At 39.6% G+C, this 72,089-nt stretch overlaps 1 protein-coding gene and 1 pseudogene across 1 annotated transcript; both read left to right on the top strand.

The window, feature by feature from the left end:
* Positions 1-16,004: 16,004 nt before the first annotated feature.
* Positions 16,005-25,885, top strand: LOC133762488 (killer cell lectin-like receptor 2). Its single transcript, XM_062195486.1, has 6 exons — positions 16,005-16,119; positions 18,176-18,265; positions 19,755-19,997; positions 23,032-23,174; positions 24,254-24,360; positions 25,735-25,885. The coding sequence occupies exons 1-6, from the start codon at positions 16,005-16,007 to the stop codon at positions 25,883-25,885; spliced, it is 849 nt and encodes a 282-aa protein (XP_062051470.1).
* Positions 25,886-30,342: 4,457 nt separating this feature from the next.
* Positions 30,343-48,043, top strand: LOC133762175 (killer cell lectin-like receptor 2; annotated as a pseudogene).
* The last annotated feature ends 24,046 nt before the right edge of the window (positions 48,044-72,089 follow it).

Genomic DNA, 72,089 nt, shown 5'->3' with positions numbered 1-72,089 from the left:
TCTTGCTCTCATTGTCGATCCACCTGAAAATAAATTGAAGATGTGTCCTGGTTTCTGAATATTTTCTAAGAAAAGGACTTTGTCTTATATAACCATGCTACAATTATCAAAATCAGGAAATTTAGCAATGACACAGCCTTATGATCTAATCTATAAACCACATTCAAGTTTGTCCATTGGCCTAATAATATCATACATGCCTAATAATGTAATACAATGCATTTAATCATCATATTGATGGCATGTCCTTTAATCTGGAATAGCTGTTTGAATTTTCTTTGTCTTTCCTGACCTTGACATTAAAAAAAGTCAACCTTATTGAGTTAGACTATCCACACAAGGGAATGTACCCATTTTTAAGTCATGAGGGATATAGGTTTTAATATGTTTACCTCTCACACGCTATCAAATCAACATCTAGGCATTTCCATCAGCTTCAGACATTCCATTCTGCCTCACACCATCTACCTGGCTCCTGTCCACCAGCGATGCTCATTATTAATTAGTTTAGCTCATTCTAGAACTACATGCATCCTGTGCATTTTTTCCTGGCTGCTTTTGGATCAGCATGTGTTTAAAATTAATCAGTGGTTTTTCATGTATCAGCAGTTCCCTCTCTTTGTTATTTCATATTCTCTTATTCAGCTAGAGCACATCTGTTCACTCAGTTATGGACATTTGATCTGTTTCTCATTTTTGGCTGCTGTGAATAAAGCTGCCATAAACATTTATGTGCGGATTGCAGTGTGGGGATATATTTTTGTTTCTTTTTAATAACTAAAAATCTGATTTTTGTATCTTAGGTAAGTACATGTTTAATTTGATAAGAAACTCCTAGAATGATTTTCAATGTAGTTACATCATTTTGCTTTCCCAGTAGCAACAAATGTGAGCTCCAGTTGCTCCCCATCATTGTCAACCCTTGATATCCTGAACCATTTTAATTTTAGCTTGTGATCAGTGTGCAGTGGCATCTGGTGTTTTTAAATTTGCATTTCTCTAAATTTTCTCTTATGATTGTTCTGAGATGTTTTATATAGTTTTAGTAACATGGATGGTTTGCATACATTTCCAGTATTTGGTATCTGAGAACAATGTTGAGGATTATGATATGCAATTGTTTTTGTACTGTTACAAAGACTTTTCCTTCCTCTATTGGATTACTTTGGAGCCTCTGTAGCTTGCTTGCTCTCTCTCTCTGTCCCTCTGTGTCTCTCTCTGTAACTCTGACCTTCAAATAGGTAAATCTGAAAAATAAATAAATAAATAAATAAATAAATAAATAAATAAAAGAAGCCCAAATCATGGTGACAGGGCCACATTCCCTCTGGGCCCCTGTGTGGAATCTTCCCTTGCACCTTCCTGACATCTGATGGTGGTCACCTATCCTTGATCCTTGGTGATGCTGCTGCTTCTACTTCTTTTTTTTCATATAAATATATTTATATGAAATATAAATATATAATGAATAATATATATAAATATATAATGAAAAAATAATATTTAATGAAATATAAATATATAAATATATTTATGTGAAAGGCAGAGTTACAGAGAGAGGTCTTCCATCCAATGATTTACTCCCCACATGGCCGCAACGGCTGGAGCTGTGCGAATCCGAAGCCAGGAGCCAGGAGCTTCTTCCGGGTCTCCCACGTGGGTGCAGGGGCCCAAGGACTTGGGCCATGTTCTACTGCTATCCCAGGCCATAGAAGAGAGTTGGATCAGAAGAGGGGCAGCCGAGACTAGAACCGGCATCCATATGGGATGCCAGCACTTCCGGCCAGGGCTTTAACCCACTGTGCCACTGTGCCCGCCCCAGGACTTAAATATTTTTTTGAAGGACACAGTGCAACCTGTAACAGTCATATTCCTGTACTGCCTGTCTACTTCTGGAGAACCTGCAGTCACTTCCTTCCTAAGATACTGCAGTGTAAGTGTTTTCCTTGTTTGACCAGTCCAGCTAGAAGTTTATATCAATTTTACTGTTGTTTTTTTTTTTATGTATTGGTGTTTCTTTTCATTTATTCATTATATTGTTTGGCCATTTTATATTTTCTTTATTTCATTTCTTCCTTTCCTCTTACCTTGAATTTAATTCCCTCCATCTCTCTGGATTTATAAGTGAAAACTTGTATTTTATCCTTCTTTTCACATACAACTTTCTAAAGACATAAATTTACCTAAGATTCTTTTTTTTAAAGATTTATTTATTTATTTGAAAGAGTTACACACATCGAGAGAAGTAGCAGAGACAGAGAGGTCTTCCTTCTGATGGTTCACTCCCCAGTCGGCTGCAACATAAGTAACAGTATTGTTAATTTAATTTAAGCTTTGGGATTCTCCTTGACTATGTAAAATCAGTTCCTTCAGAATTCTTATTTTTGCCACCTCATGCTCCAGAGAGAGATTTGATTGACTTCTTTGTTTCCACTGGCTGCTGCGTTTGCCTCTCATGTTCCCTTCAGAATTGTTGATGTTTCTCCAAGGGCTTCTGAAGAACTCTGAAGGCCCACTTTCTCTCTGTAGAAAGTTTGGTTTCTGAATAGGGTCTTTACACTTCTTGGAGAAAGGAGATCCGACCCCTGGAAGGAAGAAACATTGAATTTCACTTTTACATATTCCCAAGGATTATACTTTGTACCACCTTCGTTGTCTGGAAGAAAATATGGAGAAATCTATCAGATGCTGACACTCTGTAGCAGTACTTAACTCTTCTACTTAAGGAAACATTATTTAATTATTTAGGAAAACGAAGGTATAGGGAACAGTATTTGTTTTATGTATTATATCGTTTTAAGAAGTAAATTTGGCTCTCAGATTTCCTTATGCAAATATCTATATATGTGTGTGTGTGTACTAAAAACCAGACACAACTTCAGCTAACCTTTTGGATATTTTCCACTTAGGGAGAGCCTAGGGCTTCTTCTACCCACTTGATGATTTTTTTTTTCCACAGGCAGAGTGGAGAGTGAGAGAGAGAGAGACAGAGAGAAAGGTCTTCTTTTGTCCATTGATTCACTCCCCAATGGCCGCTGCGGCTGGTGCGCTGTGCTGCGGCCAGCACACCGCGCTGATCCGAAGCCAGGAGCCAGGTGCTTCTCCTGGTCTCCCATGGGGTGCAGGACCCAAGGCCTTGGGCCATCCTCCACTGCCCTCCTGGGCCACAGCAGAGAGCTGGCCTTGAAGAGTGGCAACTGGGATAGAATCTGGCGCCCGGACCAGTTCTAGAACCCTGTGTGCCGGCGCCGCGGGTGGAGGATTAGCCTAGTGAGCCGCGGCACCGGCCTTTGATGATATATTTAAGGGTTTTGGTTTGTGCAGAAGTAGGCATGCTGTAGAAATTGCCTCTTGGGTCAAAATTTTATGATTATTGTTAGAGAATCTTGGTTCTCCATTTGGTCTCTGCCACAGATTTTGCATAACTAGATCTTCAGATTAAATTAACAGCTAGGAATGCCTTTAATGGCATCTGCTTGTTAGTTTAACTTGAAAACTCATTGTAGACATAGTTTCTTAGTTATTGGCTTTAGATGTACAGATAAATAATAAGAGAAAAATTTATACAATAACAAGGTACACGGGGAACATCTGTTGTATTTCTTTTACTAGGTTTTTTTTTTTTTTTGAAAGATTTATTTATTTGAGAGGTAGAGTTACAGAGAGAGGTAGAGACATATAGAGAGAGGTTGTCTATCTGCTGATTCACTCCCCAAAAAAGTCCAAGACTGGGGCTGGGCCAGGCCAAAGGCAGGAGCCAGGAGCTTCTTCCTGGTTTCCCATTTAGGTTCAGGGCCCCAAGCACTTGGGCCATCCTCCACTGCTTTCCTAGCTGCATTAGCAGGGAGCTGGATCAGAAATGTAGCAGCCAGGATTCAAACCCTGCACTCATATGGGATGCCAGCACTGCAGGCTGGGGCTTTAACCCACTGTACCACAGCACCAGCCCTTTTTCATTAATTCTTAATTTTAATTGTTTTGTGAAGTCAAGAGGATTAGTCTTATTTTTAATCGTTTATGTAATAAATATAAATTTACAAATACAACTTTTGGATTAGAGTGGCTTTTTCCCCCCATAACCTCCCTCCCACCTGCAACCATCCCATCTCCCACTCCCTCTCCCATCCCATTCTTCATCAAGATTCATTTTCAATTATCTTTATATACAGAAGATCAATTTAGTATATACTAAGTAAAGATTTAAACAGACTGCAACCACACCAATACACAAAGTATAAAGTACTGTTTGAGTAGTAGTTTTACTGTTAATTCACATAGTACAACACATCAATGACAGAGATCCTACATGGGGAGTAAGTGCACAGTGACTCATGCTGTTGGTTTAACAATTGACACTCTTATTTATGACGTCAATAATAACCTGAGGCTTTTGTCATGAGCTGCCAAGGCTATGGAAGCCTCATGAGTTCGCCAACTCCTATCTTATTTAGACAAGGCCATAGGCAAAGTGGAAGTTCTCTCCTCCCTTCAGAGAAAGATACCTCCTTCTTTGATGGCCCATACTTTCTGCTGGGATCTCACTCACAGAGATCTTTCACTTAGGTCATTTATTTATTTATTTTGCCACGATGTCTTGCCTTTCCATGCCTGAAATATTCTCATGGGCTTTTTAGCCAGCTCCAAATGCCTTAAGGGCTGATTCTGAGGCCAGAGTGCTGTTTAGGACATCTGCCATTCTATGAGTCTGCTGAGTATCCTGCTTCCCATGTTGGATCATTCTCTCCTTTTTAATTCTATCAGTTAGTATTAGCAGACACTAGTCTTGTTTATGTGATCCCTTTGACTCTTAATCCTATCATTATGATCAATTGTGAACTGAAACTTATCATGTGGACTAGTGAGATGGCATTGGTGCATGCTACCTTGATGGGATTGAATTGGAATCCCCTGGCACGTTTCTAACTCTACTATTAGGGGTAAGTCCAATTGAACATGTGCTGAACTGTACATCTCCTCCCTCTCTTATTCCCACTCTTATATTTAATAGGGATCACTTTTCAGTTAAATTGAAACACCTAAGAATAATTGTGTGTTAATTAAAGAGTTCAACCAATGGTATTAAGCACACCAAAAAAACTAAAAGGAATAAAGTGGTAAGTTGTTCCTTGACAGTCAGGGCAAGGGCTATCAAGTCCCTATTTCTCATAGTTTCCATTTCACTTCAACAGGTTTCCTTTTAGGTGCTCAGTTAGTTGTCACAGATCAGGGAGAACATATGATATTTGTCCCTTTGGGACTGGCTTCTTTCACTCAGAATGATGCTTTCTAGATTCCTCCATTTTGTTGCATATGACTGGATTTCATTTTTTTACTGCTGTATAGTATTCCAATGGAATACGTATCCATAATTTTTTATCTAGTCTACTGTTGATGGGCATTTAGGTTCATTCCATGTCTTAGCTATTGTGAATTGAGCTGCAATAGACACTGAGGTGCAGACAGCTCTTTTATTTGCCAATTTAATTTCCTTTGGATAAATTCCAAGGAGTGGGATGGCTGGGTTATATGGTAGGGTTATATTTAGGTTTCTGAGGAATCTCCAAATTGACTGAGGATTAGCCTTTTCATCTGAAGAACCTAGGAGCAAATATTGCTATCACTTCTTAGAGATGTGGATGTCAGTAAGTGTTTTCCTGATTCTTATGAGTTTTGGATTACACATTTGTAAGATAAGGCTAATAATAAAGCCTACATGATAAATTTTATTTTAGGGATTAGAGAGCATGTTTATAAAGTCCCTAATATCAGGCTCAGACACAGGGTAGGTGCTGCAGTGGTAGTTATTAATGTTATACATTTTCTTTGTAGAACCTTACAGAAAGGGAAAATGTGTTTGTATTTATTATATTAAGATAGGTTCATGCCTATATAGTTATTCCTATAACTTGTGCTCCAAAGTGATGTCTGTAGTTTTGCTGACATTACAAAGAACATTTCTGTGTCACCTCAGTTTATACTATCCATGATGTCTCTGGAAAGCAAATTCTTGATCTTAAATCAAGGATATTGCGTATGAGCAATTTTTAATTTAAGTACAAAGTCTATGTCTAATAGATCAAGGTTTGCTTTTTATCTTCCCCTTGAACACTGGGAAACTTGCATCTGAAATTGATATTTCTTTGTAGCAAGAATATAGATGTCTGGGGCTGGCGCCGTGGCTCACTTGGCTAATCCTCTGCCTGCGGCGCCGGCACACCATATGGGCACCGGGTTCTAGTCCCGGTCGCTTCTCTTCCACTACAGCTCTCTGCTGTGGCCCAGGAGGGCAGTGAAGGATGGCCCAAGTGCTTGGGCACCTGCAGCTGCGTGGGAGTCCAGGAGGAGGCACCTGGCTCCTGCCTTCGGATAGGTGTAGCTCCGGCCGAAGCGGCCATCTGGGGTGAGCCAATGGAAAAAAGACTTTTCTTTTTGTCTGTCTCTCTCACTGTCTAACTCTATCTGTCAAATAAAAAAAAAAGAATATAGATATCTGTAGGAAACATTTTTAAATTAATTACATTTCTCTGTATTAAAAATGTTTGAAATTTTATTTTTTTCAGGAGCTTGAAATTGTTATTGGCGATGAACACATTTCTTTAACAATATCAAAAATAGGTTCTCTTATTGATGTCAATCAGTCAAAGTAAGTATGTTAAAGCATTTTAACTGAATTTGACATAATTTATGCCAGGCTTATTTTAGAGCTGCAGTCAATTTAAGCTTATTTCAGTGGCATCCTATCAGTTTCTTATGCAGATGTAATTCTGCTTTTTATATCATTAAAGACTTGCTATTGTATCTCAGAGAAGCTAACAGGGCATTTCACAGATTGTCAAAACAGAGTTAATCCAATAGCTTTGTATAATAATGCTCCAACTTTATTAGCTGTTTTGTCTAAAAACTTAGGTTCAGTGTCACAAAATTTAAAGAAAGAATGCCAGTGTCATTAATCCTATAGTCATATCACTCTCCTCCACTAGGAGGATTAACCTGAAGTATTATCTTGAAGAAATCCAGTAAATTTAATACTTTTAGCTACCTGTGGCTTCCTATGTCCCAGGTCTTCTGTGGGGGCACTGTAAGTGCTTCTGCAGAACTTTACCCTTGTCGAAGCCAAGAAATTTCTTCCTGCTTCTCAAAGAGTCCCCATCCTGAATTGTAATCACTTAGTTTGCTTCACCGGTTTGAATGCAAGCTCTGTGAAAACCTTGCTGTGTCTCCCAAGTTAGCATATTGCATGACACATACTAAGTGTCTTATACTTTTAAACTGTCATATTTATTTTCCTGTAGCTGGGAGGATGTCACGGTCATATCTGACTGGAGTTGTAGATTGGTCCACTGCTTTTGGAAAGCTGTTTGATAATAAGCACCATAAACTGTTAGCGGTTTTCATTCATCTTTGACCTAGTAATTTCATTTCTGAGCCTGTCTTCTATAGAAAAATTCTCCAATATTAGAAAAGTTGTATTTTGACAAGATGCTCATTGCAATTTATTTATTTATATTAAGATGAGAATTAGTAAATGAATGAAAAATTATTAGTGAATTATTTTTTGATTGCTGTGGAAAAAAGTAATATGAAATAGGGTACAGAATGATTTTAGTCATTGTACGAAAAAGTGGACTCCAAGACATGTAGTTACTACATGAGATTGGCAGCATTACAGTATTGAATATATTTATGTATATATATATATATATATATATCACTTTATGTTTTACATAGCTGTTACTTTCCTAAGGAGAATATTGATGAAGAAACTATTTTTTTCTTGCTCAAGAGATGTTAATTTTTCAGTTGTTCTATCTCTTTTTAGTTGTCAGCAAAATCATTCCTTTCTCCTAAGCCAATTGAAAAAAATGTTTTATGATTTTGGTCTTATTTCGTTTTAGGAATTTATAGAATTGTCTTTCATTCTAGGAGCAAAAAGTAACTTTCACCTTTTCAAATTTTAGGGATCCTGAAGGCCTTCGTGTATTTTACTATTTGGTACAGGATCTGAAATGTTTAGTTTTCAGTCTCATTGGATCACACTTCAGATTAAACCAATTTAATTGCATATTTTTGAAGCTGTTTATATATTTAATTGAGGGTGGATAAGGGAGGGTTTGTCATTACAATATCGGGATTTTAATAATATGAAAAACCTTTTTTGTATGTGAATTGAAAATAAGAAAATACATAAACAGGCTCAGTAGTTATCTTCACTTGGGTCCAAGTGGGCTGGACAGTTCCCTCACACATTAAATTCTGTAAATAAAGGCCATGTTTTGTTGAAATTTTTCTCCAATAAAACATATAAAAGCCTGAATGGAGAGTGGTTTTTATATTTTTCTTTTCTATATCTGATTCACTTTAAAGATAATTAGGAATTGTTCTAGTAAGCATATCCTGTGGCAGAGTTCTTACCTATAAAAATATATAGCCAAATTCTCATCCATGGAAGCCATCTTTAGATCGTCCTTTTTTTTTTTTTTTGGACAGGCAGAGTGGACAGTGAGAGAGAGAGACAGAGAGAAAGGTCTTCCTTTGCCGTTGGTTCACCCTCCAGTGGCCGCTGCACTGATCTGAAGCCAGGAGCCAGGGCACCCCGACTGGGACTAGAACCCCGGGTGCCGGTAACGCAGGTGGAAGATTAGCCTATTGAACCGCGGAGCTGGCCCAGATTGTCTCAATTCATACCTGGTAGAATTTAATTTTCTGGTGCTTACAGAAATTGCTTATAAAAGATTCCAAATATTTCACATTTGCAAAGCTCTCAGAGATTATTCACATTTAATTATTTTTGGTATAAACAAAAAGTGCTACAAGAGTGAAGTCAGTACCCCAGATCAGGTACATCATTGATTATGCCTTTATTACTCATTTTACAATATTTGTATTTTGTTTATGTGAGAAACACCATTTCCCATCTTTACGTTGTATAGAGTCTAGACTTAAATACATGTAGGTGTGTGCATATGTTTCTTGATAACTCCTGTGGGGCACAGTTCCCACTTGTGTTTCCCAGTCTTCAATCTCTTTCTCAGAGTTCATCTTTCATTAGTTGTATAAGTGACCATGCCTATAGCATGGTCTGTCAGAACCTGCAGGGTTCTGTCACTGCTCCAGCCAATGCCCCAGGAAGTTGTGGTGTCCTGGTAGTAGGGTCTGCTAGCCCCAGCAACCATTCAGTACTGCCTTTAGGGTGGAAGCATTAGTTTCTGAAGGCTTGTAGGACCCTGAGCAGGTAGGTTCTAGAATACTCTGTCTAATGAACTTTTTAATCTAATGGAGATGTATATTTGTGCAGTCTAATAGGGTAGCCATTAGCCACATGCTGCTGCTTGAGATGTGCCTAGTGTCATTGAAATCATGGTGCTTAATCATGAAAATTGTCAAATGTGCAAAAGCATTGAAATAATTGTAAGGTAAACTCTCCTATGGCCAATCTAGATTGTATACTTAACTTTTTTATGTAAGGAGACTATTATAATAAATCATCAGTTGGTTTTCTGCTTACCTGGTATTATATGCCAATAGAATACAAAATTAAAGAACACCAGTTTTGATTGCAATCAGAGCCATGTATTTAGTGGCTACCCCCTGGACAGAGTAGCTGTAGAGCATGGCTCCATAGCCTGTTTGCCTCGGAGTCCCATCTGGACTTCTCCACTGCTCGGAAGTCCATGACATTCCTGTCAGGTCTGCTGGGGGAGTCAGCCCATGTGCAAGACTACGCAGTCCTCACCCGTGGGTCTCCTGTATGAAGCTGAATATGTTCCAGCTGTAGACATTGATGAGCGTGTAGCATAGAATCATAGTTCTCTTACATGTCAGCCTTAAAGAGGAACAATGACTCTTTGAGCTGCTGGTGTGCTCCCTTTTTGGTTGTTCCTTCAAGTACTCTTCGTTCTGCGACTCCTGTAGAATTAGATAATCCTTTCAAAATGAGCAAAATTGGGGAGAAAAGTTTTAGGATTAAAAACATCTCTTCTAGCTTATTGATTCTTTGACTCTATTATCAAACTTCTCCCTAGTATTAATTTAGAAATTTTTATCTACTGCAATTTCTTATATTCATTCCAAGAATAGAAAGGTCATTAGGATATCATATGTTCAGATTATATTCACTTATAATCAGATTTATTTATTTCTCTGAAAGGCAGAGTTACAGAGAGAAGGAGACAGAGGGACATCTTCCATCCGCTGGTTCACTCCCCTATATGGCCTAGGTGGCCAGGTCTGTGCCAGGCTGGAGCCAGGAACTTCATCCAGATCTCTCACGTGAGTGCAGGGGTACAGGCTCTTTACCATCTTCTGCTGCTTTCCCAGGTGCATTAGCAGGGAGCTGGTTAGGAATGGAGCAGCCAGGACTCCAGTTAGCACCATAGGGGATGCTGATGTCACAGGCAGTGGTGTAACCCTCTGTGCCACGACACCTGCCCATTTTTCAGTTTTGTCTTTGGTTTTCTTTTACCTTGTTTGAACTGAGTCATACTTGATTGTAAACTGCTGATAGTTAATGATCATTAGAAATTAATTAATTTGTTGGGGGTGGATGTGTTGTAGTGTATTAAGCTGTGGTTTAGGATTTCCACATCTCATATTGCAGTGTGTGATATTGAGTCCTGCCTCTATTTCTGATCAGGTTCCTGCTAATGCTTGTGGGTGAGAGCAGGGTGATGGCTCAAGTCTTGGGTGCCTGCCACTCATGCAGAAAACCTGAATAGAGTTCCTGGCTTTGTCTGGCCTTGCCTTAACTCTTGTGGACATTGGGGAGTAAACCATTGGGATGCAAGCTGGTGCTGTCTCAAGAAATTGAGCTCCATGCATCCACAAGGAAGACTTGAATTGAGTTCCTGGCTCCTCACTTCAAATTTTGCAATCTAGCTTCAGGCATCTGAGGATTTAGAAACCAGAAATGCAAAATTCCATCCAGGTCACCACATGAGTGGCAGCTGCCCAAGTACTTGGACCATCAACCTCTGCCTTCCCAGGCCATTAGCAGGGAGCTGGATCTGACCAGAGCAGCTGGGACTTAGCTGGCACTCTGGTGTGGAATGCCAGCCTTGCAGGTGGTGGTTTAATACACTGTGCTACAGAGCAGCCCCCTCTCTGCCTTTTGAATAACTACAATCATAAAATAAATCTAGGTCATTAGGGAATCTGTGATTGGGAAGATAAGCATAAATGGAGTGGCTAGAAGAACAGGAAATATCAAAGCAGAGGTTTCTATTTACTACCATAAAAGCCAGGAAACTTAAAATCACTCAGTGGCAAAAAAGGCATTAAGACAAATGAATAAGGAGGTGGGAACCTGGGCAGTTACTCCTCCAAATGCAGTGACTCAGACACCAGCCTTCCCTGTGTGCTGGTGTCTATTCCAGATGTCCATCACTCAGCCCTGGACAGGAAGAGCCACAGAACTGTGACCTTATAAAGTCACTGAGGTTTCAAGATGTAGCCAGAGCTGTGTGCTAGCCAGTTGTGCAAGCGGAAGGGAATGGTAAATATGTGGTTTCCCAAATTAAAGAAAAAAAGTCTTTTGCAATCAGGAAATAAGTGACTGCTTGACACCTCCACACTTGTGAGCACGCATATGTGTACAACGTTGTGTGTTTTGCACAGGAGAATTCTGAAGACAATGTACAAGAACATTAAAAAATATTTCAATATTTTCATCTTTATTAACTGTGGTCATGATAAAGTATTACTTCCATGTTTATACTTTGATCCAAGGGCTGTATCAGGTGTGTCAATTAATCCAATTTTTTATAAATACTTATTTCTTTACAAAGAGTAATGGAGGTGGGGGGAGAGAGAGAGAGATATATCTTTCATCAGTTGGTTCACTCCTGAGATGGCTGCAATGGCCAGAGCTAGTCCAGGAACTGGGAGCCAGGAGCCAGGAGCCAGAATCTTCATCCTGGTCTCCCACCTGGATGACAGAATCCCAAAGAGTTGGCCCATCTTCCTCTGCTTTTCCCTGGCCATTATCAGGGAGCTGGATCAGAAGTGGAGCAGCCAGGGCACAAACTGGTGCCAATATGGGATGCTGGCATCACAGGCAGCAGCTTTACCTGCTAAGCCACACGCCAGTCGCATCATTAGTCCAGTGTTAAATTACTGTTATCTTGTGATGATTGCCATCTCATTTAAAGAGGACATTTGCTTTTCTCAGAAATGTAGAGCTTTGTAAGAAACAGAAAATAGAGTTTAGAGGGAGTAATTACAGTTTGGCTTTCTAATCCCAAGTCTCATACTCATTCGATAACAAACTACCAAAAATGTAGATTTTGTAGGCAGTTCCTCTTAACACCATCCACTTGTTCAGCAAGTGCACTTGTAGGCATCACACCTTGTATGTGCTGCCATGACAACAATGGACAGCACAGATGTGGGACTCTTAATGGACATATGAGGACATATGAAATGTAAAAACATGTGCTCTGCACTCACCAGCTTCCATCCTGAGAACTGTCCAACCTCTCAGCAGCTATACAGATGGACATCTAGACACAAAAGTAGCACCAACATCTCCTCCACTATCTCCATGGGGCAGCAAGATATAAATACACAGATCTGAGGCTACAGGAGGTTTCTCTAGAGCAGTGCTGTGAGCTACACTATGTGACCATGTTTCCCAGCTCCCACACTGTGTTAATGAGATGTTCTTCCCGACACCTGCACTCTGAGCCCAGTGTGGTTGGATAGAGAACCTAGCCCAGTGTGTGTGTCTTAGTCCATGTTCTTTGCTATACAAGAACACCAGAGACTGCATCACATGCAAGGACAAGATTATTACGGTTCTGGAGTCTAGGAAGCTCAAGATCAGTGGCCAATTCCGGTGAGGCTTCATGATGTTTCAACTTTTGGCAGGAAATGGAAGGACAAGCAGGTGTGTGCGTGTGTGGAAGACAGGACAGGAAAGCCAGACTTGTTGTATAACAACCTGTACTGCACTAACTAATCTGGTCCTGTGAGAGGGAGAACTCACCCATGAACGACAGAAGTCATCCATTCACGGGGGCTCCACCGCTTGATGCAAACACCTCCCACTAACACCCCATTTCCCGGCACTACCTCAGGAGGCGTTTTGGTGGGGACAAAACACAGCAGTATTTCAAGATCTAGAGCTTGTTCCACTGGTTCACTCCCCAAAGACCTGCAATGTGCAGGGCTGGGCAAAAGCTGAAGCCAGGAGCCCAAACCTCAATCTAGGGGTCAGAAACTGTAGCCACCTCTGTAACACTCCAGGGTGCACATCAGCAGGCAGCTGGAATCAGCAAGAGAGCTTAGACTTCAACTAAGACACTCAGATCTGGGCATCCCAAGGAGTATCTTAACCACTGCACCCTTATGGGTTTCATGAAACTGTAGTCAGAAGATTGAAAAAGCATCAATGAAATGAAAGCAAATTTCAATGTGAGATTTGAATATGTTCTGCCAGAGTCTGGCCCATGGTATCAGAGTTACACAAATGAATTTCTTTTTAAACTCTAAAGTATATGAAAACATGAGGCCTGGAAGGATGCTGAGACAGATATTAGAAGTAAGATTTGTGGCCCAAACTCAAGGAGAGGAATAACTTAACAGCATTTCTTCTCAAAAATCAAACGAGTAGTCTGGAATTGTGGTACAATGGGACATTACAGCATCCCAGCTGCTCCACTTCCAATCCAGCTTCCTGCTAATGTGCTTGGGAAGGCAGCAGTACCCAAGTACTGAGTCTGTGCCACCCACATGGGAGACCTGGATGTAGTTCCTGGTTGCTGGCCCAGCCTTGGCTGTTGCAGCCATTTAGGGAGTGAACCAGTGCATGGAAGATCTCTCTCTCTCTCTCTCTCTCTCACTCTCTCTGTCTCTCTCTCTCTCTCTCCCTATGGTTCTGCCTTTCAAATAAATAAATCTTAAAAAATTAAATGTGAATATTTTCACACACACCTGGTGGAATACAAATGGGAACAACTTTTCCAGGGGATGTTTAGTAATATGTATGTCCCAGTTCTTTAAATGCACATGCCCTTTGACCCCATAATTTTGTGTTTAACTTAGTTTTTAACAAACGTACATGCCAATTATTTTTTACACTAGCAAAAAACTGGAAAAAAAAAGTTAAGTGTTCAATAGCAAGGGGTTGCTTAAGTAACTTATGGGTGTACCCATGTGGGTAATTATATGATGGTTTCTAAATCATGTCTTAGGGGTGGTTGTTGTGGTGCAGAGGGTTAAACCACCACTGGCTTCTGCCTAACCCAGCCCAGGCCTGCTGTGGGCATTTGGAGAGTGAACCAGCAGATGAAGAGCTGTCTTTGTCTGTAACTTTGCCCTTCCAATACATAAAAATGAATGATTTGTGTTTTACATGAATATGTTTAAAGTGAAGAAATGCTTATTACTTATTAGAAAAGAATAAAGTGGGGCTGGCACTGTGACCCAGTCGGGTAGAGCCCTAGCCTAACTGTTTTACAACGAATGCTAAATGGTTGATTAGTTGAAATGGAGGAAGACACAGCACGTGACCATCTTTCCTTTCCTGTAAACAACAGCTTTCATCATACAGTTTCCTCTTATCACTACCCCAGGAGGGGCAGAACATTTTGAGTCGAAGTATCCTCACTCAGAGGCATTTTGCTTCTTGCTGTGGAGCCCCTAAGGGATTTTGGATTGGAGTGGACAGCTTCTCCCTCATATTGGGGTCCATTTCTTCCACCTGCATCACTGCACGGCATGGATCCAGGTAACACCTGCTTTATTCCCTTGGATCTTAGCACCTGGTTATCCTATTAGTTCTACTTATTCTAGGAATATGGCCTGAACTACAAGTGATGTGGCCTGAGAAGGAGCGTGGTAGGAAAGCATTCCCTCGCATTGCATTAGAATTGCACAGACTCTGCAGCATGTCGGAATTGTAGTTCAGTGTCCAGGATGAGTTATCTTCTCCTCAATATGCTATGAGTTTTGCTTTGTGTTATGAAGATGAAGAAGAGTGATTTGAGGAGTTACTTTTCCTTGGAGCTAATGATTTATGTATCATCCAACCATATTGAAGGATTCTGTAGCAGAAATGTTCCTATTTCTTAGTAAGAAGTTAGAGAAAATGTGAGTAAGCATAGAAAATTTTGTAATTAAAAATATATAAAAGGTTATAGTTACATGTGCAGTTTTTTTGCACATTTCGTGCATCTTAGATATAATCTTCTCTCTGACATGAACCTAAGAAGCAAGGTAAATTTCCAATTTTATTATTTGATAATTTTTTCTACATTGATATTTATGCTAGATTAACCCTTAAAAGACATTAACTAAAGATTACCTATAAGAAATTTTATTTTCACAAAAGCTTTGATGGCAACATCATATCCGGGAACCTAAGAGATTTTATTCAGCTTATCTTGTACAAGACACTGGACTCTGAAATGTTAACCAACTTGTGATATTCACCCTCAGATAATCATTTACAGTTAGTGTTTGAGATATATTTTGAGAAGCATTCTGTTAGAGTGTTTGAAAAGAATACTAGAGCTTTAAAAACACTTATATGCATATCACAATATATATTTTTTAAGCCAAGGCATTTATACACTTTCAGAATGCAGAATTATTGTTGTTAGAATCAACCATTTAAACATGTTTCAGAGCTTTGAGATGGTACTAATTTGTCATAATATTTTCATACATATGTTGAACATTTTGAGTGAAGTTGAGTAATTAGAACAATAATCTACTGGCAATCTTTTTCTTCCGTTTATATTTCTGATAATTGTGGCAATGACCACTAGGATTACAAATGAGTTTAATGGAAATGTTAACAGGATTTCCACTTCTTATATAAATCAGACTGTCTGTGTGCTTGTAGGAGTAGATAAACCTGTGTACAGGGAGGCTCACAGACGCACACACAATTAGCTCTCACCATCAACCTCGGGACTGTTCCTTCAAGCTGCCATTTTGATTTTTCTTTAGAAGCCATCGTGTAGCAAAGTTTTGATGCCAGATATGTTTCTCTTCTTTTAGAGATGAGCGATAAGGAGGTGACTTATTCAGCTTTGGAGTTTCCTCAGTCTTCTTCAGAGTCGCAGAATAGACTAAGACCTGATGGCACTCGAAGGAGTGGAAAAACTGATGAGAAAGGTATATATAGAAATAGTTTAAAAACAATTTATTCATTTATTTATTTGAAAAGTAGAGTGGCAGAGAAAGAGAGAGAGAGAGAGAGAGAGGGAGGGAGAGAGAGAAAGAGAGAACTACTGGTTCACTCCAAATGGCCACAATAGCCAGGGCTGGGCTAGGCAGAAGCCAGGAGCTTAGGACTCCCTCTGGGTCTCTCACATAGGTGGCAGTCCAAAATACTTGGTTCCTCTTTGCTGCTTTCTCAGGCGCATTAACAGGGAGCTGGATAAGAAGTGGTGCAGCGAAGACATGAATAGTTATTGTGGTATGGGAGGCCTGCATTGCCACCGGTTGCTTAACCCACTGTATCACAATGCCTATCCCAGTGTATATATTTTATGCCTCTAAATTCACCTGTCTTTTGTGGATTGCCACACTTGAGGCTTAGAAAAAGTTTTTTTACACTTAGTGTTTCTGTTCGGGTGCAAACTGATGAAATCCTTACTTAGTATATACTGAATCGATCTTCTGTATATAAAGATAATTGAAAATGAAAAAAAAAAACCTTGGTTTTAAATTGGACATTGCATAGAAAATTAATCAATTTTTTAAAAATATCATGTAGGATCTCTGTCCTTAATGTGCTGTACATTGTGATTTAATGCTATAACTAGTACTCCAACTGTATTTTTCACTTTGTGTTGCTATGTGGGGGCAAACTGTTGAAATCTTTACTTAATATATACTAAACTGATCTTCTGTATATAAAGAGAATTGAAGATGAATCTTGATGTGAATGGAAGGGGAGAGGGAGTGGGAAAGGGGAGGGTTGAAGGTGGGAGGGAAGTTGGGGCGGTGGAAATCCATTGTAATCCATAAACTGTACTTTGGAAATTTATATTCATTAAATAAAAGTTTTAAAAAATTTAAAAAAAAGAAAAAGAAAAAGTTCATATAGATACTTCTGGATGTCAAGTGGTTATAAGAAACTATTACGAGGCAGAATAGTAGAACAGAAAACATAAAAGAACAGTTGGCAGAATGAAGAAATTGATCAATCCTCTGAGCAGCTAATAGACTGCTTTTATTCAAGTCTGGTCAATGATGATTTGTGCAGCCTTTAAAAATAAAACACAGGAAAATGTCCCAAGAAGATGTAGCATATCTTAGGGAATGTTTACAAAGTGAAAAATATGTGTTAAAAACAAAGTTATTCAGACAACACAGTTTAGGTGCCTTAAGAATATATGTGATGTTAAAGGCCATGAAGAAGGAACAAAATCTTCATATCAAAGGGACATTCTAATTTTTCTGTTTTCTCTGTACCTCAGATATTTTCACAATTTAAACTCTAAGCTGAAAATAACTTCCAGCATTTTAGTTTGGTGATCATCAATGATACAATTTTTCCAATATGGGGACATCAAAAGTAAAAGGATAAATATAGTATTGTCTCCAGAAAAACAGGATTGATGGTGAAGCAGGAAAAGTGGATTTCTAGAAACTCCTGTAAGGATTGCCTGTGATCCCTTTTTCAACCCAGACTCAAGACCATTGCCTGCTTTTTCCTTTCCATGATTAGCTGTGATCACAGAAAGGACACATGTCACTGTGGACTCCCCTGTGCGTCTTATGTCAACTGTCATTGGTGTTTTAGTAGGGGCCTGCTTTTGAAACCCTGAAGAATTATTCCAGTTCCTGGGGATTTCTATGATGAGCACATCTGCCATAAATTTTTTTTTGAGATTTATTTATTTTATTTGAAAGTCATATTTACACAGAGAGAAGGAGAGAGAGAGAGAAAGAGAGAATCTTGCAAATATTGGTTCCTCCCCAGATAGATACAATAGCTGAAGGTGGGGGGTCAGGCCAAATTTGGGAGCCAGAAACTTCTTCTATGTCTCCCACATCAGCCAGAAATCTTAAACTTTAAAACTGTATTTTATAGGTTAAATTTTTAAATCACTTTGAATGATATAGTCTTGTAAAAATTTTAAAGATCTTCCCTTTGCTTCAAACAGTGTCCCTGTTGGAGGTAAGTGGTAACCAGGCTCTCTCTCTTTTTTTTCCTTTAAAGTGTTTTCAGTGCCCTGGCATCTCATTGCAGTGATTCTTGGAACCCTCTGTTTACTTCTCTCAGTGATGGTCAGAGTGCTGGAGGCAAAAAGTAAGTACTGGAAGTCCATCTTTCTAGTCTGAGGAACTGCAGTAACCATGCTTTGTGCAGATACTAACAGTGTTGTTCCCTGTTGAAACTCTGGGGACCACCCAGATGGTTCTGGACTTTGTTGGTGAGTTTTTCAGAAACATATTACACTGTGGTGTTCATTTTGCTTACCTAGTTCACTGGCTCTGAAGCTGTGATGAGCTGTCTCATTCTGCATAATGCATGGGAACATTCCTTTTGGAAGGTTATTGTGTAGGATTCTGCCATTGAGTTGAGATCATTGTCAGTCTGAGATAAATACTTTGGCCGTCTATTTATTTATTTATTTTTAAGTATATAATAAGGAAACAGTAAGAAGAATTAATACGTACATAGAAGAGGACCTGGAATGTCAGCTTTTTTCTTGTCTTTTTCTTTTTTTCCTTAGGGAAAACCATGGATATACTACATTTGTATGAAATCACTTATTTTCAGATATTTCATCTATTCCACTAATAATTGTGTTTTATCTTCATGTTTTTAAGTTCAGGCTAAAACTAATTTTTTTTTTAATTGGGGGGTGGTGAGAGAGAGAGAGAGAGAGAGAGAGTCCCATCTGGCAGTTCACTCCCCCAATACCTGCAGCTGGAGCCAGGAGCTCAGCCTAGGTTTTCCACATGGTGGCAGAAACTCAACTTCTTGAGTCATCGCAGCCTCTCCCAGGAGCTGGAGTCAGGAACCAGCTCTTGGGCACTCTACTGTACCCGGGTACTCAGTTGTGGAACTTGGGCATCTGTCCACAAACATCTGCCTGCTCAGTTAGGTTTTATATTCAGAAGATGTATCATTAAGAGTTAACTTGGTCGGTGCCGCAGCTCACAGGCTAATCCTCCGCCTGTGGAGCTGGTACCCCAGGTTCTAGTCCCGGTTGGGGCGCCGGATTCTGTCCCGGTCGCTCCTCTTCCAGTCCAGCTCTCTGCTGTGGCCCAAGAGGGCAGTGGAGGATGGCCCAAGTGCTTGGGCCCTGCACTCGTGTGGAAGACCAGGAGGAAGCGCCTGGCTCCTGGCTTTGGATCGGCTCAGCCCACCAGCCATAGCTGCTATTTGGGGCATGGACCAACGAAAGGAAGACCTTTCTCTCTGTTTCTCTCTCTCTGTCTAACTCTGCCTGTCAAAATAAATAAATAAATAAATAAATAAATAAATGTTAACTAACTGAATTTTGATTTGCTGCTTATTTGTAAATGATGTGATATTAAAAATGAACTAAACTGTAAGGTATGCTGTTAGCCATCAGGTATTTTATTTATGCTACCCTTAGGTCGCTATTAGTGAGAAATTTGATGTTTCCATTTCTGTGGTCAGTTCACTGAGGTGTTACTTTCTAAGTGCCAAATTACTGAAATAATCATATGAGTTGGTTGCTAAAGTGACACTTTTCCTGTTGTCTCTAACTTCACAGTTGGACCTCATGATTATATTTTTATGATATCTGTGCTGCACATTTTAGTTTTACAGCTTATTCAAGAAAAGCATCAACAGCAGGAAATTCTAGGAAACCTCACACAAATGTACCACGTCGTGCAAAATGATGACTACTTAAAGAAGCAACTCTTGGCAAATAAGTCTTCAGAATATGACGCTCTCAAAAATAAAGCCCTTCTAATGGAAAATGCACTGAAGTCACCCTTTTTAAAACAGAATCGATGCAATGCAAAAAAAGATACCTTCCAGAAATCTCTGCACAATCCAGGTATGGAAGAAATCTGGAAGGATTCACTGTATCCTCTTGTGTCATTTCTTCCCCTCTAGAAGTTTTGATGTCTAATAAGCAGACTTATGCCTAGTGATCTATGGCTCTACTGAACAGCTTAGAATTTGTGCCTTTCAGATGTGTGGGGTTGGAATCCCTGGAACCACATTCATGCATAGAGTCTTGTGGTTCCCCAGACTCCATGGCAGTCTTTGCCTCCTCTCTATTCCCAGATGGGGAAACAGTATGCCAGACCCCTCGGAACTCAGCTGATCTGGCCCTGTGAGACTTAGGGTGTTGCTCACATAAAATGCGGAAGCTTTCAGTAAAAATATTACCTACGACAGGCACAATAGTTTTATTTGAATGCTGTTATAGAGATACGTTGTGCGTATGTGGGGTTTGTGTGTGTGTGTGTGTGTGTGGTGTGTCTGCCTTGATTTCAGATATTTGTTCTACTTGTGACCACCAATACCAGTGTAATTTTAAAAATTCATGGAAAATGCACGTTATTAAACAACTCTGCAGGGATTTCAAAAAATTTTGCACCAAAATAAGCTTATATTTTCATGAACATTTTTTCTTTTTTTCATGAGCTTTTGAAAGCAGCCTAATAATATACTCCCTGCAAGATATCTGCAAGATTTGTCATAGTGTTGACATTTTTACAAAAGACCCAAGAGATAAAAATATTAAATCTCATGCAGTAAGTACTAAAATCTTGCCTAATGATGGAATGAATTGTCCAGACTTATAAACAACTAGTAAATATTCATATATTTAAAATATCTTATGTATATTTTTTGTGGTACTTAGCAAAAATTTAGTTTCTATTTAGACTTTTTTACACGATGAATATAAAAATTTAAAGGGAAAAGACAAGGTTCCTATATATATATATATATATATATATATATATATATTTAAAGATTTTCTTTTAAATATTATTTATTTGAAAGGCAGAATGGCAGAGAGGCAGAGGCAGAGAGAGAGAGGAAAGGACTTTCCTCTGCTTGTTCACTCCCCAAATGGCCACAACGGCCAGAGCTGGGGCCAATCTGAAACCAGGAGCCAGGAGCTTCTTCTGGGTCTCCAAGTGGGTGCAGGGGCCCAAGGACTTGGGCCATCTTCTGCTGATTTTCCCAGGCCATAGCAGAGAGCTAGATCAAACATGGAGCAGCTGGGACTTGAACCTGTGCCCATATGGATGCCGGTACTGCAGGTGTTGGCTTTACCTACTACACCACTGTGCCTGCGCCTTTAAAGATTTTTTAATTTATGTATTTGAGAGATAGAACCAGAGAGAGAGAGAGAGAGAGAGAGAAAGAGAGAGAGTCTGAGAGACAAAGAGAAAGGTTTTCCATCCATTGGTTCACTCACAAAGAGACCCATGGTCGGAGCCAAGCTGAGCCGAAGCAAGGAGCCAGGAGCTTCTTCTGGGTCTCCCATGAGGGTGCAGAGGCCTAAAACACATGGGACATCTTCACTGCTTTCTCAGGCCATAAGAAGAGAGCTAGATTGGAAGAGGAGCAGCCAGGACATGAACAGGAGCCCATATGGGGTACCAGGGCCTCCGGTGGACGCTTAGTCTATTACACCACAATGCCGGTCACCAAAATATATTTTAAATTTAGAAAGCATCCTAGAATATATTTTTTTTTTATCTTTTGACAGGCAGAGTGGACAGTGAGAGAGAGAGACAGAGAGAAAGGTCTTCCTTTTTGCCGTTGGCTCACCCTCCAATGGCCGCCGCGGTTGGCGCGCTGTGGCCGGCGCACCGTGCTGATCCGATGGCAGGAGCCAGGTGCTTCTTCTGGTCTCCCATGGGGTGCAGGGCCCAAGGACTTGGGCCATCCTCCACTGCCTTCCCGGGCCATAGCAGAGAGCTGGGCTGGAAGAGGGGCAACCGGGACAGAATCTGGCGCCCCGACCCGGACTAGAACCCGGGGTGCCGGCGCCGCAGGCGGAGGATTAGCCTAGTGAGCCGCGGCACCAGCCCCAGAATATTTTTTAAAAACTTAAATTATTTTTATTATTTTGAAGCATCCTAGAACATTTTTTAAAAACTTAGACTATTTTTATTATTTTAAAACAGCTTTATTGTGGTATTATTAGCCTCCAAAACTGCATAGATTAAATATACATGATTTGATGAGATGGACACAGGCATCCAACCATGAATCAATCTCCACAGTAAGGGTAATAGACTTCTATATCACCTCCCAAGATGTCCTTATGTTGTTCACTTGTGTAAGAACACTGACTGTGAGATCTTTAAATTCTAAGTGTACGATACAGCGTCGCTCACTGTGGGCACTACGTTGTACAGCAGATTTCTGGAACTTATTCCTCACACATAACTGAAAGATCACACTCAGAGAACAACATTTTCCATTTCCCTGCCCTCCAGCTCTGGGCAACCACCATTCTATTCTGTCTTCCCACAGGTTTGGCCACTGTACATACCTCAGAGAAGTGGAATCATGAGGAGTTAGCTCCCATGTATTGGTGTCTCCCTACACTGTTAGACTCTTGTCTTTTCAGACTATATCCTCACAACCTAATGCAGTAGTAATACTTTAAGCATTTTAAAAGAATTATTGTATTTTAAATGTTTTGATCAGAACATACTACTTGGACATATTATGGGTCTCATGTAATATTTTAACACATAAACAGGGCACAAACCAATCACATCTAGCCTTTCCGTTTTCCTCTCCTTTCTTTGTGTTTGGAGCCTACAAGCTCCCCTCTTCCAGTTCTTTATACAGTGATGATTTACCTGGTGGAGTCTGGTCACCCTGCTGACCGATGGAACACTAAAACTTGTTACTGCACCTGTGTGTGTTTTGGGGCTTAGCTATCCTCTCTCTACACATTGCCAACCTGCACTCTCAACCTTAACCAGCCACTAGTAATTATTATAGATAGATTTGAGACTTTGTGTGAGTTATGGGGAGCTGGTAAATATATTGTTCTCATTCACAGAAGACCAGATAATAAGAAGTTTAATGACTGACCTTACATGTTGTAGGTAAAGTCCATGAAGACTACTGGTCCTGTTATGGAGTACACTGCTATTATTTTGTTCTGCAAAATAAAAGCTGGACAGAATGTAAACAAACTTGCCAAAGTTACAGTTCCTCCCTTTTGAAGATTGACGATGAACATGAACAGGTATCACCGACTCCTCCATGTACTCTCAATCTCATGAACTGTGTCTCTCACCCTTGACCCAAGATGCTGAGAAGGGGAGGGTGGTCCAGAAAGAGGGATCTTCAGCTATTCTTTCTATTGTGTGGACAAAGATTGTATAGTTCAGAGTCTCCCTGGAAACCCTGTCTGCTTATAAGCATATGATCCTGCTACTCATTAAGTGTTCAAATCACATGATCTATTATGAGGATGATTATGAAGGGTGAAGTTTGTAATCCTCTCTCTCTCCAAGGAGTCTGTAGTAGTGCCATTTAACAAGAAAATATGCCTTTCCTTGGATGAAGTACTTACCTGAACTATTGGTAACCTGTACCCTAAACCGTAGTTATTTTTCCCCTATGGAGTGGCAAGCAGTGGGGGTGAGTAGTCTAGGAGAGCTGGATCAGAAGAGGAGCAGCCAGGACTCGAACTGGCACCCATATGGGATGCCGGCACTCCAGGCCAGCGCTTTTACCCTCTACGCCACAGCGCTGGCCTGTTATAGTACATTTCAGACATTTTTAATATTCCCAAATACTTACTCCTCTCTTTTATCTCTTCCAACTACTTACCTAAAAGCAAGGCTTTCTTCTGTGAGTCTGAAGAATGTAATGCACACCCCCCACACAATCAGTTTTTATTTTAAGAAATTTGTTTTGAAGACTTCTTTCATTTAAGATCATGCAATGCTACCTTCTCTAACCAAAACATATTCTTTTGGAGCATGAGTTTGAATAGTTTTCTGAAGTGTCATACATTATCTAACAAATTTCTTATTTGTAGATATTTTAATTTAAAAATTATCCATTCTTTAAGTAATTCATGAGAATGGCAGACGATTTTAATGTATATAAATAATCTACTATGGAAATGTACTTTGGAAAATGAAAATATAAGTTTTGAAGAATGAGAGATTTTTCTAGGAAGCAGGGATGAAGGGTGGTTTGGAGAATGGCAAAGTACTGGCCGATGATACAGCTTTTGTCCCTCTACCTGTCCGTCTTCTCATTCATCCAACAGATGGGAACTTAGTCCCATGATGTGTTTTGTTTCCTTTATAGGCATTTGTTCAATTTCAGATTCATAAAAATATTTATTGGATTGGATTGTCATTTAATGAAATGGAAAGCAAATGGAGATGGATTGATGATGGCACATCACCTAGAATGTAAGTTTCTGGAATGTATTCAAACTCTATCATTGGTGTGGAAAAGTTGGAAGAGATTGTGTCTAACAAGAGTCATCTCTCATTTCACATTGTTTATTTTCAAGTAGAGTCCATTGTAAGAAAAAAAGAATTAGGAAGAAAGTATTTTAGCAAGTGGAGTTAACAGAGAAGTGTTATAAAGCATTGTTAATGATAGAATTATACCAAACACATGCAGTATGAGTTATGAAACACATAAAATGAAACACAATCATTATCTAGGGAAATATAAAGTGATTGTTCCATCCTGACTTAACAGTAGTTATTTTGGGGGTGAGTGCTGTGGCGCAATGCACTAAACCTCCGCCTGCGGCACCAGCATCCTATATGGGCACGGTTCATGTCCTGGCTGCTCCTCTTCTGATCCAGCTCTCTGCTTATGGCCTGGGAAAGCAGTGCAAGACAGCCCAAGTCCTTGACTCCTGAACACACATGGGAGACCTGGAAGAAACTCCTGGCTCCTGGTTCCTGGACTCAGATTGGCCCAGCTCTGGGTCATCTGGGGAGGTGAAGACCTCTCTTTCACTGTCTCTGTCTGTAACTCTACCTCTCAAATAAATAAATAGTCATTAAAAAAAAAACACTCTAGAATGGTCTTGAGCCCTCCATTTAAGCAAAAGAGAAAAAAGAATAATCCTACCTAAGAATTCAGAATCACAAAAAGCTCCCACATACGTACTCCTGCCTCTACTGAACCCTCAGCCTAAGTGTGAATCTACTTCTTGCTGACTGATGAACATATGCAAGATGGTGCAACATCTTATTTATCCATCATTTTAACTTATTTTAAGTAGGAAAGTAGTTCTGCCACCTAATCAACCATTTTTTTTAGATAGACACCATGCTTTAATAGTTTTCAATGGATTTCCATGGTTTAGCTCAACTATTAGTTACTGATGGGGAAGTCAAAGAAATAAACAAAAACATCAATCAAACTATCTAATCTCTGACTGTATTTCATTCTATTTTTTCTCCTTAAAGTATATGCACATGAGACCTGGTTATCTGTGTCATAGAAATTCAGTTCTACTTTTAAATTTCTCACTTCTATTTAAAAAATAAAATAAGAAAAGTAGGTTTGGTGTATTATAATACTAAAGCCATTTTGCAAAGTAATTTTTTCTGCTGACCAAAAGTTGCCAGTGTGGAATAAGCTAGGAGATTATAGGTAAATGTGTTTAATGGGCTAAGAATAAAGAAAAGCTTTCGATATTGAAGTTATGAAGAACATTTATATTTATCAGGAATTTAAGAAATAGAATTTAAAATGTTCATGAAGATGTCATTGGAAAATTCAGATTTAAACAGTTGACCTTTATATTTCCTGTTCTATAGGAATTTTAGAATGATGAGTTCGCCTCCTGCGAGAGGAAAATGTGTGTTTTTGACCTCAACAAGAATAGAATATGACGATTGCTCTAAAACCTACAGTTGTATCTGTAAAAAGAGAATTAATTGTAATTTCTCTACTACAAAATGCACTTAGAAGAATAGGTAACATTGGAAATGCTGCCCTGCTTTTGTGTCCTGTGATAATTTGGGGTTACTGCTAACACCTGTTTCTGACTGCAGGGCTCAGTGCAGTGTGGACACAGGAGCTGGAAGAGGAAGCAAATCTTCTCCTGAGCCCTGATTAGGAGGCCAGACGCGATCGTCTTCCTGTGGGGAGTGGAAGCTTTGTCTTGGGGAGCAGTTGCTCCTCCATGTGGTTCTGAGGAATCATTCTTCCCTCTTCCCTGAACCACCCGGGACCTGTTAGAGCATCCTAACGTGGCCTGGATCTTTCCTTACCAATAGGATAAAACATGTCAATGTTATCAGACTGTGGAAACACAATTAAGAACTAGGATATAGTTATATTTTTACTACCTAGAAGCATACCTCATCTTTAAAAGTTATTTTGTTGCAGAATTTAAATTCAAATGTACTGAATAGTTGAAAGAATGTTACAAGACACGCCCATGTAACGTTTACCCACAGTTATCAATTGTTTGTATTTTGCTGTGTTTTCCTCTGTTTCTCCTTCACTCTTGCTCTCATTGTCGATCCACCTGAAAATAAATTGAAGATGTGTCCTGGTTTCTGAATATTTTCTAAGAAAAGGACTTTGTATTTTATAACCATGCTACAATTATCAAAATCAGGAAATTTAGCAATGACACAGCATTATGATCTAATCTATAAACCATATTCAAATTTGTCTATTGGTGTAATAATGTCATTTGTGGATATTTTCTCCAAGTTCACAATAATACAATGCATTTAATCATCATATTGATGGCATGTCCTTTAATCTTGAATATCCGTTTAAATTTTCTTTGTCTTTCTTGACCTTGACATTAAAAAAAGTCAACCTTATTGAGTTAGACTATCCATACAAGGGAATGTACCCATTTTTAAGTCATGAGGGATATAGGTTTTAATATGTTTACCTCTCACACGCTATCAAATCAAAATCTAGGCCGTCGCCATGTTTCACTTGGCTAATCCTCTGCCTCGGCATCAGCACACGAGGTTCTAGTTCCAGTTGGGGCGCTGGATTCCGTCCCGGTTGCCCCTCTTCCAGTCCAGCTCTCTGCCTTGGCCCGGGAAGGCAGCGGAGGATGGCCCAAGTGCTTGGGCCCTGCACCCACATGGGAGACCAAGAGGAAGCACCTGGCTCCTGGCTTCAGATCAGCACGATGCGCCGGCTACAGTGCGCCAACCGAAACAGCAACTTGGGTGGTGAACCAATGGAAAAGGAAGACCTTTCTCTGTCTCTCTCTCTCTCTCTTTCTGTCTCACTGTCTAACTCTGCCTGTCAAAAAAAAAAAAAAAATCAAAATCTAGAACATTTCTATCAGCCCCAGAAATTCCATTCTGCCTCACACCAGCCACTTGGGCCCTGTCCACCAGCGACGCTCTTTCTATCACTATCAATTAGTTTAGCTTATTCTAGAACTACATGCATCCTGTGCATTATTTTCCTGGCTGCTTTTGGATCAGCATGTGTTTAAAGTTAATCAGTGGTTTTTCATGTATCAGCAGTTCCCTCTCTTTGTTATTTCATATTCTATTATTCAGCTAGAGCACATCTGTTCACTCAGTTATGGACATTTGATCTGTTTCTCATTTTTGGCTACTGTGAATAAAGCTGCCATAAACATTTATGTGGGGATCTCCATGTGGGGATATATTTCTGTCTCTTTTTAATAACTATATAAGAATCTGATTTCTGGATCTTAGGTAAGTACTTGTTTAATTTGATAAGAATCTCCTAGACTGATTTTCAATGTAGTTACATCATTGTACTCTCCCAGTAGGAACAAATGTGAGTTCCAGTTGTTCCCCATCATTGTCAACCCTTGATATCCTGAACCATTTTAATTTTAGCTTCTGGTCAGTGCGCAGTGGCATCTGGTGTTTTTAAATTTGCATTTCTCTTACTTTTCTCTTATGATTGTTCTTAGATATTTTATATAGTTTTAGTTTAATGGATGGTTTGCATCGATTTCTAGTTATTTTGTATATGAGAACAATGTTGAGGATTAGGATATGCAATTGTTTTTGCACTGTTAAAAAGACTTTTCCTTCCTCTACTGGATTACTTTGGAGCCTTTGTAGCTCACTTGCTCTATCTCTGTCTGTCTCTCTGTCTCTCTCCCTGTAACTCTGCCTTTCAAATAAATAGGTAAATCTTAAAAATAAATAAATAAAAGTAGCCCAAATCATGGTGACAGGGCCACATTCCCTCTGTGACAATGTGTAATCCTCCGTTACACCTTCCTGGCATCTGGTGGTGGTCACCTATCCTTGATCTTTGGTGATGGTGCTGCTTCTACCTTTTTTTTTTTTTTCCAAAAAAATTACATTTATTTGAAAGGCAGAGTTACAGAAAGAGAAAGAGAAAGAGAAAGAGAAAGAGAAAGAGAAAGAGAAAGAGAAAGAGAAAGAGAGGGAGAGGGATTTTCCATCTGCTGGTTCACTCCTCAAATAGCCACAGAGGCCAGGGCTGGACCAGGACAAAGTCAGGAGCTTCTTCCAGGTCTCCCATGTGTGTGCAAGAGCCCAAGACTTGGACAATCTTCCACTGCCTTCCCAGGCACATTAGCAGAAGCTGAATCGGAAGTGGAGCAACTGGGAATCGAACCATCGCCCATATGGGTTTCTGGCATTGCAGGCTGCAGCTTAACCTGTTTTGCCACAATGTCAGTCCCCCATTGGTGCTTCTTGGCCTTCAGAATCTCTGAATTTCTGGCTCTGACACTCACATTACATTTTCCCCATGTGTCTCTGTTTTCACAGGTGGTTTGCTGTTCTAATACAGACATCAGTTATATTAGATTAGGGTGCACCCTAATGACCTCATCTTAGCCAATTATATTTTCAAAGACTCTATTGCATAAAAAGCCTGTACTCACAGGTATAGAGGTTGAGACTTAAATATTTTTTTGAAGGACACAGTGCAACCTATAACAATCATATTTGATTACTGCCTGTCTACTCCTGGAGAACCTGTAGTTACTTCCCTTCTAAGATACTGCAATGTGTTTTACTTCTTTGACCAGTCCAGCTAGAGGTTTATATCAATTTTACTGTTTTTTGATGAATTAGTGTTTTTTTTCATTTATTCTTTCTAGTGTTTGTCCATTTTGCATCTTCTTTATTTCATATTTTCCTTTCCTCTACTTTGAATTTAATTCCTTCCACCTTTGTGGCTTCATAAGTGAAAACTTATATTTTATCTCTTTTCTTTTCACATACAGCTATCTAAAGGGATAAATTTTCCCAAAGTTCTTACAAAATTTTTTTGTTGACCCATGTCTTAAGCGTGTGCTGTGAGGGGACTGTGGCACAGTGGGTTAAAGCCCTGGTCTGCAGCGCCGGCACCCAAGTCCTGCCTGCTCCACTTCTGATCCAGCTCTCTGCCACGGCCTGAGAAAACAGTGGAAGTTGGCCCAAGGGCCTGGGCCCTGGCAGCCGTTTTGGAGACCCAGAAGAAGTTCCTGGCTCCTGGATTCGGATTGGCACAGCTCTGGCCGTTGCAGCCACTGGGGAATGAACCAGCAGATGGACGACCTCTCTCTCTCTCTCTCTCTCTCTCTCTCTGTCTCTCTCACTCTCTCTGCCTCTGTCTCTCTGTAATCTGCCTTTCAAATAAATAAAGAAATATTTTTTAAAGATTTATTTATTTATTTGACAGAGAGCTGCATCAGAAATTGAGCAGCCAGGATTCGAACCGACTCCCATATGGGATGCTGGCACTGTAGGCGGTGGCTTTACCTGCTATACCACAGTGCCAGCCCCAAAATAAATAAATAAATCTTAAAAAAAAAAAGTATGTTGTGGGGCTGGTGCTGTGACAAAATGAGTAAAGCCGCTGCTTGTCGCACCATTGTCCCATATGGGCTCCATTTGGATTCCTGGCTGTCCCACTTCCAATCCAACTCCCTGCTGATGTGCTGAGAAAGCAGCAGGAGGATGTCCGAAGTGTTTGGGCCCCAGCATCCATGTGGGAGACTCAGTAAAAACTCCTGGCTCCTGGCTCCTGGCTTCAGACCCATCTAGCTCTTTCCCTGTGGCCATTTGGAGCGTGGACCAGGAGATGAGTGGAAGATCTCTCTCCTCTCTCTCTCTGTAACTCTGCCTTTCAAATAAATAAATACTTTTAAAAAAATGTTGTTTAATTTCCAAGTATTTTGAGATTTTCTAGATATATTTGTGTTACTGCTTCTGAATTAAATTTCTTTGTGGCTGGAGAACATACAGTGAGATTCAGTAATGTAGAATTTACCAGTACATGTTAATGTCCTTGTATATGGTCTCTCATGATGACTATTCTACATGTCCTTGAAAACAATGTGCATCTTGTCATTTGGGGATTAACTGTTCCATAAATGCCAACTGTGTCAGGGTGATTGTGCCGCAGGAGTCAGTAGTTCTAGAAGTTCGTGTTTGTGTGCCATGACTATGAAGAATGAGGAGCACAGACAGAGAAGGGCGAGCAGAGAAGCAAGTTTACTGAGGCAAAGGGAAGCTCCCACAGTGGGAGGGCCCCCGGGCAGGGATGCCATTAAGGGGATGTTGTCCAGGGGTTACATGCTTTGGGCAATGAGGGAGCTAATGCAGGGTTTTGTAAACACAGCGGTTAGTGACCAGTGACCTTCTCATCACAGGGAAGTTGATATGTGGAGCTGGACAGGTCCAGCTGTAACCTCATCCTGTTTTGCTTTCAGTTTCTCTGTCTTGTTTCTGAGTCGTGGGGGCATGTTGTTCCAGGCGCGTCCCTCTGCACCTCAGCTTTGAGTCTGTAGGTCAGGCTTGAGTCTCTTGGCCCTTTGTGGCCCTGATCCCTGCCCAGGGTTATATCTTAGCCATCTCTGGGCTCCATTAGTTGGTCACTTTGTCCAGGATTTCTATTGCCTTAATAGTTTGGTTCTAATTATCAACTATTGAAAAAATGGTTTTGAAATGTCCAAATGAGATTATTGTTACTTCTTGCTATAATCACGTTCTTTTCTGTTTCATGTATTTTAAAGTTTTCTTCTTTCTTATCCACTATCATGTATATTTTTTCAGGCCTTAAAATTTATCTTTGTTTTCCCATGGAGTCTTAAAGGGTCTATCTGTAGTAGACACTACATCATTATTTGATGAATGAATGAATGATGCCCAGGGTATAGTATCAATAAACTGATCAGTTTCTTGGTTATGGGTTTTTTTTAAGATTTATTTATTTGCCTGAAAGGGAGAGTAATGGAGAGGCAGAGGCAGAGGCAGAGAGAGAAAGAGAGAGAGAGAGAGAGAGAGAGAGAGAGAGAGAGAGAGAGAGAGAAAGGGGTCTTCTGGTTCACTCCCCAGTTGGCTCCAATTGCCGGAGCTGTGCTGATCCAAAGCCAGGAACCAGGAGCTTTTTCCAGGTCTCCCACGCTGGTGCAGAGGCCCAAACACTTGGGCCATTCTCAACTGATTTCCCAGGCCATAGCAGAGAGCTGGATCAGAAGTGGAGCAGCCAAAGGCTTAATTTTCTTATGATTGTTCATCTCAGCAAGAAAAAGGAAAGGTTCAAGCATCAAAACTGGCTAAAAAAAACTTCTACAATAAAGAATGTTGGGTTGCTTTCTGGGGTATTGCAGCTGGAGATGCCACTGGGCAAGCCAGTGAAAAAAGTCCAAAGGACAAAATGGTCAGTGTCAGTGGATGTCAGAGAGTTTGACCATCCGAATCCCCTGCAGGGCTTGCTGGATGAACTCACCTTCAGAATTCCTTATTCAGTAGGTAGTAGGTTAAATCATGTCCCCTCAGAATGCATGCCACGGTCCTCATCTTCAGTATGTCCGAAGTGAATGGGCCCTTATTTGGCGATAGGTTTGCTGCACCTGTATTTTAGGGAAGGATCTTGAGACCAGGCTGCATTATGGTGAGTACTAAATACAATAATGATTGTCCCTCTAAAGGGTAGGAAAAGACACAGATTCACAGAGGAGAGAACAGAAGCTGGTGTTTTGGGTCTACAAGCTTAGAAACACCTAGCATTGCTGGCCAATATCAGAAGTTGGGAGAAAGGCACAGAACCAATTCCCTCCCCGAGAGCTCCAGAAGGAAGCGATTTTGCAAATACCTTGAATATTGACTTCTGGTGTCCAAACAGTGAAACCATAAATTCTGCTGCTTTGAGTCACCAAATATTTGGCACTTTGTTAACAGCAGCTCTTTGTGACCATTTTAAACAGGAGTTTAAACATGAGTATTAATGATAACGGAGACTATTTTACATATCCTGTTCAGGCTACTGTGTCTTGGTTTGGAATGTGTGAGACTCATGAACATAGATTATGCTGTGAGTTCAACCACTGATCCATATGATTATTTCAATACTAGGATTTCTAGCATTAATGGATAATTAGCTAGAATAGAAAAATAAAAAACAATAAATAAAAATAACAGAGGTCAAGCACAATGATTGACAATGAGTATAGGGTCTGCCTCAGAAGGGTCTACAGATGATAAATGGTTTGGAGATCTCTCAACATCTCTGGTCCCCTTCCTCTGAACCATGGGATAAGGTGGAGAGTGATTTAAGAATAAGAAATCCCGGCGCCGCGGCTCACTAGGCTAATCCTCCGCCTTGCGGTGCCGGCACACCGGGTTCTAGTCCCTGTCGGGGCACCAGATTCTATCCCAGTTGCCCCTCTTCCAGGCCAGCTCTCTGCTGTGGCCCAGGAGGGCAGTGGAGGATGGCCCAAGTCCTTGGACCCTGCACCTCATGGGAGACCAGGAGAAGCACCTGGCTCCTGCCATCGGATCAGCGCGGTGCGCTGGCTGCAGCGCGCCTACCACGGTGGCCATTGGAGGGTGAACCAACGGCAAAGGAAGACCTTTCTCTCTGTCTCTCTCTGTCACTGTCCACTCTGCCTGTCAAAAAAAAAAAAAAAAAAGATTAAGAAATCTTCTTTGCAGATGAGTGCTTAACCATTTTTCCCTGTCACCCCGTACTAGACTTTATCCTTTAGTGGCGCAGAATCCAAAGAGCCTTGTGAAATTCTTCTTGCTGTCATCACTGTTGGTTTCTGAAATGCTGCTTTCGTTTGACTACTTAGAAACCACAGGAAGGGTGATTACAGTTCAATGTCGGGAGGCCCACTTGGGGCAATGTAGAGTGTTTCAGATCTCAGCCATTAGGGGGAAAGCGTTTGGCCTTGTGATTTAGACTCTTGCATGCCATATCAGAGTGCCATCTCTTGATTCTAGCTCTCTGCTGATAAATACATTGGGAGACAGCAGGTTCTGACTCAAGTAATTTGGTTCCTGCCATTTACACGCAAGACCTGAATTGAGTTCCTGGCTCCTACTTTCAGCTTTGGTCCAACCCCAGTTGCAGGCATTTGGAGAGTTTAGAAGCCAAAAGCCCAGAATTCCATACAAGTCTCCCATGTGGGTGGCAGTGGCCCAATGACTTGGACCATATTCTGCTGCTTTACCAAGCACATTAGTAGGGAACTGGATCAAAAGCAGAGCAGCTGGGGCTTGAGCTGGCATTCTGATATGGGATGCCAACACTGCAAGTGGTGGCTTAATCCACTGTGCTACAAAGGAGGCCCCTCTCTGACTCATGAATATATACAATCACAAAATAAATCTAGACTGTTAGAATCCTTTGATTGCAAAGATAAAAATAAATGGAGTGGCTAGATGAACAGGAAATCTCAAACCAGAGGTTTCTATTTATTACCATAAAAGCCAGGAAATTTAAAGTTAGTCCCTGGGCAAAAGATAAATAAATAAGAGGCGGGAACCTGGGCAGTTACTCCTCCAAATGCAGTGACTCAGACCAGCCTTCGCTGCATGCTGGTGTCTATTCCAGATGTCCTTCACTCAGCCCAGACCGGAAGAACCACAGCTACTGTGAACCCGTGGTATGGCCTGAAGCTGTGTTCTTGGCTTATCTAGCTAACTGTGTGAGCCCAAAGGAATGGTAATTACGCGATTTCTCAAATTAAAAAAAAAAAAAAAAAGGCTTTTGCAGTGAGAAAACAAGTGACCTCTTGAGATCTCCATATTTGTGAGCTTGCGTATGTGTGTTGTGTGGTTTGCACGAAAGAGAAAATTGAAGGCAGCGTACAGAACATTAAAAACCCCTGTGTGCGGGGCTTTCAGGTCTTCTGCTCCTCTCCTGCCCCTCGCTGGCTGAATGCTGAGTGAGCTGTGGTGGGCTGGTGAGGCCCAGAGGGTGAACAGGGCACCTACCCCAGGCACTCCCTACTGTGTTCTAGCCCACCTCAGTTGAATCCCCGACCCAGCTTATATACATTGCTCTTCTCAGCACTGTGGACTCTTTGGCCTGGGTGGCAGCTGTGAGATGCTTGGGCTGGGGTCCCTGCTATAGTGAGGGAGACTCTCAGGGTGTCAGACTTGCAAAGCAAGATCTATCATGGTCTTCATGGTAGAAATAAGGAAGTTGACTGTGTTGCCCTGCCTTGGAAGACAAATTCATCTTTGTAGACCTAGCCTGGGTTGCTGCTTTTGAAAACTTGGAAAGATCAGTGGAATATCAATTGCAGCACAGTGTGCAATTTCCAGAGAGGTCTTAACTTCAACACTTCATGGCAAAGGAAAACACATGGTTTCTTCCAGGGAGATTGAGCCCGAGTGAAGGAAATGACAATGTGTGCCTCACCTGTAGCTAACACCAAGGAGGTTAGGGGCAGAAAGACTTGTCCCTTCTGTGATAACTACATGGACCAGAGGTCCCTGGAAGAGCTCCAGAAACAGATCTATGCCCCAGAATACCAACACTAGGCTTGATATTTGAGTCCAGTGTGGTGGTATGCGGCTGTGCAGTGTCTGTGTTTTTGTGATTATTTGGTGGTGTATGAATAAGGGTCCTCAGGCACCCACTGGCTTTTTGGGACTGGCCTGGCTTCATTGATTGGGTATGTTTTGTTTGATCTCATTGATGGAGGTGAAGGGCAGAATTGTGTCCTGCAGAGTCCTTGAACATGGCCATCTTCACTCTCATCTGCTTAGCCTCACACCTGCTGCAGTCCCTGCATACGTTCACCATGGTGACACTTGCCATCCAGATTTTTGCCCCCTGTGGCCCATTTTACAAAAGACACTGAAGGCATTTACTCCCCACGGTTGTGTGGTTCACAGTGCTTTTGGCATTTTCAGCTTTGGGAGTCCTGCTGTCCATAAGTGTTGTGGGAACCACACGTTTGGCCTTTCTGCTCATTTCCATCTCAGGTCTCTGCCCTTTCTACCTCATTCACCTGCAGCTTTTTAAGGAAAACATTCATGGGCCTTGAGATGAAGCTGAAATCAAAGATTTGTCCAGGTTCCTTAGATAACTTAGGGACCACTACCATATTGTGAAAGTGAGCTAACAGACTAGCCTTCTAACATATATAACATTTGAAGGAAAGATTCCATTCTGGAAACAGCAGACTGATGTGGGTAAGAGAACAGAGACCAAAAGAAAAAAATGACCAAAGGCATGAGTGTTGGAGGTGCTTGTCCTGTTAGTTTGTGGATAAAAAAGCTTTCTGTGGCTCTCTTGAATTAATGCCTCTCATTTACTGTTCATTGTAACAAATGAAATGATATGCTTTCTAGTTGTTAAAAAATTCACGTATCCATCAAAAATCATCTTCCTCTTTTATTAACAGTGGTTGTGATAAAGTATTGCTCTCAATTCTGTGCTTTGATCAAAGGGACATATTGGGTGGTTCAATTAATCCCGTCTTAAATTACTGTCATCTTCTAGTGATGGTCGTCTTCTCATTAATGAAGCTATTTGCCTTTTCCAGAAATTCCATGTGAGAGGCCAGTGTTGTGGGCAGTGGGTTAAGCCACTATTTGAGACACTGACATTATGTTCTTGTGCTTGCTGCTTCGCTTCCCACTCAGCTTCCCATTGATGTGCTTGGGAAGGTAGCCAGCAAGTGCTTGGCCTCTGCCATTCCTGTGGGAGACCCAGACAGAGTCACCTGAGGAGTGAATCAGCAAAGGTAGGATTCCCCTCTCCACCCCTGCTTCTCTCGCTGTCACTTTGCCTTTACATGAATGAATACATTTATTAAAAAGTCAAATGTGAATATTTTCACACACAACTGGTGAAATAAAGAGGGGAACAACCTTCCCGGAGGGAATTTGATAATGTATATCCCAGTTCTTTAAATGTATAAATACCCTTCGACCTTATAATTTTATGTTTTAAATAATTTTCTAAGAAAACACCGAAGTTACAGGCCAAATTTTTTTACACTAGAAGAAAATTGGAAAAAATTTAGATGTCCAATAATAGGGGGTTGCTTAAATAAATTATGGGTATAAACATGTGGATATTAACTATATATGGTTTTTTAAATCATGCTTTAGGGTTGAACATTGTGGTGCAATGGGTAAAACCCCATTGGCTTCTACCAAGTCCAACCAACCCTGTCATGGGCATTTGGAGAGTGAATTAGCAGATGGAGAATCTCTCTTTGTCCTTTTGTTGTTCTGCTTTTCAAATATATAAAAAATGAATAATTTATGTTTTAGATGAATACTTTTAAAGTGAAGAAATGCTTACACTTATTAGAAAAGAATAAATTGGAAACACTAAATAATGATATCAACTTTGGTAGTAAACATGATGTCTGAACAAAAAACTAGAAGAATATAAACCACATTTTTTATAGGGGAATGATATGTTTTAAAATAACTTTAAAAACACATTCACCTGCAGCCCACATGAGTCAAAAAATGAATAACCTTTTTTTCACATAGTAATGTGAAAGAGAATGTCTTCAACAGAGAGGAAATTACTTAATCCAAGAGCTAAGGTATTGAGTTGTGACCCTTCTTGTATACGTATAAACACATAGAGGTTTTATTCATCCCGTTGACTAGTGGCTTGTTTTATATTTGTTAATTTTCTGTGAGAGGTATTCCTCTTGTTTTCCACAACCATGTGTTGCCTTATCTTTTCAAACTGCAAATGTTAAGTTTGAGTGCTGTTTTGTAAAGAGTACTATATAGTTAGTTGAAATGGAGGAAGATAAAGCACATGACCATCTTTCCTTTCCTGTAAACAACAACTTTCATCATGCAGTTTCCTCTTACCACTTCACCAGGAGGGGCAGAGCATTTTGAGTCAGAGTATCCTCACTCAGAGGCAATTCGCTTCTCGCCGTAGAGCCCCGAAGGGATTTTGGACTAGAGTGGACGGCTTCTCCCTCATATTGGGTTCTGTTTCTTCCACCTGCATCACTGCACGGCACAGATCCAGGTAACACCTGCATTTATCCCCTTGGGTCTTTGCACCTGGTTATCCTATTAATTCTACTTATTCTAGGAATATGGCACTGAACTACAAGTGATGTGGCCTGAGAAGGAGCGTGGTAGGAAAGCATTCCCTCTCATTGCATTAGAATTGCACAGACTCTGCAGCGTGTCAGAACTGAGGTTCAGCGTGCAGGATGAGTTATCTTCTCCTTCTCAGTATGCTATGAGTTTTGCTTTGTGTTCTGAACAAAAAAAAGACCTATTTGAGGAGTTATTTTTTACTTGATGTTAATTATTTACATAGTATCATTCCATATTGAAGGATTCTGTAGCAGAAAGTTCTTGTTAGTAGGAAGTTAGAGAATGTGTGAATACTTAAGCATAGGAAAAATTTTAAATTAATAAAACATAAAAGGACAATGATGTGTTCAATTTGTTTTTACATAGTTTCTGCTTCTTGGATATTATCTTTTCTCACTAATTAATGTTAAAAGCAAAGTAAATTTTAAGTTTTACTATTTACTATTTCTTTTCATTAATATCTATTACTAGACTGATCCTTACTGGACATCAGCTAATAACTGACAAATTTTATTTTCACAAAAGCTCTGATGGCAACATCACATGCAGGAACCTAAGAGATTTTTATTCAGCTTATCTTGCGCAGGACACTGGACTTGGAAATGTTCACCAACTTGTGATATTCACCCTCATGTAATCATTTACAGTTAGTGTATAAGATATACTTTGGGAAACACTCTGATAGAGGCAGGTGCAATTGCAAAGAAGAGCTTTTAAAAACATTTATATGCATGTCAAGATATGTGTTTCTTAAGCCAAGCCATTTATACTTGCAGAATGTAGAATTCTTATTGTTAGAATCAACCATTTAAACGTGTTTCAGATATCTGATGTGGTACCAATTTTACCTAACATTTTTATATGTATGTTGAACATTTTGAGTGAAATCGACTGAATAAATAGGACTAATAATCTACTAGATGTCTTTTTTATTCTTTCCACTTTTCTCTAGGAAGCATCGTGTTGCAAAGTGCTGCTGCAGAAACATTGCTCTCCTTCTAGAACAGCAATCAGAAGATGGCTTATTCACCTTTGAGATATCTTCGGTTTTCTTCAGAATCACAGAATACATTAAGGCCTGATGTCACTCAACAGCCTGGGAAAACTGATAACAAAGGTATATATTTATTTAAAGTACTTAGAATATATAAATATATATTTAAGATGTGTTTATTTACTTGAAAGGCAGAATGAGAGAGAGAGAGAGAGAGAGGAAGAGACACAGAGAGAAACATATCTTTGATTCACTGTTTTACTCACCAAATGGCCACAGCAGCTGGGGCTGGGCCAAGCCAAAGACAGGAGCTTGGAACTCCATCTGGGTCCCCAACATAGGTGTCTGGCACCCAAGTACTTGGCCATCTTCTGCTGCTTCCTCAGGCACATTAGCAGGGAGCTATGTTGGAAGTGAGGCAGTTGAGATTTGAACCAGTGCAGTAAGGGATGCTGGCATCACAAGTGGAGGCTTCATCTGCTGCGCCACAATGCTGATCCAAAGGTATATATTTTAAGCATCTAAATTCACCTCTGTTTTATGGATTACCAAACTTGAGGGTAAAAATGTATTTTATGGACTTTTGGATGTCAAGTGGTTGCAAGAAACATTAACTAGCTAGAGTAGTAGAACAGATTTTTTTTTTTTTAACATGAAGTTAAGAGAATGGAGAAATTAATGAATTCCTTGAAATTTGAGGAGCTAATAGAATGCTTTTATTAAATTTGGTCAAGAATAATTTGTGAGACATATAAAAGTAAATGATAGAATAGTGTCTCAAGAAAACATAGCATTTCTTAGAGAAATAAATGTCTTGCAGAATGTATGACATGAAAAATATGTGTTAAAAACCAATGCTATTTTTCTGACAATAGATGTTTTAAGTGCCTTAAATATGTATTAAACCTGAAGGACCATGAGCATTCAAAAATGTTTGCATCAAAGGGACATTCTAATTTTTTTGTTCTCTCTCTACCTTCAAATATTGTCACAATTAAACTAATCTGAGAATAATTTTTATTGTTTTAATGTGGTGATAATCAAAGATAAAATTTTTTAGATATCGAGGACCTTAAAAGCAAAAGGATACAGTGTTGTGTAGAGAATAATAGAACAGATGATAAGGACAGTGGATTTCTAGAAATTTTTGTGAGGATGGACGCTGATCACTTTTGCAATCCACAATACTCATATTGGCGACCACTTTTGCAATCCAGAATATGCATTATTGGTGACCACGTTCTCAAGAATATTGCTTGCTTTTTCCTTTTCATGGTTAGTTGAGATCACAGAAAGTAGTACACATGTCACTTTTGTCTCTCCTGCATGTCTTATGTCAATTGCTGTTAATGACTGTATCAGGAATATGCTTTTGAAACGTGGTAAAACTATTCTTGTTCATGGAATTTCTGCAATGAGGATATATCAGCCAGAAATCTTAAACTTTAAAATTGCAATTCTTATGTTATAAATCTAAATCATTTTATATGAAATATTCTTGTAAATCTTTTAAAGACGATTGTCCCTTTGTTTCAAACAGTGACCCTGGATAAGGTGAGTAGTAACAGGCTCTTTTGCTGGTAATTTTTTGTTCTTTCCTTTTTTCTTTAAAGAATTTTCAGTGATCTGGCATCTCATGGCAGTGACATTTGGAATTCTCTGTTTACTTCTCTCAGTGACGATCATAGCATTGCTGATAAAGAGTGAGTAATGGAAGTCCATCTTTCTAGTATGAGGAACTGCAGTAAGCATTTGATGGACAGATAGATAATGATAATGTTCCCTGCTGAAAATCTGAAAACCTCCCAGATGGTTTTGGAGTGTGTTGTTTTTTTTCAGGAACATATCACACTGTGGTGTTCATTTTGCTTACCTAGTTCACTGGCTCTGAAGCTGTGATGGGCTGTTTCATTCTGCATAATGCATGGGAACATTCCTTTTGGTAGATTATTGTGCAGTATTCTGACGTTGAGTTGAGATCATTGTCAGTTTGAGATAAACACTTTGGCTTATTTTAGTATATAATAATGAAATAGTTTAGTAAGAAGAATGAAAACACAGATGAAAGATGAACTTGAATTTAAGCTTTATCTTGTATTTGGATTCTTTCTCATCTTTAGAGAAAACCATGGATATACTACATTTGTAGGGACTCATCGATTTTCTGATTTTTTTCATCTACTCCAATAATAATTGTGCCATATACTCATGTTGTTTAGTTCAGGTTAATTTCTTTTTTAATTTCAGAGAGAGAGAGAGAGAGAGAAATGAAAGGAAGGAAGTTTGTTCCATTTGTTGGTTCACTCCCAAAATGCCTGCAGCTGAAGTTGGGAGCAATGGATTCAATGATTCTCGGCTCCCACGTGGGTGGCAGGAGCTCAACTTCTTGAGTTATCACAGCTGCCTATCACGAAATTGGAATCAGGTGCCAGGGCTGGGGCCAGGGATTGAACCCAGGTACTCTGATATAGGACATGGATATCCTAACAGCTAGACCAAACATCTGCCCACTAGGTTAGGTTTTTGTATTAGAATGACATATCATTAAATGTTAACAAACTGAATTTTAATTTGCTACTTATTTGTAAATGATGTGCTGTAAAAATGAACTAAACTGTAAGGTATGGTGTTAGCCATCATGATGCTATTCAGGTATTTTATTTATGCTATCCTTAAGATGCTAATAGTGAGAAATTTGATGTTTCCATTTCTGTGGTCAGTTAATTGAGGTGTTATTCTCTAAATGTCAAATTACTGGAGTAATCATTTGAATTGGTGGTCAAAGTGAGACTTTATTTCTTTAATTTCACTGTTTGATCCTCATGAGTATATTTTTGTATATCTGTACTACACATTTTAGTTTTCCATCTTAGTCAAGAAAAACATCAACAGCAGGAATTTCTAGGAAACCTCACTCAAAAGTACCAATTTGTGCGAAATGATAACTATTTAAAGAAGCGACTCTTGGAAAATAAGACTTTAGAATATGACGCTCTCAAAAATGAAACCTTTCTAATGAAAAATGTGCTGGAGTCACTTATTTTAAAAAAGGGTGGATGTTATGCAAAAGAAGATACCTCTCCGAAATCTCTGCACAATCCAGGTATGGAAGAAATCTGGAAGGATTCACTGTATCGTCTTGGGTCATTTCTTCCCCTCTAGAAGTTTTGATGTCTAATAAGCAGGCTATGCCTAGTGATCTATGGCTCTACTGGACAGCTTTGAATTTGTGCCTTTCAGATGTGTGGGGTTGGAATCTCTGGAACCACATTGCTTGTGTAGAGCCCTGTGTTTCTCCAGACTTCATGGCAGTTTTTGCCTCCTCTCTATTCCCAGACGGTGAAACAGTATGCCAGACCCCTCGGAACTCAGCTGATCTGGCCCTGTGAGACTTAGGGTGTTGCTCACATATAAGCAATATAAGGCTTTCACAATAAATACACTTGGCCTACAATGGGCCTTAATGCTGTTATAAAGATAATTTGTGTGTATGTTTTTTGTGTGTGTATGTTGGTGTGTCTGCCTTGACTTCAGATATTTGGCAATTTGTGACCACTAATACCAGTGTAATTTTAAAAATTCATAGAAAAAACTCTGCAAGTGTTTCAAAAATTTTTGCATCAAAATAAACATTTTAATTCCGTTTTTAATGAACTCTCATATATACTTCCTGCACTCTATCTGCAAGATTTGTCATAGTGCTGATGTGTTGATATCATTAAAAATAGCCAAGATATAAAAAATATTAAATCCCACGCAGTAAATTTTATTATCTTGCATATGATGGGATGAATTGACCATATTTATCAAAAACTACTAAATATTTATTTAGGATTTAGAGTTTTCAAAGAGTTTTGAGTATTTAACCTTGGTACCTAGTATAAATTTTATGTTTAAATTATTCAAAAATTTTACATTATAAATATAAATATGTGAAGAGAAAAGAAAAAGTTCAAAAATATATTTTAATTTAGAAAGCACGCTAGAGTTTTTAAAAGCTTGGTTTAATTTTGTCATATTTAAACAGTTGAATCATGGTGTTATTAACATAGAAATACTGCATGGGTTAAATATGCATGATTTGATAAGTTGAACATAAGCATTCTCTCACGAAACCATTACCACAAGAAGGATCATAGACATATCCATCAACTCCCAAAAGTTCAGATGAGTTATTTTTTAACTGCTACGTAGAGACGAGAACAAGTGGGAGAGTGACTCAGGGGACAGGATCTAAATCAGAACAATCACAAGGATCTACTCTCATTATTTCTCCCCTTTTACACATGAGACAGCTTAGGTGATCCTTTTGTGCCATTGCCAATAAGTCGTGGAACAACATTGTTTTCACCAGATTCCAGATCTGGTTCTCCTCTCAGGGCTGGGGAATATCCAGCCCACAGACCTTGTAATCATTTGGTCTGGCCCTGCCAAGGCAACCACATGTGCGACTCTAAATTCAATAAATCTAGAGCCGGCAAATTTTTAAGTTGGTAATTTTATATAGTCGCAAGTGATGTTGGCAGAAAAAAGATTCCCCATCCCTGGAAGTAGATAAAATGAACTAGTTATAATCTAAGAAACATTGTTCTGTGCTGGTTTATTACATTAGCATGACGTCCTCCGGGGTTTCATCCATGCTTTCACAGGTGGCAGGATTTACATCTTTTAAGGCTGAAAAATGTAAATGGCATTCATCGTGTGTGTACCACGTCATTCATCCACCAGTGGACATTTAGGTTGCCTGCATATCTTGGCTATTGTGGAAAATGCTGCCTTGGACATGGAAGTGCAGCTATCTCTCGGCATTCCTGAACCTTATGATTCCCATATTATTACTATTATAGATAGATTTGAGCCTTGTTGTCAGTTATGGGGAGCTGATAAATATATTGTTCTGATTCACAGAAGACCAGATAATAAGTTTAATGACTGACCTTACATGTTGTAGGTAAAGTCCATGAAGACTACTGGTCCTGTTGTGGAGTACACTGCTATTATTTTGTTCTGCAAAATAAAAGCTGGACAGGATGTAAACAAACTTGCCAAAGTTACGGTTCCTCCCTTTTGAAGATTGACAATGAACATGAACAGGTATCACCGACTCCTCCATGTACTCTCAATCTCATGAACTGCGTCTCTCATCTGTGACCCAAGATGCTGAGAAGGGGAGGGTGGTCCAGAAAGAGGGATCTTCAGCTATTCTTTCTATTGTGTGGACAAAGATTGTAGAGTTCAGAGTCCCCCAGAAAGAGTTCAAATCACATGATCTATTATGACGATGATTATGAAGAATGAAGTTTGTAATCCTCTCTCTCTCCAAGGAGTCTCTAGTAGTGCCTTTCCTTGGAGGAAGTACTTATCTGAACCTTTGGTAACCTGTACCCTAGAACCACAGTTATTTTTTCTCTATGGGGTGGCAAGCAGTGGGGGTGCAGCATAATCTAGGAGTTACTACCAGGAACTCAGCATTCAGACTGCCTGGCTCCAACCCAACTTTGCCACTTGTTGCTGGGTGACCTTCAGTAAATTTCTTAACCTCCCTGAGCCTATCTACAAAATGGAGGTGATAATGAGCACCATCAAAGTGATAGCAGTTTTACAAATTAACCTCACAGTGATTCGAGAGCATCTGTACATCACATTTACTTAATAATCTTATAATATCAAGATACATATCTTAAAAAATAAAAAGAGAAAATGTGGTGGCAACAATATTGAGATTGTCTCTTTTAAAATATTATTTATTTCTAAGTCAGAGTTACAGAGAGAGAGGGAGAGACAGGAGACAGAGGGGGCAGAATATCTTCCTTCCATTGGGTCACTCCTCAGATAACTGCAATGGCCAGGGTTGCGCCAAGCCAGGCGGAAGTCTGGAGCCAAGAGCTTCATCCAGGTCTCCATGAGGGTCTCAGAGGCTCAAGCACTTGGGTCATCCTCAGCTGCTCTGCTTTTTCCAGGCCATTAGCCGGGAACCGGATCAGAAGTGGAGGAGCTGGGATAAGAACTGGTACCCATATATGATGCTGGCATTTCAGGGTGTGGCTTAACTCACTATACTATATCACTGACCCAGAGATTGTCTTTTAAATTTAGTATTAAGAAAAATAATTCAAATGCACAAAGTGTGTTTTTATAGAGAAATGTTTGCAAATATCAGCCTAAAATTTCTTTTTATCATTTAAAAAACAACTTAAAAATTATATGCAATATAATAAATGTTTGAAATCACTTTAAAGACTATGATGTAAAGTCACAAAGTAATTCTATTTTATATACTAAAACATAAATATAAACCTACATTTCAGATGGCAGTCATTTAATCAGACTTACATGTCATGTTGGAATGGTACATTTCAGATATATTTTACACTTCCAAACACTGCCTCCCTCCTTTTTATCCCTTTCAACTACTCACCTAAAACAAGGCTTTCTCTTGTGAATCTGAAGCCTGTAATGCATGCCCCCCCAGTCTTTTTATTTTAATAAATTCATTTTGAAGACCCCTTCTTTCAATTAAGATTATGTAATGATCTCTTCTCTACACCATTAAATATTCTTTTGGAGCATGAGCTTAATAGTTTCATAAGTGTCGTGAATTATTTAACAAATTTCTTATTGGTAGATAATTTAAAATTTTTCCATGTTTTAAATAATCCAGGAGACCAGCAGCCAATTTTCACAAATATAAATAGTCTAATATGAGAAAACTGCTTTGAAAAATGAAAATGCAAGGTTTGAAGGATGTGAGATTTTCTAGAAAGTAGAGACAGAAGGTGATATTTAGAGTGGCAGCAGGATACTGGCCATAGACACACAGCTGGTCCCTCTACTTGTCCAGCTTATTCATCCACCAGTTGGGAACTTAGTACCATAATGTGTTTTATTTCTTTGATAGGCATTTGTTCAATTTCACATTCATAAAAATACTTGCTGGATTGGATTGTCATTTAATGAAGTGGAATGGAAATGGAAATGGCTTGATGATGGCACATCACCTGGAATGTAAGTTTCTGGAATGTATTCAGACTCTAACACTGGTGTGGGAGTTGGAAGGATTGTGTCTAACAAGTCATCGCTCATCTCACGCAGTTTATTTTCAAGTAAAGTCCATTGGTAAGAAAAGAAGAATTAGGGAGAAAGTATTTTAGTGAGTATATATTCTTTCTATTATGTAAACTTTTGGGCTTACCTTTAGTTCTGATCTGCTGTTAAACTATTTATTGATTTTTTAAAAAATAATTTATACTTTTTACTTCTAGGCATCCTTTTTATGTTTTCCAATATCTTTGCTGGCCATTACTATTTTCAAAGTGTCTTATTTATTGTGAGGTAAAAGTATTCATTGTACAGTTGGCATCTGGTAGTTCTAATATTTGGAGATTTGTGGGTCTAATCCATTGTTTTTGCTGGCTTTTGTTCATAATGCTATTTTCTTTGTAATACATAGTGATCATTTTCTTCTTTCTGAACTGGTTTGGAAACCCGTTAAGGCTTGTGATGGAGGTGGTGGCTTCCCCAAGAAAGAATTTGCTTTTGTTGACTGCTTCGGGACACTATGAGTCTGGGTCACTTCTTTAAAAAATATTTTATTTATTTATTTATTTGCTTATTATAATTTTATTTCAGAGAGAGGGAAAGAGAAGAAGAGAGAAAGATAGGATTGATGATTTTCCATTTGCTGATTCACTCCTCAAATACCTGCAATTGTCAGGGCTGAGCCAGGCTGAACAGGAACCTAGAACTCAATCTGGGTCTCCCACATGGGTGGTAGGGACCCAAGTACTTGAGCCATCACCTGATGCATCCCACGGTGTGCATCAGCAGGAAGCTGGATTTGGGAGTGCAGCCAGGAGTCAATCCCAGGTGCTCCTATGTGGGATGCAAGCATCTAAAGTAGTATCCTAATTGCTGTATCAAGCACCCACCCCATATCTGGGCCACTTTTAATAGTAAGTGTAAGTCCTGCAAATATTTGTTTTGTAGGAATACAATGGCTAGGAACCCATGAAAGATATCATTCAGGAAATTACCTTGATATACTTGTGTGTTCCAAGTACACACTCAGCTAACTATGTCAGAGATCACAGAAATTCTCACAGACCAAGTTACGGTGCTCATACCACACAGTTAATTCTGTCAATGAGAACCCCTAGCACACTGTATGAGAGGCTGAAAGGATCACCTGAATCACAAGTGAGGCAGTCTTCATATGGCTGGACTCCCTCTGCTGCCTAACCCTTACCTGTCCATGCTGCATTTTGCAGTACCAGACTTAAGGTTTGAGTAAGCAATACCAATAGGCAAAGGTTCTTGTAGTCAGTGCACACATTTTCTGTATTAGGGAGTTGCAGGGGCAGCCTGGCCAAAGCTGCAACTTTTTTATTAACCTGATGAGTAGTTCAATTTAATTTGTGTGTCTTGGACAAATGCTTGAATGCATATCATCAATGGATGATTAATTTAAACCTCATAAGCTTTTAATGTATGTATTCTTCATGTAAATTTTTGCGTATTTTGTGTCTACTTGATCCTTTATTCCTTTTTTATGTTTATGTTCATCACACAATGCTCTGCCTACTTTATCTGTACCCAACATGTCTCATAGTTTATTCATTTGCCTTTCCACACTTAAAGTGCATTATGCATTCTGCCTATATCCTTGAAGCTACTTTCATTTCATCTATTTTCCTTATTTGTTTTTTCTCTCTTTTTTTCTGTAGTAGATTTGACAATTCTTAAGTAACATAGTAAATGCAAATTATATGAGGGATTCAATTCAAAAATTGAATTATTAGGTAAGATTATTCTTTCCTCTTCTGCTTAAATTCAAGAGTTAAGACAATTCTAGAGTGATTTATATTGAAGATATGTCATTTCAGGGTCTCAGCCTTAGGTAGCTTGTCTTCTATTTAGAATCTCTATCTTGGATGGAATTCATTGTTCAGCCTACCACATCCATTAGTGGAAAAACTGGTTATAGTGCCTCAGTCACCCTTCTGAACTTCCACCTCTACTTAACCCTCAGCCCAACTGTGAATCTGCTTCTTGCCATTTGATGAACATATTCAAGAAGGTTCAGCATCTTATTTATCCAGTATTTTAAATTATATTCAATAGAAAATTAGCTCTTGCCCTCAATCTACCTATTTTTTTTTTCTTAAATAGATGTCCTACTTTATCAAAGGATTGTCATGTTTTGGCTCAACTATTAGTTATGGGGTGGGGAAGACAAATAAATAAGACAAACAAAAGCATCAATCAAAAAATCTCATCTCTGACTATATTCCAATTCTATTTTTTTCCTTAAAGTATATGCACATGAAACCTGGTTATCTGTGTCATAGAAATTCAGTTCTTTTAAATTCCTCATTTTTATTGAAAAAATAAAATAAGAAAGAAGGTTTAGTATATTATAATCCCAGAGCCATATTGAAAAGTAATTTTTTTGCTGATCAAAAATTGCCAGTGTGGAATAAACTGGGAGAGTTTAGGTGAATGTATTTAACAGGCCAAGCACTAAAGAAAATCTTTGGTGTTGAAGTTGGATTAATGTTTCTATATATGAAGAATTTAGAAAATAGAGTTTAAAAATCATGAATTATGTCATTGAAAATTCAGATTTAAACAGTTGACCTTTATATTTTCTGTTCTACAGGAATTTTACAGTCATGAATTTGCCTTCTGGGAGAGGAAGATGTGCATTTTTGACATCAACAGGAATATCAGCTATCGATTGCTCTAAAACCTACAGCTGCGTCTGTGAAAAGAAAATTAATTGTAATTTCTAATTCAATGTGCACTTAGAAGAAAAGATAACATTGGAAATGCTGTCCTATTTTTGTTTCCTGTAATAATTTGTGATTACTACTAACACCTGTTTTTGACTGCAATGTTTAGCCCAATGTAGAAACAGAGGTGAGCTGGTGAATACAAAACTGGTGTTTTGGAACGTGACATAAGAGCCCAGCACCATCTTCTTCCTGTAGACAACTGCAAAATTTTGTCCTTGGAAAGAAATTGCTCCTTTCTTTATGGACCCGAGGAATTATTCTTTCTGTTTTTCTGGGCCACACAGAACACTAATTAGAGAACCTTGGTACACAGCCTGGATCTCTGACCTTGATGATATAATTAAGAACTAGAATATAGTTAACTTTTTACTATCTAGAAGCATACCTCACCTTTAAAAATTATTTTGTTATAAAATTTAAATTCAAATTTACTGAATGTTTGAAACATTAGTACAAGGAACTCCCATGTCACTTTTACCTACAGTTATCAATTGTTCATTTTGTTCTGTTTCACTCCCTTCCCTTTCACTTTCACCATTCTCTCCTCGATGCTCCATATGATAATAAATTGAAGACATGATATTCCTTTGTCTAAATATTTTCCAAGAAAAGGACTTTGTATTTTTTTATTTTTATTTTAAATTTTTTCAAAAGATTTATTTATTTATTTATTTGAAAGTCAGAGCTACACAGAGAGAGGAGAGGCAGAGACAGTGAGAGAAGTCTTCCATCCGATAGTTCACGCCCCACTTGGCTGCATCAGCCAGAGATGCGCTGATCCAAAGCCAGGAGCCAGGAGCTTCCTCCAGGTCTCCCATGCAGCTGCAGGGGCTCAAGGACTTGGGCCATCCTTTACTGCTTTCCCAGGCCATAGCAGAGAGCTGGATCAGAAGTGGAGCAGCCAGGACTCGAACTGGTGCCCATTTGGGATGCCAGTGCTTCAGGCCAGGGCGTTAATAAATTGTATTTGTTATACAAGTTTCATGTATTTCATATATACAAGTTTCATGTATTTCATATATACAGATTTAGGAACATAGTGATACTTCCCACCCACCCTTACCTCCCACGCACCCTCGAACCCTTCTTCCTCCTCACTCTCCCATTCTTACTCTTAATTTTTACAAAGATCTACTTTCAGTTTGCTTAATGATCATAAGGTTAATCCCACACTAAGTAAAAGAGTTCAACAAATTGTATGAAGAAAAAAGCACAGTTCAATAGAAGAGACAAGGGCTATAAACAATCATCAAAGAACTTTGTCTTATAGAATCATGCTACAATGATCCAAATCAGAAAAATTTAGCGTTCATATGGTCTTTTGTCCAATTTTGTCCATTGACCTGACAATGTCATTAATAAATATTTTTTTCCAAGTTCTGAATAATACACGTATCTAATTATGATACCCATGATATGTCCTTTAATCTGGAAAAGATACTTAAATTTTCTTTCTTTCTTGACCTTGACATTTTAAAACTCAATCTCACTGAGTTAGTCTTTATAGTCTTTGCATACAATAAATGTACCCATTTTTAAGTCATGAGAGATATTGGTTTTTCCAAATATGTATACTTCTTACACATTATCAAACCAAAATCTAAAGCATTTCTATCACCTCCAAAAGTTTGTTTCTGCATCATGCCACCCACTTGGCCCCAGGCGACCACTGATAGATTAATTGTCACTGTAAATTAGTTTAGCTTAGTCTAGAATTAAATGCATCCTGCACATTTTTGTAGATGGCTACTTTGTGCTCAGCATGTTTTTGAAATTAATCCATTCTTTGTCATGTGTCAGTAGTTCACTCTCTTTGTTATTAAGTAGTATTCTATGCAGATATACCACAATTTGTTCATAATTTTTGGCTACTGTGAATAAAGCTGCCATGATCATTTATGTGCAAGCCTCTGTGTGGGGATATGTTTTCATTTCTTTTTGGTAAATACCTTGGAGTATTTGAAAAGAAACTTCTAGACTGCTTTTCAATGTAGCTGCATCATTTGACTTTCCCAGAAGCAACAAATGAATTCCAGTTTCTCACCATTGCTGTGAACACTTGATATTACCAGTGTTTTTAACTTTTAACCATTGTGGTGAGTGTGTAGTGGAATCTGATGTCTTTAAATTTGTATTTCCCTTAATGTTATCCTATGAATGATTTTAGAAGTTTCATAGTTTTCATTTACTTTTAAGCTCATATCCATGTCATTATTTTGTGTCTGAGAAATGGTTGAGGTTTATTATTATTCCATATGGGTGTAGAGTTGGTTTTGTGCTGTTCAAAAGACTTTTCTATTCTCCATTAGATTACTTTGGTGTCTATGTAGAAAATTAACTGATCCTAGAGTCTCTCTTCTTCCTATACCTACTGTTGCAGTAATTGTGTAACACAATGTCTCAGTTATGATAACATTTTGTCAACAATTGGAATTAAATGTACTAGTCCTCCAAATTCATTATTTTTCAAAACTGTATTGCCTTTTTCATGTTCATGCATTATCTTAAATTATCTTTAAACATGCCAGATGGAATTTTGACTGTATTACATTGAATCTGGAGTTTAGTTTGGAAAAGTTGACATTTTAACAATGAGTGTTAGAATTTATGAACATAATTTATTTCTTCATTTAGTTAGATTTTCTTTGTTTCTCCCAGTAATGTAGTAATTTCAGAATATAGTTTATTTTTGTTTTGTTCAAGGTTAATTTCACTTCTTTTTTTTATTTTAGAAACTTAATTAACTTTAAAGAAGCACCCAACAGTGATACATCTTTTGTGAGCACTTAGACATAACTATGAAACATAAGAATATCCTCAACTTAATACATTAAAAGAAAGCAAGTCCTTGAGAATGAGTTTTATCATTAATTAAGGAAGCACCTAAGAAAATAAGCAATGGAGTTGGACACTTAGGCACAACTAAAACTTATGAGACATAAGAATATCCTCCACTTATTACACTAAAATGAAATAAATCTTTGAGAACATGTTTTACTGTTAAATCTCATAATACAACTCTTGGAGGACAGAGGCCCTACATGGGAAGTTAGTGCACAATGACTCCTGTTGTTAATTTAACAATTAACACTCTTATGTATGATGTCATTGATCACCTGAGGCTCTTAACATGAGCTGCCTAGGCTATGGAAGCCTTTTGAATCCACAAACTCCTTCAATATTTAGACAAGGCCATAAGCAAAGTAGAAGTCCTCTCCTCCCTTCAGAGAAAAGTACATCCTTCTTTGATGACCATTTCTTTCCACTGGGGTCTCACCCACAGAGATCCTTCATGTAGGACATTTTTTGCCAAAGCGTCTTGGCTTTCCATGCCTGAAATGTTCTTGTGGGCTTTTCAGCCAGACTAGAATAACTAAGGGCTGACAGAATATAGTATTTACACATACTTTGTTAAACTTATGTCTTTTCATAATTTTAGGATTTTTTTCAACTTATTTGTTATTAGTTTAAAATAGATTTTGTAAGTAGATCCCCTATTTTTTCACTTTGCTAAATTTACTTGTTTTCATTCATAGATTTTTGCATTTCTATTTCCTTTGTTCACAATCACTTTCTCTGAGAATATAGAAAGTTTCTTTCTTTTCTTTCTCTGGCCTTACTGTGCCTCCTAGGACCTCCAGCACAATGCTAACAAGAAGTAAGAAGAGTAGGCATCTTTCTGTAACCTAAACCTTACAGAAAGAGTTTAGTTTTTTACTATTACATGTGAGGTTGGCTAAAGGATTTTAAAAATATATCTTGTTGATCATATGGTGAAAATTCCCTCCAGTTCTTAGTTTGTTGAGAGGTTTACTATGAATAGGAGTTTAATTTTGTTATGCATTTTTCTTCATTTTTTGAGGTGGTTATATAAGTTTTCTCTTTTAGTAACAAGTTAAATAAAACTTCTGCTTTTTTAGGTAGCAGCCAATTGGTGGTGATGTAGTTACTATTCTTTGTTAAAGTATTGCTAGATTTGCTTGGGTAATATTATTTTAAGCATTTTTATTTTTATATCCATAAGAGATTGGTGTTTTAAAAGTGTCCTTTCCTCTTTATGTTATAGGAAAACTAGTGGCCTTATATATTCTTTGAGATATTTTTGAACATCACTATTTTTTGGAAAAAAAAGATTTTAGAATGGGTATTTTCTTTCATTAAATATTTGCATAAATTTACCATTGAAATAACCTGAACCTGACGTTTTCTTTGGGAGATTTTTAATTATGAATATGATTTTAGACATTCTGTTTATTTTATAAATTTTCTTATTTTGTCTTTTAATAAATGTGTCCCTTTGGTCTAAATTTTCAAAATTATTTGCATGTTGTTTTTATAACTCATTAATTTCCTAGGACTGCCATGTCTTGTCAATGACCATAAACTTCATGAATTAAGACAAACAAAATCTGTTCTCACTATCCTGAAGATCAGAAGTCCAGAATCATGCCACAGGGCCACATTCCCTCCATGACCCTGTGTGGAAACTTCCCTTACACTTTCCTGGCATCTGGCGGTGACTGTCTGTCCTCAGTCCTTCTTGGCTTCAGCGGAATCCCTGAATTTCTGGCTCTGACATCACATGACATTCTCCTGACATGTCTCTGTCTTCACAGGTGGCTTGTTCTTCTACAAAGCACACCAGTCATATTAGATTAGGATACACCCTAATAACCTCAGCTTAGCTTAACTATATTTTCAAAGACTCTATTGCATAAAACGCCTATACAAACAGGTATAGAGGTTGGGACTTAAATATTTTTTGAAAGACATAGTGCAATCTATAACAATCATATTCATTTCCTGCCTGTCTACTTCTGGAGAACCTGTAGTCACTTCCTTTCTAAGATACTGCAGTCTAAGTGTTATACTTATTTGATCAATCCAGCTAGAGGTTTATAACAATTTTACCAGTTTGTTTGATGGGTTGGTGTTTCTTTTCACTTATCTTTCTATTGTGTGTCCATTTTTTAAAACTTTTATTTAATGAATATAAATTTCCAATGTACAGCTTATGGATTACATTGGCTTCTCCCCCATTAACTTCCCTCCCACCCGCAACCCTCTCCTTTCCTGCTCCCTCTCCCCTTCCATTCACATCAAGATTCATTTTCAATTCTCTTTATATACAGAAGATCAGTATAGTATATATTAAGTAAAGATTTCAACAGTTTGCACCCACATAGCAACACAAAGTGAAAAATACCATTGGAGTACTAGTTATAGCATTAAATCACAATGTATAGCACATTAAGGACAGAGATCCTACATGATTTTTTTTAAGAATTGATTAATTTTCTATGCAATGTCCAATTTAAACCAAGTTTTTTTTCATTTTCAATTATCTTTATATACCGAAGATTGATTCAGTATACACTAAGTAAAGATTTCATCAGTTTGCACCAACACAGAAACACAAAGTGTAAAATACTGTTTCAGTACTAGTTATAGCATTACTTCACATTGGACAACACATTAAGGACAGATCCCACATGAGACATAAGTACACAGTGACTCCTGTTGTTGACTTAACAATTTGACACTCTTGTTTATGGCATCAGTAATCTCCCTAGGCTCTAGTCATGAGTTGCCAAGGCTATGGAAGCCTTTAAGGTTCGCCAACTTCGATCTTATTCTGACAGGGTCATAGTCAAAGTGGAAGTTCTCTCCTCCCTTCAGAGAAAGGTACCTCCTTCTTTGATGGCCCCATTCTTTCCACTGGGATCTCACTCACAGAGATCTTTCATTTAGGTCTTCTTCTTCTTTTTTTTTTTTTTTCCAGGGTGTCTTGGCTTTCCATTCCTAAAATACTCTCATGGGCTCTTCAGCTAGATACCAATGCATTAAGGGCTTATTCTGAGGCCAGAGTGCTGTTTAGGACATTTGCCATTCTATGAGTCTGCTGTGTCTCCCCCTTCCCATGTTGGATCGTTCTCTCCCTTTTTGATTCTATCAGTTAGTATTCGCAGACACTTGTCTTGTTTGTGTGATCCCTTTGACTCTTAGACCTATCAGTGTGATCAATTGTGAACTGAAATTGATCACTTGGAGTAGTGAGATGGCATTGGTACATGCCACCTTGATGGGATTGTATTGGAATCCCCTGGCACATTTCTAACTCCACCATTTGGGGCAAGTCCAATTGAGCATGTCCCAAATTGTATATCTCCTCCCTCTCTTTTTCCCACTCTTATATTTAACAGGGATCACTTTTCAGTTAAAATTTAAACACCTAAGAATAATTGTGTGTTAATTACAGAGTTCAAATAATAGTACTAAAACAAAAAAATATTATAATGGATAAGGTATTGCATTGTACATCAACAGTCAGGACAAGAGCTGATCAAGTCACTGTTTCTCATAGTGTCCAATTCACTTCAACAGGTTTCCCCTTTGGTGCTCAGTTAGTTGTCGCTGATCAGGAAGAACATATGATATTTGTCCCTTTGGGACTGGCTTAATGCACTCAGCATAATGTTTTCCAGATTCCTCCATCTTGTTGCAAATGACTAGGTTTCATTGTTTTGACTGCTTCTATAGAGTGCATGTCCCATATTTTCTTTATCCAGTCTACTGTTGATGGGCATTTGGGTTGGTTCCAGGTCTTAGCTATTGTGAACTGAGCTGCAATAAACATTAATGTGCAGATGGCACATCTATAATTTGCATCAAAATAGTTAAATTGGAGGACATTGTGTTGAGTGAAATAAACGGGACACAGAAAGACAAATGCGATGTCATTCTCACTTAGTGTGTGTTACTATTTTAAAAAATAAAAAAACAAAAACAAAAAGATATGTCTGTGTGTATCAATTTTGCTGCAAATACACTGTTTTGTCAAACTTCATTTTAGATCTTTGTCAAGCAAACTGTTAAGAATTACATACTACTGGGGCCGGCGCTGTGGCACAGTGGGTTAACACCCTGGCGCTGGCATCCAATATGGGCACTGGTTTGAGACCCGGCTGCTTCACTTCCAATCCAGCTCTCTGCTATGGGCTGGGAAAGCAGTAGAAGACGGCCCAAGTCCCTGGGCCCCTGCAGCCATGTGGGAGACCAGGAAGAAGCTCCTGGTTCCTGGCTTTGGATTGGCCTAGCCCTGGCCGTTGCATCAATTGGGGAGTGAACCATTGGATGGAAGACCACCCCTCCCCCCCCCCCCCCGCCTCTCTTCTCTGTGTAACTCTGACTTTCAATTAAATAAATAAATATTTTTTAAAAAAGAATTACATACTGCTACAGCTTTAATGATTTTGTTACTACTTTAAAAGTTACATAAGTCAAGTTGAACATCCTTTCAATTCATTATTGTATGTAGCTCTTGCCTATTTTCCTACTCAGCTACGATCCTTTCACTTCTTATTTGTTGAACTCTGTTTCGTGGAGCATTAAGTTTTTGACTATAAGTTCAAAATATATTGCCTGAAAAACAAATAATAAAAATGAAAAAACATATTTTGGTGCAAAAATTTGAAACCATTTATCATTTATCACAGTATACATTTTCCATAAGCCTTCTGAACATCTCCTGAAAATTAAATGAATGACTAAAAATATTTTTCTGACAAAAGAAGAAAGAAGAGAGTTGTACTGTTTTCTCTTTCTTCCTTTTTTTTTAAAAAAGATTTATTTATTTGTTTATTTGAAAGGCAGAATTAGAGAGGCAGAGGCAGAGAGAGAGAAAAAGAGAGGGAGAGAGAGAGAGAGAGAGAGACAGAGAGAGAGGTCTTCCATCCACTGGTTCACTTCCCACATGGCCACAATGGCCGGAGTTGTGCTGATCAGAAGCCAGAAGCCACGAGCTTCTTCTGGGTCTCCCACAGGACTGCAGAGGCCCAAGGACTTGGGCCATCTTCTACTGCTTTCCCAGGCCATAACAGAGAGTTGGATTGGAAGTGGAGCAGCCAGGACTAGAACCGGTGCCAATATGGGATGCTGGCACCTGGCCACAGCGCTGGCTCCTGTAGTGTTTTCTTCCCAATAAACTAGCAACCATATAAACAATGACACTTATAAAGCCATGATTTTTAGTATTTATAATCTTTTCTCTATTTAAGAGATACTCTTTCTCTTCTTCATTCCCCCATGGATAAGATTTGGAATGTACATTTTCTTCTTTACTTTGCTACACCGAGGGAGGTGCTGTCAGAACTCAGTCTTCTCCTTTCAGTGAGGGATTGGATTTCCTGTCATCATGCAAACCTCAAAGAAAGATGAGCTCTCTCTATGGAAACTGCATGTAAAATGATTACAGAGGGTTTTTGGCTAACTCATTTGCAGTTATGACTACATTATTTTTCATTTCCTTCTTTTTTTCTGCCTTCTTTCCTCTTCCCCTTTTTTCTTCTCTCCTTTCCTTCTTTTTCTCCTCTTCAGTCTTCATTGTCTAGTAATCTATGTTTTTTTTCCCTCTTCCATTTACCAAAGATATTCTTTCTTTTTTAAATAAAGATACTTATTTCATTAGGTATTTGTTTTTGGCAAGGAGAAAAAAGGATCAAACTTTTTAAAGACAGGGAGAGAGATAGAGATAGAGACAGAGAGAGAGAGAGAGAGAGAGAGAGAGAGAGATCCTATCAATCTTCCATTTGCTGGTTCACTTTCCAAATGCCCACAACAGCTGGGACTAGGCCAGTGGAAAACGGGAGTCTGGAACTCCAATCTGGCCTCCCACACGGGTGGCAGGGATGCAAACACTTCGGCCAGCCTCTCCTGCCTGCAAGGTGCATTAACAAGAACCTGAATCAAAACCGAGATTAGACTCCATCCCAGCCACTCAGTCACGGAGGCAGGCGTCCCAAGTGATGGTTTAACACTGCTCTACAACACCTGGCACCCCTTCCCTTTGTAAATCAAGCTTCTGTAAGATTTCTGGTCAGAGCGGAAACTGTGAGAGTTGCCTCTGAGATGTGAAGGTCTCCTGTTCTACTGCTGTGGACACATGTGTTTGTTCTGCACAGGACTATAGAAATTCTCTTCCTGTTCAGCATTTCTTCGGGTTGGAAAACCACTCTCACCTCTTTCAGACCAGAGCAAAGATGTCATCTGTTACTGTTTCTAGAGATTTTGTCAACCTAATTCCATTGGGAAGGGATTGATTTGAAATTCAGGCACAAGAAAGTAAACTCGGACACCATCACTTTAGGGGAGGGGAACGAATCCCCTGGATCAGAACATATTTCAGTAGAACTTAGTTAAATTAAAAAAAGGCAGGTCACCGAACGGGAGAATTTCTGTTCCAGCAATGCTGGGCCCTCCAGCAGTTCTTTCTTTTCAAAGTGAATAAAAAGTGATTTATACATTCTGATAAAAGGGGAGAAGATCTAACTTTTTAAAAGATTTATTTAGATATCTGAAATTCAAAATTTTCCCTGGCCAGGGAAACAAAGACATGGTTGGCGAGATGATTTCTAGAAGGACTGGCACGGCCTCTGTCATCTTTTTATTGCCTTAAATACTGAAATGAGGCTGCTGTGGGTACATCACTGTCAACCCAAAAGGACAGAAAATGAGAAAGATTCAGGGAGGCACTGCCGACATGGTCAAGCTGCTGGGCCAGCTCTCAGTCTCTTCACTTTTAGACTTCTTGATTTTTTACTACATATGTCCCAAACATGAAGACAATTTATTTAAACATGATTTAAAAGTTTCACAGAAAATGCAAACTATGAAAGTCCTATGATTGGAATTTTAGAAAAAGAGAGTAAAGATTTATTTTATTTACATTACTTACTTGAAAGGCAGAGTGACAGGGGTGGAGGGCAGGACACAAAGATGGAGATCTTCCATCCACTGGTTCATTTCCCAGATGGGGTTGGGGCAGGCTGAAATCAGGAGCCTGGATCTCCATCTGGGTCTCCATGTGCGTGGCAGAATCCCATCATCTGTCGTTTTCCCAGGCATGTTAGCAGGAAGCTTGATTGGAAGTGGAGCAGCCAGGACTTGAACCAAAGCTCCAATATGGGATGCCAGTGTTGCAAGCAGTAGCTTAACTTTGCTGTGCTGCAACACTGGTCTGAATTTTAAAATTATTTTGCACTGAACTAAACTTATATTTTAATTCCATTGCTTAAGAACTTTTTGAAGTCCTTTAATATATGAATCTAGCATCCCCTTCACTTGCTTGTTACTGATTTTTGTGGTTCCTTTGTCACACGGAATAGAGAACTCAGCAAAGACATAGCAGGGGCAGGCATTGGTGCAGGGGTTAGGCCACTGTGTGGGATGTCTGCAACCCTGAGTGCTGGAGTTTGAGTCCTGGCTCTGTTTCTGACTTAGCTTCCTGCTAATACAGAGCAAGTAATGGCTCGAGAAATTGTGTTCCTGCCACCTACATGATTTCGTTCCTGTTCCTGGCTTCGGCTGTTCTAGCTCCTGGATGTTTGCAGGCATTTGGGGAGCAAACCAGTGGATGGGAGATCTCTATCTGTCTGTCCCTGTTTTTCTGCCTCTCAAATAAAATAAACAAATAAATAAAAATTTATCTTAAGAAAGAAAAAAAACCCGGCCGGCGCCGCAGCTCACTAGGCTAATCCTCCGCCTTGCGGCGCCGGCACACCGGGTTCTAGTCCCGGTCGGGGCACCGATCCTGTCCCGGTTGCCCCTCTTCCAGGCCAGCTCTCTGCTGTGGCCAGGGAGTGCAGTGGAGGATGGTCCAAGTCTTTGGGCCCTGCACCCCATGGGAGACCAGGAGAAGCACCTGTCTCCTGCCATCGGATCAGCGTAGTGCGCCGGCCGCAGCGCGCCTACCACGGCGGCCATTGGAGGGTGAACCAACGGCCAAGGAAGACCTTTCTCTCTGTCTGTCTCTCACTGTCCACTCTGCCTGTCAAAAAAAAAAAGAAAAAAGAAAAAAAAACCCAAGCAGATTGTCTGAGAAGTAGGAACTAACTTCCAGGAACACAGGGCAGGGAAATCACAGGAATTCTGGATTTATTATCACTGGCTCCAAATTGTGTTCTTATGGTGCAGCTTTACAGAACCCAGAGTGTGTGCTGTGCTACAGGACAAGGTGCTGTGAGGCAACCAGACCAAACAAAACAGGAAACTCTTATGATTTGTGGTTAAAAGAGTAACAGGCCCTCCCTTTTCACAGCCAAAGCTGTAGCCTCTCAGCCTGCCCCCTCCTGAGACTCTGTTTTTGTGGATTCTGACCCACTGGTTTATTTTTTTTTCTTTTCATAGGAAGAGGTCAACTTCTTTGAAATGATAACATCTTGTTATTTTGTCCCCTTCTAAGCAAACTTCAAATGAAATCCCTCAGTGACCCACAGAAGATGACACACGTGGGGAACTCCAACACACATGCTCCTTACAAGTTTGTTCAAAAGATTTCTTGTAAGTGCAGAAGAAAATCAACTCAAATACGATTTTTATTAGCAACAACTTCTGATCTGTTGTATGGGATGTATGAATTCTAACGACTTTTCCTTTTTTATGAGTTAGTTTATTTATTTGAAGGGTGGAGTGACAGAGAGAGAGAGAGAGAGAGAGAGAAAATCTTCCATCTGCAGGTTCACTCCCTAAATGGAAACATGACATGGGGCTGGGGCCAGGCTAAAGCCAGAAGCCGGGAATTCCACCCAAGTCTGCCATGTGGGTGGCAGGGGCCCACATACTTGGACCATCTTCTGCTGCTTCCCCAGGCACATTAGCAGGGAACCAGATTGGAAGCAGAATTGTCAGGACTCAAACCAGTGCTCTGATATGGTTTGCCGCGTTATAAGTGGTGATCTACCCCTCTGTGCCACCATTTTCCTTACCTCATTACATTTCTCTGCTCTCCAGAAATGACTGAGAGGGATACTGACATGGAGTTGAAATCTTGTGAAAAAAGAAAGAAAATGCTATCCAGAACTTCTCACAGGAACTATGCTTTGGGTAAGCTATTCTCACAGTTGTAAACAGGATCTCCTATGTCCAACAATTCAATGGATTTGAGAATTTGTCTTTATCCCATTCTTGCTAAGCAATTATCTGTTATGTTTGAACATCCATAGGGAAACGTGACTCAGTTTTCCTTCCAAGATGATCAATCATGAAGTGCAAGAGCTCCTAGAATTTCACTTTGAATAAAAATCTCTCTTCCTGCCTCCGACTTGCACAAATCCCAATTAGAAGCCTCGCAGTGGTGAAGAAGTAGTCCTGGCAGCATCTCTGGGGATTCATTTCTGGGGCTGAGTCCAGCATCTCAGAGAAGCAGGTCTTCATCTCTTCTCCAGTCCACAAATTAATTAGAGCGAAGAAAATCCCGGGAAGTCCACCTTGTCTTATTTGATCCAGAGTCGAAGTATGCTTGTGATTTCAGACTCTGCTGTTATGTAGGGAAGTAATGCTAATGTCAGGCAATTATGTGTGTGTCTATACCGCTGCGTTTGGCCCATCCTCCTCATTCCTTTACAACTCTTATTCTTTGGATCGTTCTTCTCAATAGTCCACATGAACACTTGTTTTTTTTTCCACCAAAAGATGGCCATCCCTGGGTGAAATGAATCTTGCCTCTTTAGGACGGTGGAAAAGCTTAAAGAAACATCCCACACATGTCTAATTCACAGTTGTTTTAGCTCTTGCTCTTATAGCAGTTGCCAAAAGAAAAGAAAAATGAAAACCCATGCAGTAATCTGTAGTGAGTGTCACTAGAAAGGTGGGTTTAGGACAAATGTGAATCATTTCATTACACTTTAATGATTCATTGTCAAGAGTCAGCACATTAGCCACTTTGAGATAATATAAAAAGTCACTATTTGTATATGTATATAGTATAGAACATACATATTTTATGTATTTGTGTGTGTGTGTGTGTGTATGTGTGAGTGTACCCACTCAGTGAGACTCTTGGGGCAGAAACTGCAGCACATGGATTTTGATAAAAATGTTTTCTTTTGAAAATTTTATTTGCATATTTGTGTTTATTTGTAAGAGAGAGAGAGAGAGAGAGAGATTTTCCATCCACTGGTTCATGTCTCTAACACCTGCACAGGTAGGGCTGGGCCAGGCAGAAGCCAGGAGCCTGGAATTCAATCCAGGTCTCCCACTTTGGTGGCAGGGATCCAAGTACTTGTACAGCCCCCTGCTCCTTCCCAAGTTGCTGAGTAGGAAGCTGGAATCAGGAGTGGAGCCAGGACATGAACCTTGGAACTCAGATATGGGCTGCAGGTGTCCCAGGTGGTGTGTTAGCCACTATGTCAAATGCCGCCCAGTAACTATTTTAAGTTTATTATTTCAGTGCTTAAGTGTTACAAATCATGCTTCTGCTATTGCTAGTAATCTTATGCTTCTATAATTCCGTCTTAATCTAGATAATATTTGGTATGCTGTTGTGATAACTCTCTTAAATTGTATTTTTCTTTCATCTGGTACATCATCCCAGCACTCCCTTACTTTAATCTCATCACAAATCATTCCTTTGCAGGTCAACTGTGTTAGGTATCACAGCTCCTAAAAAGACAGTGTGGTTTATTATTGTTTTTTACTGCAATGCTTTCTTCTATTAGACTAACACATCCTCAAGGATAGAAATTTTGCCCAAATACTTATTTTGGTGCATTTGAGACATGAAAGTACGCCAGTGCAGGCAATCATGGAGGTGAGGAGAATCGCAGAAAATGATGAAGAAGCAACACACCGAGATAATGTTAAGTCGAAAGGGAAGTCATTGATAGCATTTAGTTGAAGATTGAGAAGGTAAAGATGGTATTCTAGGAGGATGGGCTGGCTGCACTGTGGAGGGTGGACTAGATGCTCTGAGTGGGTGCAATCTGGAATTTCACTGTTGTGCAGTCTTTGTAGATGATGAGTGTCAGACCACGGAAAAGCAGAGAATGACAACCTGTTGTATTAAAGGAAAACAAAACAAAATAAAATAAATCCATGAGAATAAAATGATCCCAGAGCTCTCACTTTCAAAAAATGGTAAAATGGCAACCACAGGGTTTTGTCCACTACCAATTGATGAGCGCTTGTGCCAAGCTTCTGGACAATAACATAATTTGCTTCCTAAGCGAACCAGGAGCCTTTGAAATTCAGCTGATTGGATGCCTCCAGTATATTTTTTAATATTTTAATTAAGGCTTTGATTCTGTACAACTGTGAAATACATTTTTTTTAACCCTTTTGGCATGGCAGACTCAACCTGGAAACGGTATTACTGGTTTGATTGGAGGGATAAAAATGGGTGCAGCCAGGCTGGGGGTGAGATCTATGACAGAGGGAGCACAGCCACCCAGGTCAGCGCCCAGGGCAGAATGGTCCCGCCACAGCCGTGCCTTTTGTTCCAAGGTTCCTCGTGCAAACCCCAGCTGAGAGCTGCTAAGTTTCTTTCTTCTCCTTCTTCTTCGCCATTAACTCACAGCTACTGCTAAAAAAAAATGTGCACCAAAGCATATTGTTGTATTCAACAGACAGAAAGGACTTAAGGAAGAAAGCTACTCCCTGAAATCTTCTCTGAGGCTGAATTCAGAGCTGCACAGAATATCCCCCATGTGGGAGTTGGCAGGTGGGAGGCGCTCAGAGACTCGGGATGAGTAAGTGAAGGAATGAGCACCACTAAAGACAAAGGCTTTTGTAAGCTTTGCTTCATGTGGCTTCTGACAACTTTTAAAAACCCAAACAACTAGAGTGCTTCCCGGAAACTTTGCGACCTGCGTTTTCTGCTGTTGCTTTATAAATGTGCCTCTGCCTGCTACACTTTGCGAAGCCGCCTTTTCACTTCCGATTGTGTAATTTTGTACAATAGCCACCAGATGGCATCAGCGCATCAACTAAGTTCCAAAATCAAGGCTGGTCACAGAAATCAGCTCATCAACTGCTTTTGAGAACGTTAGCAGGTCATCACAGCACACAAAGTTAGCAAAAATATCAGTGGATTTAAAAATGGTGGTACTTTCGGGCCGACATTGTGGTGCATCAACCATCCCAATTGGACGCTGGTTCCTGTCAGCTCCCTGCTACTGCACCTGGGAAAGCAGAGGAGCATGGGTCAGGATTTGGGTCCCTGCACCCATGTGGGAGACAGAGAAGCTCCTGGCTCCTGGTTAGGGCCATCTGGGGAGGGAACCAACAGATGGAAGATCACTCTCTCTGTAATTCTGCCTTTCAAAAAATAAATTAATTAAATAAATAATTAATAAATCTTTGAAAAGTAGTAATACTTTCTGAACCAGTGATTCTACTTGTAGAAATCTGTCTTCAGAAAATGCTATCTATGTACAAAATGCTACCTACTTACTGGATAAAATAGGATGCTGAACAATGTGGAAGTGTTAAATATATATGGTACAATTGGAGAATAGAAACTTCAGGGGCCCATGTTATGGTGCAGCAGATTAAGCCACTGCCTGCAATGCCAGCGGCTCATATAGGTTTGAGTCTGGGCTGCTCTGTTTCCAATCCAGCTCTCAGCTAATGCTCCTGGGAAGGCGACAGAAGATGGCTCAAATATTTGGACCCCTGCCATCCACCTAGGAGACCTGGATGGATTTCTGGCCTCCTGGCTTCAGCCTGGCTTACCCCAGACGTTGTGGCCATTTGGGGAGTGAACCAGTAGATGGAAGATCCCTCTTTCACTCCCTTTCTCTGTCACTCTTTCTAATAACAAAAATAAATCTTACAAAGAGAAAAGCAGAAACTGCAAAACGAGTTTTATATGCACCAATGATATGAGAAACACTTTTGATATGAAATGATTTTTTTTATCTTGAAAATCTTTTTAATGTCTCAGGACAGCCTGAGATACGGGGTCCCTTGGTGGCCGCCCATGTGGAGCCCAGGCACAGACGCCTCAGGTAGGCTGGTAAGCTGAATTGTCAATGATTTTTAATAATATGAATTTCCACAGACGTGGTCCTCTCTTTGGCATTATTTGAGTTGCCAAGTACCAGAAAAAGTTTACTGTCCAGCAGTAATGGAAGGGTTATGTGTGATGCTGTCATAAAATTGAAAAATATGATGACTTTAAAATGGCTTTTTTTTTTTGACAGGCAGAGTGGACAGTGAGAGAGAGAGACAGGGAGAAAGGTCTTCCTTTACCATTGGTTCACCCTCCAATGGCCACTGTAGCCGGTGCACTGCGGCTGGTGCACTGTGCTGATCCAAAGCCAGGAGCCAAGTGCTTCACTTGGTCTCCCATGCGGGTGCAGGGCCCAAGGACTTGGGTCATCCTCCACTGCACTCCTGGGCCACAGTAGAGAGCTGGACTGGAAGAGGGGCAACCGGGACAGGATCCGGTGCCCTGACCTGGACTAGAACCAGGTGTGCTGGCGCCGCAGGCAGAGGATTAGCCTGTTAAGCCACGGCGCCGGCCTAAAATGGCTTTTATGAAGCATTCAGTGAGAGGGAGAAATTCTGATATGTCACTAATTTAAAGAGGGTTATTAAATCTTGTGTGATTCTAGAATATACTATCTTCTCTTTCAGAATTCTGGGTTCTAGTGCCATAGAGTGTTTATACAAAGAGGGAAAATGGGTGTAAGAAACTCTTTTTCAAGAAGGTACCTTAAGAGAGCTGCCCATGGGATGGTACTCTCTGTCTCTAGAAGCTGATGATTGAATTAGTGTGGACACCCGCTGGGATTTGGAGGGCTCTGAGGCCTGCAGTGGGGTAAGGGATGGTTGGTGTCCCAGACTTGAGGGTATGTGGGAAAGATTGTAAAACCTGAATTCCTAAGAATATCAGAAGAGTGTATGCTGAGGATCTGGTCCAGAGCATCCCAGCTTGCTAAACACTTAATTCCATCTGGGTCTCCCATGTGGGTGGTAGGGGACCAAGTTCTTGGGCCATCTTGCACTGCTTTCCCAGATGCATTAGCAGGGGCTTAGATGGGAAGTGGAGTAGTGAAGACTGGACCCTGGGCTCATATGGGATGCTTGCACTGCAGGTGGTGGCTTAACCCACTGTGCCACAATGCAGTCTTGTAAGAGGCCAAATTTAAAAGAAGCCAATCTTTGGCCTTGGGTAAAAGGAAAGAAGAGAAGAGGTCCTTGTCGTGGTCACCTTGCCCACACAGTAGAATGTGCTTTGCTTGCGGTACAGTCAGTGAGCTCCCTGTGTCTGAGACTTCCTGTGCGGTTTGTCTTGAAGACCCCAGGCAGCTCCAGCTATGCCTCTGCTGGGTTTCAGATGTTAACCTCTCAGGAAGTATCTGGGACTATTTTTATGCTTTCTTTTCATAGGGCTTTTGTCCTGTTCTTTATAGGGAACTTTCCATTCTCATGTGGTGGAGAGTTGATAAGGTGTAGATGGTAGCTGGGGATCTGGCACTCACTTAAGTGCTATTTAGTTCTATTTTATATTTTACTAATGGTTTGAATATGCTCTGGCATAGCAATATGAATGATGACCTTGGCTAGGTTTTAATCAATGGAGGACCAGAAAAATGGTCCAAGAAGGGTGAAGGTGTGGTAGAGAGCTAGGTGGGCATGAGAGGGTGCCAATGTAAATCCTCTAAATGGAGAAACTATTGGATTATATCACCGATGAGTTTGAAGCTCCTTCTAGGCTATGAATTGTACTTCTGTACCTCCTCCTGGTTTAATTATCTTTCCCTGAGGGGTAATGCCTAGACCTGAAGATTTTCTTTGTCTGGTGTCAGAACTTGTGGTGAGGAGTAGGCATGTGCCATAGTCATTGAGATACTGTTTGGGATGCCTGTGGCCCTTATTGGAGTGCTTGGGTTTGAGTCTTGGCTCAAACTGGGAATGGATTGATTCCCAATACCAGCTTCCTGCTAATGCACACCCTGGGAAGCTTGGTGATAACACAGGTAGGGGAGTCCCTTCCATCCAAATGGGAGACCCAGATAGTGTTCTGAGTTCCTGGCTTTTGCTTGGTCCAGCCCTGGCTGTTGCAGGTGTTTGGGGAGTAAACTAGTCAATGAGCTCTCTCTCTCTCTCTCTCTCTCTCTCTCTCTCTTAAATAACAAAATAAACAAATTAAAAAAGAAAAAAATTAAAAAGTATGATTCTATTTGTTCTATAAAATACGAAGAAATCCTCTGATTGTGACAACAAGGTTGAACCAGAAGATATAGTTTTAAGTGCAATAAGACACAGAAACAAATACTTCATGATCTCATTTATATAGGAACCTTCAAAAAGTTCATGGACAATGTTATTATGCAAAACCTATGCATAGATTTTTGCGTTCTTTTGCACCAAAATAAATTTACCTTTTAAATTCACTTTTCCATGAGTGTTTTGAATACACTCATGTATGTGGGATTTTAAAAAGTTGGAGCAAAATAATAGTGTAGAGTGGTGGCTACAGGGGCTTGGCGTGGATTGTGGAGGGAAGGGCAGATCCTGACCAAAGGGCATAAACTCTCAGTTAGATGATGAATAAGTTTTGGAGCCTAATTTACAACATAGTGGCTGCAGTTGACAATAATGTATCCTATACTTGGAATTGTCTAAGAGGGTCGATCTTAAGTTTTCTTAAGCCCTCCTCCATAAGTGAAAGCTAGGTGAGGTGAGAATATGTTAGCTCCATTGTGGTAATCACTTCACAATGTATATGTATATAAGAACATAGTGTTGGAACACTTAAGTTTATATACAATTTTTATTTGTTTGTCATACCTATGTAAAGCTAGACAAAAGCCAGTGGAAAACTACATAAATGATTCAACATTTCATATCCAGTCAAGAAAGAATTTTACATCCAGGTACATCTTTCCTTCTGAACTGTGGTCAGCCTCTGATTATTTGACTTTTTACTTTCTCCTTTCTTTATGTGTCCCACCCGGGGTTTGATGTAGGAATTCCTCACAGCTGACTCCCTTACCTCCAGTGCCAGTACCAGCAGACTTCAGACTTTAGCCTGCATCAGAATCACGTGTCCAGCGTGTTAACTACAGATGTTCAACTCTAGCTCCAAGTTACGCATTCAGTGACCTGGGATAAGGCCCAGACTTTACATTTTTAGTACTTACTACTTCGATGCTTATACTCTGGTCCAGGGATCACACTTGGAGAACTTCCGCCCTAACTTATTTTCAGTTATTTCAAGAGGAAAGGCGTAATTGTGCTTACCAGTAGCCTCTGAGCAATCTGAGGATTCCTCCCTGAGAACTGTTTTCTCTGGCAGGAGAAACGGCCAGTCAGTTTTACAGTCTCACTGACGACTCTCTGTTCCACGGTTCTGTCCTTAGTGTCCACTTCCACTTTCTCTTGTTTCCCCCTTTTCTGCTTTCCTCCTCCCCGGTACCTGTAGGGGAAACGTCTGGTTCAGGAAGTGAATTCCTACTCCAGGCTCTCAGAGTATTGCTGCAAATTAGTTTTGGTGTGGGACAAAGAATGTCTTCCTGGGTAATGAGTCAGTGGAAGGGGAAATTTCAGAGAATAAGAAAACAACCCTGTAACAGCCCTGTAGCTCTCTAATTGCATGTATATATATTAATTCACACACATTCTTTCATTCAACCAGCAAGTATTTTTCAGCCGTATGGACTTCCCTCAACACTGACTACTGCTTTAAAAAACGATGAATTCCTCTCTCTATGTACAGTTTTCTGGTGAAATTGAAGTGGTACACATTTAAATACAAACCAGAGTGCTTCCAGTGAAACAATGGAATTAAAAGCATGAGTTTCTTTGGCAACAAAATATTTTCTGGTGCAAAAACTTCTGTTTTCATATTATGTGAAAAATGTGAATTTTGAAGAAACTATGCATAGATTTCAATTTTTCTTGCACATATGTTTAGGTTTTATATAAATCCCTATTGAAAGATGATATTGAATTGATTCATGATACAAATATAAAATTTTTCTTTATTTCAGAATAACCAAGAGTTATTTTATTTCTTCTTTCTTTTTCCAATTTTGCTTTAAGTTGCTTTACTTTGTGAAACACATTTCTGCAGTTTGTAATGATACTTTCCAGTTATTATATGTACTCTTTGGCTATATCTCTTTGATGGTAAATATGCAAATAAAGTTTTTAAAATGTCTTTGTGCAACATTCTTAAAGGCATAGAAATGTGCAGGTTAAATGTTTGCATGATTAAATTAAATTTATTGTTCAAGATTGTTATATAAAAGCACAGAGAAGAAATATTTCATCATGTATAATCAGTTAAAACATCCTGTAATAATTTTTATTTGCTTGTTTTTTTTTTTTTTTGGTTTTGTTTTGTTTTTTGTTTTTGACAGGCAGAGTTAGACAGTGAGAGAGAGAGAGATACAGAGAGAAAGGTCTTCCTTTACGGTTGGTTCACCCCCAAAATGGCTGCCACGGCCGGCGCGCTGCGCCATCTGAAGCCAGGAGCCAGGTGCTTCTCCTGGTCTCCCATGCGGGTGCAGGGCCCAAGGACTTGGGCCATCCTCCACTGCACTCCCGGGCCACAGCAGAGAGCTGGACTGGAAGAGGGGCAACCGGGACAGAATCCGTCGCCCAAACCAGGACTAGAAGCCGGAATGCTAGCGCCTAGCGCCGCAGGTGGAGGATTAGCCAAGTGAGCTGTGGCACCGGCCTATTTGCTTGTTTAATTAAATTAACATGTTTTTAACTATGAAGAGTCTTCAAAAACTATATGGGAAATGCATATTATGAAAAATCCTATATGCATGGATTTCAATTTTTTTGCACCAAAATAAATATTTTCCATTTTCCATGACTCTTCAAAACTTAAAATTACAGATAAACACAAAGAAGATTTTTTTAAATCAAAGTTTTATATCCAGTCAGTTGTCTTTATGCATATATAATCTACTCTGTACAATATACCATAGAGTATATAGGTAGTTAAATAAGTAGATGAATAGAAGGTAGAAATACTTTTAGAAAAGTAGAATTATACTAGATGCTTTAATTGTAAAAAAGTATTAATTTTAATTTCAGTGGGATTTAGTAAAAAATGAAATATAGGATCTGAAACCAAATGAATATTTCAAATTGATGTTTGTTTTGTATGACATTATTTCCTTGATTTTCTTCCTAGGGCTCAAATGACTTCAAATGAAGTCATTAGAGCTTTATTCTTTAAAATATAACAGGAGGCTCTACAAGTTCATAGGGATAATGGAAAGAAAAAATACGCGTAGGACAGGTGTTTGTCCTAGCAGTTAAGATGCCAGTTAAGATGCCTGCATCTCATAGTGGTTCAATACTCAGCTCCGGCTCCTTCATGCTACTTCCTACTAATGTGGACCCGGAAAGAAGCAGTGATGGCTCAAGTAATTAGATACCTGGCACCCACCAGGGAGACCTGGATTCAGTTCTTAGCTCATGGCTATGACCCTGACACAGCTCCAACCATTGCAGGCATTTGGGGAGCAAGCTAATGGGAGAGAGCTGTCTGTCTGTCATTCGATCTGTCTGTTTCTTTGTTTCTCTCTGTGTGTATGTGTGTGTGTGTTTGTGTTTCTCCCTGGCACTCAAATAAATTAAAATTTCAAAAAGACATACACATTTTGAAATCACTGCTGTTAGCAATGTGATATTTTAATATGTTCACCCCCTCCTCCCTAACTTTCAAATTTGTTAATTATTTCAATATTTTTCTTGTTATTATATCTATAAATTTCCTATTGAGTTACGTAATCACAATTTTACCCAGAAATGTTTTAAAAGAAACTCAAGCAATTGAATTAAAAACAAAACAAAACAAATCAGCTTCCATGATCTTCTGTTTAGAAAATAAAGTCACTTTAAATGTTGTTTTCACTCAAACAAGAAAAATCCAGATAACCTGCAAAATCATAACTTTCAGTCACTAGAGTGCTGAGGTCACAAAGCAATCAAATCAACTGAATTCTGTTCCACTTTTGGCAGGACATGGGAGGAAGATACTGGCCATAAAAGTGAGATAAAAACAGATAACGTTAGCTAATTCTTTTGTTTTATGAAAGAGAGATGGAGAGACAGAGAACCCGTCTACTGATGTACTTGCCAAAGGCTTACAGTGGCCGGAGCTGAACTGGGCCAAAGTTGGGAGCTGGAACTCAATCCAGGTCTCTCATGTGGCAGCAACACAACTACATCTAAGCCCTCACAGGGTGTGCATTCACAGGAACTGGAGTCAGTGGCGAGAGCCTTGGGATGCAGGTGTCCTAACTGCTAGGCCACTCGCAGATCACTAACAAACTCTAAAGGCTAAGTGACTGCAAATCCTCGCTGCAAGGGGAGCCCATGCTCATTCTCCAGGCCTTTTCAACAGGCCTCCAGTGGAGCTAATGAGAAAGACTGGGGCAGGGCAGAGCTCAAGGAGAGCCCTTCGTGACAGAGCTGTGAAAAACGTCACCATTTCCCAGATTCCTTTCTGACTTAGGAAACCAAAGCTCTGCAATACTAAGGGAGGGCCAAGAAACCTTGCTATTCCCAGGGACCAGGTAAAGTTTGATGCCTGTGGGGTAGGAGTAGAAGCACCAATTGCCTTCTGATTTGGGAGGGGAGGATACCCCTCTGTCTTTCTTTAGGTCTTAGAGAAAATGAAATGATACTGACAGAGAAGAGTTCTCATCTTTGTAGATGAGAAAAGGGAAAGAAAGCACCATTACCCCCACTACAAGGCTTGCCCCAAATAGCAAACAGCAGCTCAGTCCTTGGGTATGGCAGGAAACTCCTGTCACTGGCCCTAGTCACTGTTGTTGAAGGAAAAGTGGAAGGAAAGCCTGTGTCCCTGAGCTACAGGCAGTGAACTCTCTGGGGCAAGGCTCCCACACTGACACAAGACAGAGGTGTGCTGTGCCTGTGGAAGTCAAATTCTTTCCTGCCAGAGATCCCTACAGGTTCAAGGAGGGACGTGACTGCTGGATGAGAGGAGCAAGGAATGCTGTGAAAGCCACACTCCTCAGGCCATGCTGGACTCTGAGGCTAGACCGAGAGACTGGGGATTCCTCTTGGCTCCCGACAATATCTCACTTCAGGCAATAAGACACAGGAAGCTATCACTGAGGGAAAGGACAAGAGTTTAGAGAAATCTCTTTCAGGGTGCAGTGACCAGGGCTTGCTGAAGCAAGAGGGTGCATTAAATACTAAAAAAAAAAAAAAAAAACAAAAACAAACAAACAAAAAAAAAAAAAAACCTCCACAGCTCGCCAGACCTCACATAAAGTGCAAGGTAGCAGCTGCACATCACCAAAAGAATTTGAAGTCTGTGGTGTACTGACCACGACCACAGGAATGATGAAGCATAAACCAGATCATAGCTAACAGAAGGAGAGATGTGTTTATTTCTGCACTAACATGTAATGTTTGCTTACAGTAAAAATTATTAGATACAAACACAGATAAGGCAAGAAAATGTCCCTTGTCAAAGCATAACATGGCTGGGGTAAATTCAGGTGTATTCAAGATGCCAGAATTGTCAGCAAGAACCTTTTTTTGTACATCGAAAAAAGTTAGTGGAAAAAATTTGAAAGTGTGCCTATAGGACAGGTGGTGGTTGGCACAGGAGTTAAGATGGTGCTTGGGAGGCTGATCCCATACCAGAGTTTGTGAGTTAGATTCCTATGTTGGCTTCTGAGTCCATGTCCTGATAATGTGCACCCTGGAGGGCAAAAAGTAGTGGCTCTGATGCTTGGATCCCTGCCACTCACCAAGAGACCCAGATGGAGTTCCTGACTCCTGGTTTCTGCCTGGCCCAAACCCACGTGTTGTGGGCATTTGGGGAGTGGCAAGTGAATGGATGATCATTATCTTTCTTCCTTTTAAATAAATAAATAAATATGAAAAAATTTCATAAACCATACAAATATGGTGGAATTTTCAGAAAGATGCAAATTGTATAAATAAAAATGATGAAACTATGATATCATAAATGAAAAAATTTCTTCCTTGGGTTCTTCAGGAAAATGGATATAGAACAGAAAAGTAAGATGACAAACAAATGACCTTGAACATAGGCTAAGAGAAATCACTTCAACTAAACCACAAGTACACTTTTTGAATGTTTAACAATTTATTATTTTTTTTCATAAATACAATTTTAGGAATATAGTGATTCTTCCCATTGTACCACCCCTCCCAGCCCTCTTCCACTTCCCTCTCCTATTCCCATTCTTAATTTTTACTAAGGTCTATTTGCAATTAACTTTATACACATATGATTAACTCTATACTAAGTAAAGATTTCC

This window comes from Lepus europaeus, chromosome 6 (genome assembly GCF_033115175.1).
Source record: "Lepus europaeus isolate LE1 chromosome 6, mLepTim1.pri, whole genome shotgun sequence".
NCBI lineage: Eukaryota > Metazoa > Chordata > Mammalia > Lagomorpha > Leporidae > Lepus > Lepus europaeus.
This window is presented reverse-complemented; position numbering and strand designations above follow the sequence as displayed.

Excerpts from the sequence above, each read along its gene's own strand:
- LOC133762488 (XM_062195486.1), top strand. The coding sequence starts at position 16,005 with ATGAGCGATAAGGAGGTGACTTATTCAGCTTTGGAGTTTCCTCAGTCT. Across the intron at positions 18,266-19,754 it reads CAGAGTGCTGGAGGCAAAAA|TTTTACAGCTTATTCAAGAA; the intron begins GTAAGTACTGGA and ends TGCACATTTTAG. Across the intron at positions 23,175-24,253 it reads TTGACGATGAACATGAACAG|GCATTTGTTCAATTTCAGAT; the intron begins GTATCACCGACT and ends TTTCCTTTATAG.